We start from the raw sequence: 72089 nt of genomic DNA, 5'->3' as shown, positions 1-72089 counted from the left end.
CAATAAAATGCTTGGTCTAATATCAAGCAAATAAAACCTCTGGCTAATGCCAAACAGCTTAAGTGCTCAGTTACATCCATTGTGTTTAATCGTGAGGTTTGTAAAATACAGAAAACAGGAACTGATTTAGTAATATGACGCCAGAAGTAGCTCACTCTAAGAGGCTACACAGTATTACTGACTCCTCCTTTACTTGTAACAAACAGATTAATCTTTTGTGCAGCTTGCATAAAGCACTCCATGTTTTAATTACTGTAATTAAATTGTAATCAGATCCACGTGTGTTCTCACAAAACCACTTGGTTATAAGAAAGAAAAAATAAGAATATTTTCCAGCCAGTAATTTCTTTATTCTTTTCTTTAAACCCACTGATTTACAAGCACCAATAAAGTCAAACACATTAGGCTTCCTAACCCAACAATTTCCTCATCTGCGGCGCAGTAAAAATGTTCTACTGGTCTCAGCGGAGAGGGATTATATGTGTGTCTGATGATGGCTTCCTAAATAGCTTCAATTAATGGACTGTCACTTATCATTAGGACTCCTGAAAGGCGGGGACGCCGGGGAGCTTGATGCAAACAAAGGCGCGTTTTAGAACGTCAATTCTAAAAGCTCCCATCGACTCTCCTTTCTAGCAGCCGGCCTCTGAGGCCCCCGTTCCTGCTGGCCCCTAAGCCCTGCTGTGTCCTCTGGGGGATTACAGAGATCTGCAGAAATTAGCCGTTTGGATGACAAGTAGAGGCCAAAGGCACGAGCGGGTGGTAATGTCCCCTTTTAGGTGAACAAAAGCAATGAGGATTTTAAATAACATGTCTCCATTGCCGCCTGTGGCCACTTCAGTCACAGTGTGTATGGTAGGTTACTCGTCTGTGTTAATTGATTGGAGTCCTGCTACAGCAGAGGGAACTGATGTGTCTGATAGCCTACAATGTCCTGGATCAGAGGTTCTGAAATTCAAATGAAAGTTCAAGGGACAGTGGATTTTAGAAGTACAGCAAGAGTGAGTAAATAAAGAACAATAAGAGTATATTACTAGGGCCTTAACATGTGCTAACGTGCTAAAGATAATTTGCTTTCACTTAAAAATCATTGAATAGTTTCTGTAGAATAAAACCTTTGAAGCCAAAGTGAAAATAGCACATTTAAAAGTTAAACCAATGTGGAAAAAAAAAATCAGACTACAAAAGAAGATTTGAGGCAAAATATCATTGATGATTGAAAGGCAGAAACCATTGAAAAAAGTTTTCAGTTCAGTTCAAACTCCATCCCCAAACAACTTATGGTTGTGTAACCATTTTAGAAAAATGGTGTTGCCATACAGTCTGGTAAAGTGTTAAAATTGAGAGTATAAATTGCAGTTAAAATGAAACACTGTTCTTCCTTCACTAGAAGCTCAGGAAGTGCTTTGTACTTATGAGTATTTGAACACATTATTATTTTATGCTTGCCCATATACACCGTGTTCCAAATCATTATGCAAGTGATATTTTCTCAGATTTTCTCTCTTAATCCGATGAATTTGTCTAACAGAAACCTTCCTCATTATGCTTTTATCTGTACAAACCCATCTTTGTTCTGAATCAGCCACAATTCTCTTCACAGTACAATAACACTTCAGTTTTTGTTAAATATCTCATGTTTTCATACCTTGTCATTCGGCACTACACTATCTGATGATTTTTGTCAACAGAGATTCTTTCTCTTTCCCATATTGCTTGAAACCTGTGGCCTGCTTAATAATGTGGAACATCCTTCTTAAGTACATTTCCCTTATTTGAGCTCAGCAGACAAACTAATCAACCCAGCTCTCTGAAATTAATTACAGTGATTCAAAGAGCCCTGACACACAATACCATCTATAAATTTAATAGCACAACAATTTTTTTTATTTATCTTTATGATACTTTAATCCAATTTGCCTAATAATTTGGAACACATTGTATTATTACAGCACCAATTCTAATGGTACCAATAAAGGACATTACTATTTCTGCTAGCACCAGGCTAACTGTCTTACACCAGTTTTGTATCATTATTTTAAACATGACAATAAGGTTGGGATAGATATCTAACGCTGCAATACAATATTTTGTTGTACATACATGAATCATGAATGCTTTACTGATTGTTTAAATGTTCTTTCTTATTGTGTCTACAGTTTTGTTGTGCTTTCTTATGGAAGCAAGCAACCTTTATATTTCCCTGAAATGCTGCTTATTAGCCAGACTGTGTAAGAACAGTCTGGCAAAAGGGCAGAAGAACAACGACTGGTTGCATGTGGTCAAATTCCTGTATTTTGTAAAGCATGTGAGAGTTGCACTGCTAATACTAATTAGAATTCTTAATCATTCAATACTCTGAGTGCTAGATGTCAACACACAACGTGAAGACCCAGGATTCCTAATGCACCTCCAACTATATGTGGTCTGGCACAAGCAAGGTTGTTTACTCTTCATTATCGTTCCAGACAGAGGCAGGGGGATCCTCAAAGAGAACATCCACAACAACATCCTCTTGACTGGGGACTCTGCAGTGCAGCTTTTGTCCATTACGCTTGGCCTCCTCATTGACAGCCAATAAATCATTCATTTAGAGGCAAAGCAGGGAGAGAATCAAACAGCCATTTCAGAGCCTGAGGCCTTTCACTGTAGTGGCTGCTGCAGGCCACAGATCTAATGTAGAGTGGCTCGGCTGCAGGCGGGTGGAAGGGCTCTTAAGAGACAGGAGCGCATTGTTTGGAGAGACGGGAAACGTTGCTCTCATTAGACCCGGAGCTGAAAACCAACCTGAAAGGCCGACTTCAATTTACCTGCCCTGTGCTTGGAATAAATCACCCCAGTGTGTGTTTATGTGTGGTGAGCACACATACAGAAAGAGACATAAACACACTCATAAGCAAATCTGTACAAAGAGCTTCATACACGCTTTTCAGAGCAAACCTCTTCAGCTTTAAAGTTGTTTTAGCATAGCTCTTGTTAAAGGAAAACCTTTTACTGCCCTGCCTCCAATGGCCCTTTTATTTGCTTTTTTATTCAAATCAGAATCACAATTAAGCTGGCTCTTCCCCTTTTGGGTAGGTCTGAGTGTGTCTTTGCAGCTGGAACAACTACCCGCTTCTAGACAGGTAAATGAAAGCATTTGGAGGTGCATAAGACATCTCAACACTGAACAATTCAAGAAAAGACTAGATTTTGTGGATCGCAATTGGCTGGCTGAGGCACTGAATTTAACATGAGCCAAAACAAGACCAAGAGCAGCAAAGCTAAAGAGGATCTAATATTGTGCATCATGTAGACAGGAAAAGCAGGTGCGCTGAGGTGTAGCAAAGAATGTGGATCAAAAACCAGTTCTCTGAGATACAAAATTAAGATTAAGATTAATCTTAATTTAATTTTAATTAATCTTAATTTTAAAGATTAATTAAAATTAAGATTAAGATGAGTACGCTGGTATCTCACCACTGCTTAGGCCCTCACTTAATTGACAAACGCAAAGGTTTTGTAAAAACAACTCATAAAGAGCAAAAAACATTGCTATTATATTAACTGATCTAGACAAATAGGTACAGATGAATTAATATAAAATATGCAGCATTTTAAAAAAGAGATGCTCAAATGCAGTCTAAATGTCCTTAAAATTTCACAATCGTTATTTTATTTAGGTCAGAACAACAAGTTGAGAACACCAAAACTAACCGACTCAAACTTGTACTTGAGTAAGAGTGGCCTAATATCAGTATTTTTTTACTCAACTACTCTTAATCCAATGAATTTGTAAAGCATCTGAATTTGGTGGATGCATTTGGTAGATTTTTTTTAATCCAAAGTGACTTAAGACATAACAAGGCTGTTAATATCAAAGCAGACAATAGGGGAAGTTTTAATATTTACTGATATATAAATATTATATAGATACAAATATAAGAAATCAGTAAATGGGGTAAAGAAGCACAGTGAAGGTGCCAGAGTATGAAATGCTCTCTGATTAACTGGGTGTTCAAGAGTTTTAAGAAGAGAGACAGAGACACTATTCTGGAAGCGCATAAAAAAACATATATAAAGACGTTGGATTGTCTTGAGCGAGATGTTAGCATCTCTAGCTGACAATCCCTTTACGACCAGAGTTGTTACATAAACCTCTGTGAGAACATTCAAGTAGACCAAAATCATTCCATGGAGAACTTGTACACTAACATCAGTGACTTGAATTTGATGCAGGCAGCTAAGGCTAGCAGTAGAGCTCAACAAATAAAATGCATAAACATATGTAGGAGTAAAAAGTGGTCATTCAAAAAGTAATGGACAAAAATATTAGTTATGCCTAAAAAGGTAATCGGCAAAAAGGCTTCACAAAAAAGCAAAAGTCAAATTCCGTGCTTGTGCACGCTATGTTGGCGAGTAAAGCTTAGTCTGAATTCGATTCTTATTTAATAATAAGAAAAAATAACACACAGACACAAGCAGATCAGAGTTTACTTGGCCCAAACAGGTTTCTGCTTTTCTTTGAGGTCTGAACAACTGAATCTGATTTTGATGTTGGGTGTTCTTAGTTTTGAAGCATTTATTGACAAAACAAAAGTTGCAGTTTTCAGTGTTTGACATCCAAGAAAGAGTTTGCTCGATCTCAGGTCGATTAATTGCCACATGTCTAAAAGAAGAAACCGCAGGACATGTAAAGAAATGTAGTTAAAGAACTTTGATTTGCTGCCTGATGCTTTATGAGATTTCACCAAAGGCATGTCTTAAATTTAGTTTTTTTTTTAGAGGGTAGATTTTGTTTTTATTGATTAACAGCTCATATTAAAAGAGCTCTTAAAAATTTAATATGCCTTGATTGATATGGGTTAAAGTCTTTACCAAAAGTGAGTTCACAGTAGCTTTAAGAAAGAAAGGACAGAAAGATAAGAATATGTAATCAAAAGAGCTATAAATTGTTAGTAGAAATGTGGTGGCAGAGGTGTCAGGCTATTTAGATACTCATGAGGTTTGGGTTTTTTCCTGTCTTTGCCAATGACATGCTCTTCAAATCCAAACAAAAGAACCTGCATTCTAATCCACTTTATGCCTGTCACACAAACAGACACACTCACACACATGCACGCACACACCCCTACTGACAAAGCATCAGGGTACATCTGTGTTTACGTGTGTGTTTTGTCCTGACACCACTAAGGAGAGACAGATCTCCTGGTCCTCGTCATACTTGCACTGTAACCCCTCAAAGAAACAGATTTTGGACTCGGGTATCTTAAGCATATCTTTCCTCATTTCTCCCCCTTGTTCCATCATCCATTGGTAGTCTCAACTTGCCATGTCTCCTGCAGCATTGAAAATTAAGTTGTCACACTGGAGTAGATGGATTACGCAGACACACAGTCACACACAAAAATCATAAATGAGCTGAAATGGATTCAGAGTCTCATTGAGCGCCTGCGAGGAAACACTGAGAGGCGTCCTTAAAGTGCTGCACTCGATTTCCACCCATATTGATCCGTGCTTGTTATTTGTTTTGAAGAGAATGACGACGTGTTTTTGGACCAACGACAAAATCTTTGTCTCTTGGCTCTGCTGACAGGAAGCAGCCGCTGATGGAACAGTGTCGTGAAAGAAAACGGCCTGCAATAAAACAGGTGATAAGCACCACAAAAATGGGCATGATGCGTGAACGAAGACAATAAAGTGTCCATCTAACAGACACTCAAAAAGACAGACAAATATATTTGTTGGGTTTAAGTGTGTGACTACATTTTGAATTGTTATTGAAGCGAGAAAGAAAACTTTTATCCTAAATTGGCTTTTAAAAAAGACATCATAAAACTGTCTCTCCATCGTTCATCGCCCCTCCTCATCTTCCTCTTTGTGACTTTCACTCTAAAGCAGAGCAGAGGATGAGTGTGTGTTCTGTTTGATTCAGTGCTATCTAACCTTGCTTTATGAAAGCATTAAATTGATGGTTTCAAGCCAGCCCAGAGAAAATGCACATAAAACTGAAACTAACTGAGGGATAATAGTCCTCATAAACCGGTCTAAGAGCTCCATAATTCACATCGTCCTCAACTTGTTCTGTCTTACAACAGCACGAGCTGTCACATGCAAAATGCAAACACAACTACAAACAAGAAGAAGAAGAGCTCATTAGCAATAATGCTGACATGTATAGGCTGAATCACCAACACCTGGAAAGGTCAGGGTAGTACATCACAAAAATAAAATATCTTGATAAATTCTAAAGAATTTTTTTTCATGGAATTACTGATGCACCAATCAGTCACTAAAATCTGAGAATTTTCCTGAAATACTGAAAGATTCATTAAATGCGTTGACACTAAAAACCCAAATTTTATGGTCCAGAAATGCATTAACAAACAGTTTATTCATTAGTTTTGTTAAATAAACAGGAATAAGCCTGTTGCTGTGAAACAAATCTGAATCTCAGAAACTCATTGTTTTTGCTGGAATAGAAAAGTAATTTCTGGAATCTAAAGTCTCAGTTTCTGGTAACTGCATCAAAGATGGACACACACAGTTTGTGATTTTTGGATGTATCTAAATGAGTGTATTGCATTTTTTACCTTTTAAGGAGTTGGAACCTAGCACAGATACTAAAAAATAAAGGTTGTAAAAAATGACATAAAAAATTTTTATTGGACAACAATGGATGAATACTAAGTATGTAGTCAAGGATCCATTGGTCATAAGAGAAGAGAGAGAATGGAGTCAGTGGATCACAGAGTAGGTTTTCTAGTAAGTAATTTAAGCTGATCTTACTTGGTGTGAGCAGGTAGACGAGTCTGGGGAAGAGTTAGCAGGACGTTGTGGCGGTTCATATGGATTCCAGGAGATTTTGCCAGTTTTGCTTTTGTTAAAAACATGAGGATATTTGTTAACACAAGATGAGGTCAAGGTAGAGTTTTCTACAGCATTGGAAGATTAATGTCAGTATTTTAAACACCCAGTGTAATGCAGTGTTACACTGGGAGAGTCTCGTGACCAACACATTGACCACTAGGCTTTAAATCCTGATCGATTTAATCTCCAGGCTTGATGAGTTTTATTGGTAATAGGTGAATCAAAATGGAACAGTCCCATCCTTGTAGGGACGAGCATCAGGATGAGTGAGAAAAATAAAACAAACAGAATCAGCCCTCATAAATGTAACAACAGTTTTTCAACTAAATTGTAGGCAAACAATTGAAAATGGAAATACACAATGTAGTTAATATTGTGTAAAAGTGAATTTTACCTCACCAGCAGCAGAAAATAGCTGCTCAATCAGCTATGGTTCATGTAAATGTGTGTGCAGCAAAAATAAAAAACAAAGACATTTAATTTCAATCTAACACTTTGCACTGAATCCTGTGCTACCTGCCTCCATTCTTTCCCTTTCTCCTATCTGCAGAGGAAACCGTCACGTGTGCAGGACGAAAAAAAGCTAGACTCTGTGAAAAAAAAGAAGAGTTAACAAGAACTTCTGCATACGCAAACATCAGGGATGACACACAGCAAGTGCACAAAATCTACAAGTTCATTGTGCATCTTTGCAGGTTGCACAGGGCGGTAATGGATGGCCAGTGAGCGCCTGCTGACGTGTTATTCTTTTATAAAACATTGCCTCCTCGTAGCAGAGCGCAAGGGAGAGTGTGTCATGCTTGTGATGAATGACCAAAGGGTAACATCTTCACTCCTGACCCCTAACACAGGGAAGAATGCTCACACATAAACACAAGCACACAAAAAACACAGACTCAAGCTTTTACTCATGCACTTGCAAGTCGGCAAACAGTTTTTTTGTCACTGTGAAAGCATCATAAATACCTGATGCAGTGTGTTTACTGTGCAGATGTTTATCCAGACACAGGTGATCTGTCATTATACCTTCATTTCTGGAGTGGACACAAACAGATGCTCGATTGTACTCTCTTAAAGGTTTCAGGGGTTGTATTTTCTGCTTTCTTATTTTTTTTATTTGATCATGGATTGGTAATTATAAATATTTACTTGCTCTCATTTATCAGACAGCTCGAACAACAGGCTTGCACTCATCAAAGGTATCTTCTGCTATGCTGACAGACAAAGCATGAAAGACCAACATCAAAGCAGTTCCTGTTAACGCTGACAAACCCAGAGATCCTGGACAATGCTGAGAACTGAAGAGGGCAGTAATAAGCCCTGACCTTCTCCTTGTTAGTCATACACTAGCTGCACTTGAAGGCAGCACATGTGTAGCATAACAAGTTATTTGTTTCTTTATTCTTTCTGCAAAAGCTGGAAGAGAACAGGAAAAACAGAAAGACAGAAGAAGAGATGGAAAGAGAAGGAGACATGATAGGGAGGAAAACGAGACAGAGGGGTTTTGGGGGAGGGAGGGTGAGACAAGGAGACAGAGACAGAGTGGGTGAAAGTGGGGGACGAGGCAGCAGAGGTTTGGTGGGGCGGGTGGAAGGGGAACAGGCAGCCGGTCTATTATCAGGGGTCTATAGAGAAGCATTTAGGGACAAATAGGACACCACCCCCCTGTCACCCCAAACCATTCAAACCCTGTCAGCCCTGCCCATTCACCCAAACCCCAGGAGGAGTGGGGCAGAGGGGGACGCGGGGCGGTTAAACTGGAGCAGGATGTTGGAGGGCTTGAAGATGGACTACCCCAGTACCACCCCTCTGTAATACTTCAGATGCTGTATCTTAGCAACGGCACTCAGGGTGTGACCTGTAGTTCTATGACTCCATTCAGCTTCACACTTTTTGAACACACACACAGACTCAGAGGCATACGGGGGACCCCACAGTGCTTATCGGCAGCCAAAACAGGCTCTCTTGTTCAACAATTAGCACCGATCTTGCCTCCCACCCACCTCCTCCAGCTTGGCCATGCTGGCAACCCCGCAGGGAGGAAACTTAATTACCATCAACAGACAGAGGGGAGTTGATCTTTACACACTTAAGATGATCCACTTTGCACTGGCTGACAAACACACAGAGGGCGCGGCATCCCCTAAACTCAAAAGTTTCTATTTCTGCATGCTGTCAATCACATGCTGATTAAGACAGCACAGAGATGACATTCTTCGCTCCCTAATTTTCGTATGGAATTAGTATTTAATGAATTGTGTGCAGATTAATTATAACATAATGATATTTAATTGTTGCCAACTAATTGTTGTGGCGCTCTTTTGCCTCACAGTTGCTGGGAACTTTGTTTTGTTTTACTTCAGAGGGGAACAGTTGGCAGGAGAACATCTCATTAAGCAGCATAAAAACCTGAAAGGTTTAAGTAAAATAAAGCCTTTTAATTAAGAAAAAAATGGCTTTATTTTTCATGATAAATTAGTTAATTTTCAGTCAAGATGAGTGGGACTAACATTGTATTGGATGTTTTGAGAGGTCAAAATGGAATAACTATTACTCAATCCCATCAGGATTGAAATAATTAGGCCGTAAGCGATGAAAAACAGCTTTCAACTTTGTCTTAAATATTCAGCATGTTGAAGTGGGTAAATAATGTCAGAATTATGACATTTGAGCCACAATTGTGTTAATTCTGTTGTAGTGGATATGTGGCGAACACACAGCATGGGAGTCTTATTGTCCTATGGCATCATTTAATCCAATACCACAAAAAGGGAAGACTAATACACATTAATATGACAGCGCAATTAGCACTAATATGATTTGTAAAGAGAACATAAAGGATGAAGAGTCAATGTTTCTTTTTGCCTATAACCGAAGTTGTCAGATTAGTGAAACAGCATTATTTGCATGTTTTTTCATTCAACTTATAGCGTATTTAAGCTGTTTTCCACTTACATATTTCAAAGTTCTACTTAAATATGTAAAAGAAAAAAAAGGAAAACATTTCAAAATATGTAATCAAATTTCTTATTCCAACTAGTCCAAAAATGCTTGAAAATACACAAAATAATAGATAATAATCATCATAATCCTTTCATAAAACTAAGGGTTGTGCTTGTGGTTTGTCTCTGCTGCCACATTTATAGCAATGGGCAAATAGATGCACTTGAATGAACACACACACACAGCAGGATACGTGTTAAGTAATCCACCTTTCAGATGGATAAATGTCTTTATCCGCCTTGTTCTGGTAATAGATTTATACACTCCATCTATTATTTACCCAGGCATTATCACTATTGCCTGAAGCTATAGTGAGGAACAGTGTTTCCCATGACCTTGCGTGAGTGTGTGTGCGTGTGTGTTGGTGTCTCAAACACGCACACACAACACTCAATTTTACTCTGAAATTGGTGAGTGATAATAAACACACATGCAATAATTGTCCCAAAGTCACTTTGATCTTTATCAACCCTGAGGAACCTTGCAAGAAGGTCTACAGAGTCTACCGAGTCTTTATGAATACTCATTAAAACACACTTTTATCATTTGTTATAATATAGCATGATCCTCTCCAAATGACACCATTAAACATAATTCAATCTTTACCTCTTCTTCATGTGTGCTGATTTTGCTGATTTATCCCCACTTTTATTTCATTTCCCTCTCCTGATCCACAGTTTGGATCAGCACACCCATTGCAAACTGCTGCGCTGCCCCTCTGTGGACGGTTGTAGAACAGCAGGGTCAACCACAGTGGGGGGGGGGGGGGGGGGGGGGGGGGAATGAAGAATTTCACTCAAAATTAGCAGAAAAGAGAAACAGAAACCATGTTGGTGTAAATACTGCAATGGAGAAATAACTGATAAACCTGCTCTATTTGCACACTCAAACATACAAATGTAATTGCACACCCATTGAGCAATTTAGTAAATGTCATCCAGTGTGCAGACAGAGAGGGAAATAAGTCTGCCGCATCTTTGTATTGGAAACACAGGTGAGATTGATGAGAAGCGTCTGTTTATCATATCGGTTATTCAAGATGAAAGATGAGCGTTTGCAGAGGGGTTCCTCCCATTCACCATCATTGATTTACACTCAAACACACACAGCTACACAAGAGTATACCCACAGTAAGTGTCCTTGCTTTGTCAATAGTCAAGGTTATATCATATGCAGCAGAATATTTGACTAATGTGTCACGATCAAATACCTCAAATCAAAACTATCTTAAATCCCGATGAAAAATAACAAGGTCTGATTTCTTAAGTGGCACAATCTCACTACGTAAGAAAGAAAGTGCTAAGTGGACAAAAGTTTAAAAAGAAGAAGAAAAACAGAACATAAAATTGTTGTTTAAAAGCAATAAAGGTCAGCTGGAAAATTTGCCAGGAGCACTCGGGGGCAGAAAAATTAAGCACTTGAGTTGCAGCCAATTTTGTCCTGGTGAATTAAAACCTAAACCTCTTCCACATTAACGTTCAGAGAGAGACAAGTGGCACGTCAAGTGAATGTGTTGCCAGTGCTTGTGTCAAAAGCGTGTTTTTCTTCCTCCGCCAATTAGCCCGGCTGTGTTATAAAGGCAGCTAATTTTGTCAGGCTCCTGTAAATGGAATGATGGATGCCGACTTGTTGGGTACAATGTGGGTGAACTTTAAAACCTCTTGCAGAGAAAACAGTGTGTGAAGGACACTATGCACAAACCTTGCCTATTCATGATGAATTAAAAACCCACAACACACTCCTTTCACATGAGAGTATTCATTATGTAACCCTAATGTAATGGCATAAAGCACGGAAACAACAGCCTATCAAGAGCAGCGATTTGGCTTTTTTCACTTGTGCTGTTTCATTGCTATAGGGTAATTTGTTGCACTCAGCAGGGCAGGGTAAAGTGAATCAAGATTAATTTACATGCAGGCGAACACTTAGGCAAGGCAGAGCGGTAAGCAAATGCACCGTCTCTGCGGCTGAGAGGAAAGAAGGCAGCGTGGCAAAAAAAGGTGGGGGAAAGCGTTGGATAATTAAGGAGCATCAAATGTGATTGCTGGAGGCAGTTAAAAGGCCACAACATGCCGACTGGATGCGCACTCTTTAGAATGCAGCCTTCGCGTTTTACCCAAGGAGTTTAATAGGAGCAGCAGCCTTAGAGCACACTTCAGATTTAGTCTTCATTAATTGTTGTTTAGGATCTCACCTCTATTCTCAGCGTATTATTTCACCACATTAGCTTAGTAGAGGGCCACACTCAGATGTGCAACAAACAAGATGTTGCAGTGGTTTGAGGAGCCAAGAAACTCCTCCGTGAAGGTTATTCAATTGAAGCGCTTGATTTAAATAAAACACAGCAACATAACTCGGTGACAGAAAGACAAAGCGAAGAGTCCCAGAAGACCTGGGGCTGAAGTGACAAGTCTAACTCAGACAAACTGCAGCAAACACTCAGATACAAATGCAACTGCAAGTCCAAATAGATGGGAATAAAAATACTAAATGAGCTGTTTGAGGTGGACACAGGCAAATCTTTGCCCTGCTGAACAGGCTTAACATATCAGAGAAAGAAAGAGATCACTGGGATGGGATAAAAAGAAAAGACTTGGTCCACTTTCTCCCCTCTGGCGTTCGGTGGTAATGGACTCTGGACCCAGCATGTGGCAGGGGAATCTGATCAAGCATGGCATCCTGCAAGCTCTCTCACACACATACACACAGAATCATTCTGTCAAATATGAATAAACACTAACACACATCGGTTGGATTGCGGGATGCAGCTCTGGGATTTGGGCAGAGCGTCTGGCATATTTGCCCATCTCAGATCTCCTGTCAGGGCCTGAATGCAGGATGACAGCAGGAGAGAGCCCGCAGCGTCTGGAGACCTGTCTCCATCTATGCATCTCTCACATAAACAAATTCTCCCATCGCTGTATTCAGACTAACCTCTCTGCTCTATTACACACAAACACACAGCTGCCACAAGCACTCAGACACCCAATCAACAACCACAGTGAGAGAGAAACAGAGAGGGGGAAAGTAAAGGGAAGCAGATAGGGGGGAAAGAAAGAGAGAGAAAAAAAGTATGGAGGTGAGAAGGGGAGGGAGATGGAGGAGAGGACATAGTGAGAAAGGGGCAGCGTCGGGGGAGATGGCGAGATGAAAATGTTGAGAGGAGGCCAGCGCTCCGGAACTGTGCTCAGCGTTCTGTCTGGTCAAACAGGAACCTCCTAAAAGCGGGAGGACGGCCAGTGTGGATGAAAGAGAAATGGGCTCTGGTGGGTTAAGGAATAAGCATGGTGCAGGAGAGGAGGGCTAAGGGTTGCAAAAACAATGAAAGCATGAAATGCTTAGGACCTCCTGCTTTTTCATGAAGTGGGTTGAGCAGGAAGAAGCAGCAAGGGAAGAATCTCATCACACAAAGAGAATATTTGTCATCCATTTACTGCAATGTGATGCAGCTTTACTGAATAGTTAACTGCTTACCCCTCCCCTGTTATTTATTGTTTTTAGTCTTTTTTGGATACAAATTCTAAAAAATAATAATAATAATAATTCAACATGCTTTCCAGTCAATAGTATGGTGAAATATTTTGGATGTCTTAATGACAAAATACAATAAAGCAAAAGTAATAAATTTGAACACCGATATCTGCAAATGACTTTAATCTTACTTTAGTTTTTAAGTAGGTAACAATAAATTATGCCTGAACCAAGACCCCAAATCCCAGAGGGGTTGAAACAGGAGCTTCTTCAAAGCAGAGCAGAACCAAGGAGCAGAGAGAAGGACCAAGTTCAAACCGTCTCTTCCATCAATCATCATAGACGAGGATCACATCCCCAACGCCGACGTCTCTCTGCCCCGCTTTCTAAACGCATGACCAGAGAGATTAAAAGTGAAGCAGCAAAAGCAAATGATGAGGATAAGCAGGGCTCGCCAACAACTGATTGTGCCAGCCCAGCATATTTTGCTATGAAATATTGTCTCTGCTGATTAAGACTAAACAGCTTTCAACTTTATCTTTTTTTAACGGCAACTCTGCTCTCCAACATTCTTCATGATGACATCCAGTAGAAATTGCAAAAACTTAATTCACACCACTTTTGCACTAGTAATTGATTTCACGTGCAATCTTATAGATTGCTCACAACATGCCCTCTAATTGCGCATGTTATTTTACATTTATTTTTAAGATCAGGCCCTTTGTCTTCCCTCTGCTGTTTTATCATTTAAAGACAACACTGGGTGACAGGGAAATACCTGTACATGAAAATGCTGACAAACTTGAAAACTTGGCTCATGTGCATCTTTGTCAGTAAAGCTTTATTTATATAGAACCGTTCAGGTTTTGGTCAGACATGTTGAAAAGAGGTCTTGAAATAATCCAGATTTGACAAAACAAAAGCATGATTTCACATATCCAGTTCAGGACAAGAGGCAGTGGAGCAAAGGTTGACAATAGTTCCTAAATGATAAAAACATGACATGACATTATCTAAAACTTGAGTGAAGTGTTATCTTCTAACAGAAGATTTTCTAAAGTACCAAAATGCCCAAGGACTTCTTTCATCTTGAACATAAATATTCCAGTTTCGGTGATGCAGCCATGAAAACTGAGATAAATATGAACAGAATCACAGAAAATCCTGATGTCCCAGACCAGCGCCTCTACCTATCGACCAAGATTGAATGGTGGACTGTATCAAAAGGTCCAACAGAAGCAGCACAGAACATTTACCTGCTTCACTTTTCATCAAAATGTCAACTTGTCTTTGTCAGTCTGTGTTACTGTGTCACCTGGGAAAGTGTTTGTCTCTTGTGCCAATATCTAAGCAAGGAGTGTAAGTGTTTGAAAAAAAATCAACAGTCTTATAAATGCAGACGTGCCTATAAAAGTAGCCTACCGCACAGTTTAGGAGGATCGCACAGTGAATGTGATGAGTGGTCAAGAACACACCCAGAGAGTGTGATGTTCTCCAGATTGATCAGCCACATTACAAAACATCCCTCCTGCCTCTCCATCCCTTCTCTCTACACCTCTCTCCTTTGATCAGAGAATCGATCCCTGGATCAGTCGATCGGTTGCTACTCTGTGATCTGGGTTGGGCCAATTACTTCAGTGAGTAATAGTGATTAGTTTGTGTCTAGATCAATCCACACTGATACAGGCAGAGAGGCTGCAGACAGAGCCAGGGGAGCCACTGACGATTCAAATCAGCAACATATTTGTAAGACAACAACAGTGTCGATCCACCATCCTAAGTTTAGCACCTTGGATGCACTTCCTTTATCATAGTATCAAATTTTCATGGACTGTCTAGGTGTTGAGTACAAATTAAAGGTAAATTCAAGACCTGAAGGGGGATTTAAATGTTCACAGGTAAAAATAGAAGTACAAAAAAATGTGCATAGACTATGTACATAAATTAATCTTATGAAGCCAGCATTTAAATGTGAGCTTGTGGCATTGGTTTGACATTGTCCAGGTCATTAAAGGAAAGCCAGTACTAATGTCGAAGGCAAATCTATTTATGTTGATAGTATTCATGGGCAATCTTTCCATAACATTGATCAACGCAGTTTGGTTAATAGGAAAATAATAAACAATTACTTCTGCAGACGGGAAAGGTAATTGATTTTCTTCTGTAAATTACTACCACTATCAGGCCTGCATACACAGAAAGGTGATCATCTACATAAAATCAATGGGATATGATCCTATCTGTATGATAATCATGGACCGTAGCCAAGGAGCTTTCTTAAGCTTTAGTGAAAGCACCATTAAAGAAAAGCAGGACAACTTCAGAGTTTTAGTTCTCTTTTGCAAAGTTAGTGATAATGTTTTCATCATTTAAAAGCATGAATGTTGCTTTAAATTCTTATGTGACACATCATATGTCCACCATATCTTACTCTAGAACTACAGTTAGTTAAATCCTTTTGTTGTGATCCTTTGTTGATTTGACTTTTAGTTCTCTAGTTTCTTAATTTTTGTTTTCTTATATCTTGCCATTTTAGTTTAATCCTTATGTTAGTTTAGTTATTATCATCATCGTTTGTATTTTGGGTTTGATTTATTAGATTAGTATTTCTTTTTTTACAGTTAGTTTATTTCCCCTTCAATTTTCTTATTTAACCTCAGCCTACCAGTCTGCTCTCCTTCCCAGCTGTTGCTCATTTCCTTTTTTGTCCCCACCTACTTTACCTGTAATTGTTATCTTCACTCCCTCCTCTATGTTTTTATAAGCTCCCCGGTTTCTTTATTCTCCACTAGTTCTTTCTGTTGATCCATTTGCTCCATGTACCTGGTGTATGTTAGTTCCCTCATTCCCTACGTCTTCCAGTTTTTTATAAGTTGTTTTAGGACTATTTGCTATTTATTAAAACATTATTTTGTCATTATTCATCTAGATTTCCACTTTCATTCCATATGCAGCATGACACCTTTGAACTGAGAAGAGTAGGTTCTGTATGTGTAAACCTGAGAACTACACAGAAATAACAAAAGGATGATTAATCTCTGGCAAAAGCTCATACCTCGCTGGTGTTCCCAGTGAGACGCTGACTTATAGTGATGGCTAAGCCCACCATCGCTGTATGTATGACTATGTACAAGCCTCTGAATCGATACTGTTTCCATCTGGACTTTTATACTCCCAATATTAATATTAGTCTCTGTGATAGTTTACTTTAATAAGCCCTGAGTTACAACATTAGCTCAGGACTACGTAATGTAAAAAATTTATTTTCACATTATTTCACATTTATTGTTTGATTTTCTGAGACTATTTGAAGCTGATGACAGAGTTTGTGAAAACTCTTGTTAGCTTTTCAACCTACCCTTGAGATTCCACCTTTATTTTTAACTTTTACAAACCTAAAGTAAATTATCACTTAGCCTTACATTCATTGGTTAAAATTGTAAAATTGTAAATATAATGTATTTGAAAACAGACTGATGTTGATAGATATGACTTATTTCTGAGGATTTATGGAAAAACTTAAGATTTTATGTAACTGAAGTAACTTTTATGCATATGTTCAGTTTGAAAAAATAAAACAATACATAAGCTGAGTAAGAATATTTTTGAAATTTTCATAGAAATTTCACAAATTTAAGTTTGATCTTTCATTTATATATTGTCTAAGCTAAGTGGCCTGTATGTGCAGAGGGCTTCATCTGGTCTAGAAGACTCCAAAGTGCTTTACGCTAAGTTCAATTATTCACCCATTCACACACACATTCACACACTGATGGTGGTGCAGACAAGTGAAGCTGGAATATACACCGGAGCGTTAAAGGCAGGTGAAATGTCTTGCCCAAGGACACAACGAGTGAGGCAGTAAAATATTTGGTAGAACAGATCAGGCATTCGAACCATTGCCCCAATATTTTCTATATTGAATAATAAATATTTTTGTTCATTTCAACTGTTTACATTAGTTATCACTGCTGGAAACATTCATCATTTTAAATGCAGGAAAATCTTAATTATTACATTCTCTCTGTTCACGGGGAATGCTGAAAATGAACAAAACTTAATTTCGTTTCATCTTAGGATTCTCAAAATACAGTCTATTAAAATTAACTGTGACCAGCACTATACTAAAATACACAAACTTTTTTTTTCTGGTTGTTTAAGCAAACTTAGGTTTCTGAACTTGTGTTTTTTTATATAGTTGAAACTGCATCTTAATCTACAAAAATGGAGGGGAAAAAAGGTATTAAACATTATTCTGGACCTCCATACTTCACATCTCCACCTCTTTACTTAAGTCATGTGATTGAATAAAACCATTTCAAGAACTGAGGGCATTCAAGCTCTTTTCATTTTAGGCTCAGAGTTGAACTTGTGGTACACAGTTTTGTTAGACTTTAATATCAAATATAGACCTTTTTTAGTCATTCAGCTTTGGGCTTTTAAAGCAGGGAGTCTGTGTATAAAGAGAAACAGAAGGCTTTCAGTATATTATCCTCTCAAATCAAATCACCATGGAGGGAAGACACAGCCAGCATTAATATGTTTAAGGAGCCCTGGACAAAGAAGAATAAAGTAAGTGTCCTCTGTTCGAAGATTTTAATGGCCTGTGGAAAAGTGAAGTGTGTCAACACTTGATAACCGCATTAGCCTGGGGCTATTTTTTTAAACCACCAAAAGGGTGGAGCCCATTAACTATTTCCATTTCCATTACTGCTGCAAATTACACAAAATGAAATCAAAACCATTGGAAAAATCAGTCCGTAGCAGGTTGTCAAATTAGATTCAGCAAGTTATCAAATTATACTGAATTAGTTGATTTGGAAGATTAAGTGACCACCAGTGTGCACACATCCTCCCACACTGGGGTCGAGTTTACAGCCACGGATGTAGCGAACGGACCTCTGAATTATAGTTGGTAAAGAAGTGGCTTTGTCCAGATTGATGTTCTGCTTCTCGTCATGACTGGCTGGAAGGCTGAGATCACTCAATACTAATCAACAGGCTGGACACGAACTGGTCTTTATCACTTTGTCCCCTTTATATGAATCCCAACCTTGGCTGTGCGACCAGTTGCCTGATTTCTCATTTTGTTGCACTGCGACTGACAGTGAGCGGCTCTGATTGAGGGGATCCATTAGGGATCGGCCTGAGGAAAGCCTGTTTGATGGATGAGACCAGCAGTCACCTTCAAAGCTTGCTAACAACACCTGTATCCTCTCTGTCTCACACACACACACACACCCCGCACACACACACACACACCCCTACACACTCTTTTGCTGACACAAAGCGATTCTCACACATATTTCCACAGTGAGAAAGATTCAGGTAGCCACTGCAATAAAGGAGGAAAACCCTCCAACTTATCAGCAGTTTCTGCTCAATTCAATCTTTAACTAAAACCAAAACAAACAAAGCTTCCTTTGGAAAATGGAATTGTTTATTTTTAAATTATTTTAAATCAAAATTTGATTTTTACTTCACAATATCTGACAAAAAATGTCCTAAGCAAGTCGCATCTGTCTGGCCATTTTCACCTTTGACTTTCCAAGCCTTTGTGCTCCTGGTCTTTTCCTGTCCAACCTTTACAGGTACGAAATAAAACGGGATGTTTAGTAGTGACCTATTCATATCCACCACAAGGAAACTACATACCTGCTTTCACAACTGTGATTTTAAAGCACTTCCATGTCTTCTACAGTCTGCTTTGAGCCAATGTGGTTATATGAATGTAAAAATGTAAAAAACTACAAGCAAGAGGTTGTTTAAGGATTTTTTTTTTACTTGATCAGCAGTCATATTTCGTAAGAACAAACAAGATCAGTTCCACAATTTATGAAGAGAATAATACGTCAATAGAAAATAATAAATGTTCATATTTTTTAACTGTATTTGAGTTTGTATGATTTTTTTTAGTTATTTATCTTCATAATTCTTTAAAATGCTGAGCTACTAGATGTGTAGTCGTGCTATTAAATCACCTTGATATTTCTTGTCTAAATAAAGTTTCCCAAAACATTGATGCACATGTCAGCATGTGGCTTTGGTGGAGTAAGTATGAGCTATAATGCATCAAAATAATAGCAGTATTTCTGGTTTGTTAGAGTGACAAACAAGCACACAACACCACTTCATCACTCATGTTCTCTGTTTCACAAAATTAAAAATAAAACAATTTTCCAAGCTACCAAAGTACAGATACAGCCTCCTGTTTGCTGCTCTTCCATGACGCAGACAGGAACTTGCACTTTGATATCTTAAGAATTGAATTAAAAACATTACGAATGGCACGCATAGATATAATCTTGTTTTGTTGATAAGCAATAGTTAAACTCGATTCTTTTATGCCTTGGAAAATTAAAGTGTTAATTTTTGAAAAATGTTGCTCTACAAAGGAAATGAAAAATGTGTGGTGTGTAAAATTTTCTTCCAGAGCGATGTACATTACATTTGAGTTTTTAACCCTTTCATGCATGAATTATGATCCTTTGTGTCAGAATTTTTTTTCCATTTTTAAAAATTTTTTTTCTTAAGGCATAAAAAAAGGTAGGAATTTTTTTTTTGTAAAAATTATTTTTTTATTTTTTTTTTATTTTTATGTGATCAATTGTAAATTTGTCCAAATACAAAGTTGTTATTTGAAAAATACATCAGTAGTATTGTTCCTTAGGGGTTATCTGATGTCACAATATTTTTTTTACTTGCAAGAGTCGTCTACAGTAGAAGGAGGGACCGGGTCGGTTCTCATGCTTTTTTGTCTGTCGACCATATTGTATTTAACAAAAATAATTTCTTGCATTTGCAGCTGATGGCCAGTAGTTGATGGTATATTTTATGATGCATTAGTGTCCACTTCAGTGGTCTGTGTGCATTTATAACATAAAAATCCACAGGAAGCACAAGAAAATGGCTTTCAGATAGCTGTCCACTGTAGTGACCACTATGCATGAAAGGGTTAATTTTTAGCCTTTTAGAACAAATGGCTTTGAATTTATTATGGGTTTTCTGTAGCCTAGCGTTGCATCAAAATATACATACAGGCTCATTTGTGGTTGCATTTGCACAAAACATGATGTTCCAAAAGGGCAATCATTCTAAAAAAACATCTCAAAAATGGATTTAGAGTGGAAAAAGCAGGCCAACTAAAACCCCTGGAAGGGTCCCAACTTCAAACCTAAATGAATGATTCAGATGAATAAAAAAATGCTTCAAATGAAAATAAATTCATGCAAATTGTGAGATTAAAAAGAGATTCAAACATAATTTTTCCACAGGCAGAGGGAGAAGTAACTGCGAATAGCATTTATTTTACAATATTCCATTGCAAGGAACATTGATTTTACCTGGCTCTTTTTTTTTTTTTTTTGCTGGTTCATCTTTTTTATAGACACTGTTGTTCAAGTTGCTGCTTACATTTGTCAAACAGATCTTTAAAAAAGGTTATTAGAAAATGATAGTTCTAAATGTACTTATTTATTTTTGTTTCTCAATTTAAGTTTGCATAATAGGCAGCATTGTGAGGGACTAAACTGATACAATTTTCTTTAAATGTCTGGCCTTCAAATCTTCCCTTGAAGATGGTTGTTACAAAGTGTTTTCATATATTAATATACAGAATGAGCATGCATGCATAAACCAACGGTGTGTATGCATAAGACTGTGTGTTTTTGTGAATAGCCATCTGCATCTAACGGGCTAATTGCTCTGAGCAGTATTATCTCATTAGGGCTCATCAGCGTTTGACATTTAAATACAGAGCTGCTAAAAGCCTCTGCTTATTTAACATTAGCATTAACATCCAGCGGGTTGTTTGGAGAGGCAGGGCAGGTACCGACCTTGGTCTTTTTAGCTCATTTTCTCTTAACTCCCAGCTCTCAGAGCCTCTTGGCAATTTTGTTTTTACTTAAATCACCAATTTATGCATTTAATAAGAATAATGCTGCTAATAGCCGCAGTGTGAGTCTGGCAGAAGTGGAGCAAGAAGAATTACATCAATAAGGAGGGAAAGCTGCGGCGACATTAGCAGAAAGGAGAAAAGTGGGACAAGCAAGGGGGACACAGAAGGAGGAAGGTCAGGAGAGCAGCGTTAGAGAGGGACGGTAGAGCCTGATGGGCACCAAATGAACAAATTATGACGGACTCCATTTTGCAGGATGGGGTCACCCCCTCCTCTTTTTCCCCTCTATCCCACCCTCTTCTCTTTTTGCAGTCCTCCTCTCTTCTCTTCTCTCTCCTGACAGTTCAATTTCCCCCTCTCGCCTCCCTGCTCCTGCCTGCTAATTGTGAGTGAAGCCTTATCATTGGGCCCCCCATCCACCCTCGGTCCAAGGAATCGCAGCTTCTGAGAGAAGAGACCGGAATGTCAAAATGTTATCCGAGACAGCAAACAGCCAGAGAGACGGAGGTCACACACAATAAGGCCGGATGTTCATCTGAATGCACGAACACGGGCAAAGCATCTCTCAAAGGAAGCTCAGAAGAAAAGACAGAGAAAAAATTATATGAAAATGTACTACAGACATTTCAATTATGTTTTTGATCTCTTTGCAATGCTTTTATGTTTGGCTATTTTCTAGGCAATTTGGGTTGTCTTATATACAAATGTGGTCTTGACTTTCATATAAATTACCCTCAATATTTCTCAAAGGTTTTTAGCAATGAGCTGGTCTCTAAGATCTGGCATACAGTACTTGTAAAAGTATTCATATCCTTTCATTGTTCCTTTCATAACCAGATACTTCAATTTCACAAAGTAGAGTTTAATGTACAATTATTTTCATACTTTTACAGCGTTTTATCAAGTCCAGAAGACCCTGAAGAATCTCTTATTAGCCAGTCATTCACCCATTCACACACACACTGATGGTGGGAAGTTACTGGTAAGTAGCCACAGCTGCCCTGGGGCAATTTATTGGATGAAATGTCTTTCCAAAAAAAACACAACAGAGCAGGGATCAAACAGCAACCCACCGATTGCGGGACGTACTGCTACCACCGTCACCTAATCACAGTTAGGAATTTGTAGTTTTTTCTGTTTAACGTAATTTCAAGTTATTTGTAAAGGAAACTGCCCATTCTCCGATTGTTAAGTAGAGCAAATCTAAAAAGTTGAAAAAAAATGCAGTTTCAGAAGTTAAAATACATAAACAAATGCAATATTGACTGGTATTTGTAAACCAGGGAATCCATGTGTGCTCTTTATTTTCCTTGGCACACCTAAGGTAAGGAAGACTGTTGATAATAGCTTCTTTAGTGGTTTATTAATTTACATTCAGGTATTTTTAGTGTATATGCTATTAAAAATGCATTTTTAGAAGAGGTCTCTAGTATCTGTGAATTTTAGTCATTCGCAAGCAGCTGCGGTCCCTGACCTCCATGCAAACGAGGGTGGCAAGACTTCAGTTTTAGCTCTGGATATGTATAATCTTCTCTGATCACCTCCTCTCTTTGTAGAAGATAAGCAGCCACAAAGCAAGATGCTGCCACAACCATGGATTGCTGTAGGATTTGCATCTCTACAGAGATGTGTAGAGGTCATTTTCCACTACACATCACGCTTTGCATGTGGGTCAAACTGTTTCTGACACAAAAAGAAATACTTTTTTCAGATAAGGAAGGAAACAGAAAAGGTTTTATAAGAATGTACTAGCCAAAGGATTCTCACGTAAACGTATCCCGATCCCTCAACTTAAGACTCATCTAAGAATATCTGACTTCCATCTGTAAGGTTTTGTTCATAGTTGTCTTTTCGTTTCACTATTCATTGTGATACAACTGTGATACAAAAGAGACAAATAAGCAGAGACATGAGGCAATCTTGACTCTGAAGGGAGCAGCTGGATTCTCGATAGGTTTGGGTTTAAGCGTTTTAACGGTCAGCTGACAGCACTGATCTAAGGTCAGAACAATCTGGATGCAGGAGGAACTGTCACGGGTGACACAGGACAGAATCACTGACCCCAGACGTTCCCCATCACAGAAAACTAGATGGTAGGTAAGAACAGAACGAAGGGGGAGAAGATTCAGAGGTGAGAGAGAATGAGCATTCATCTATATTCCAGCCATGGTAATGAGGGTTAATTCACTGGTTAAGGATTAACAAGGTGAAGGAATATGATGGGTAAGCAGTTGGCTTCTTGAATATGGGTTTAAATCAACTCTGTAATGTGTGATGTAACCTCGGCTCCAGAGCCCCGCCTAGTGGGAATGTAATTATGCCGCAACTTCAGGGACTCTTCATGAAGTGAAACTCCAGATCCTGTGGTGCTGAGAGTTAAATTAAATTGTGAAATCAGTCCATAACTACCAGAACTAGTGTGAAATTTAAAACCCTGCTGTCTCATATGTCTACTGTAAATCACCACATGCAGATACAGCACACTCCATGCTGATTCAATGTGGGAAAGCTATTCCTTGTTGAGAACAATTTTTGTTTAAAAATTAAACCATACCCGTTGGCACCAAAATTGTAAATACTTTGTTAAACTCCATTTTTGCCTGTACAGAAACAAATAATCTTATATTGGATCATTTAGAAAACATTTAACATGTAAGGTCGCTAAAAAATAAATGTTTCTCATTTAAAATCCTATTGATTTTGTAAGGTGGCAAGATGAATGTTGGTCCATCTTTCTTTAATCACTGTTAAGTATTGTTGCATATCCAACAAAAACAGATGATTTTGTTAGAAATAAAAAAATAATTACTTTTAACATACTAAAATACAGCTCTGGAAAAAAATGACTACTTAAAATGATCAGTTTCTCTTATTTTACTCTTTATAGGTAAATGTTTGAGAAAAATGAATGTTGTTCTTTTATTCTATGAACTACTGACAACATGTCTCTGAAATTCCAAGCAAATATTTTGTATTTATTTGCAGAAAATAAAAAAGATACTCATTTAGATATTCATAAAGATATTCATTTAGAAACAATACTAATGTTTTAACTCAGGAAGAGTTCAGAAATCAATATTTGGTGGAATAACCAAGAGGTTTTTAATGGGGTTCAGTGGAGCGGTCGCTTAATTTTTTCCAAAGCTGTGGATGGTGATTTTTTCAAACTAGTTCCAGTCCTAAATAGTGCTACTGATCCTACTGTAACTCTTGATCCTTTTAAGCCTTTTTACCGATCTTTGAACAACAGTGTAAGTAAGTGTGAGATGCATGTGTTACCATCGTCCCAGTTGTGGCAGTATTATGGTGTATAATTGTTAACTGTGCCTGTTGCAGCTCAATATGCATATCATCTTAACATCATCGCACAAGGTTGTTGGAATCCATTATTTGAGAGTCAGCTGCACAGAGGGTGTTTCAATGTTGAGACTGAAACTCAGGCGTTTTTTGTCTCCTGATTGTGGTGAAAGAATACATTTTAAATTCTAACCTAATTGATAATTAATCTAATCTACCAGCAATGTGATTGAAACAGATCATTAATGCTAACATTATGTGTAGGCACTTGCCACCCAGCGGTGCTCTAACTGCAGGCGATCTATCTCTCCATCTGTATTCTGACAGTCCAAAGGAGTGTAAGTGACATTTTAATGAGGCCTAATTTACGATACGAAGTTCAAAACTCTGCTTTGGTCTAAATGGACATATAAAACACAGCCACACTGAACAATCACGCTAAAACAAAACAATAGGATCAGACTCAAAATATCTGGAGACAAACACATTTTGAAAAGGTAAGCCCCTATAAATGAGTTCTGGTGTAGAGTGGAAAAACATCAAAATTCAATTTCTGATTATATCTTTAAAAAAAGATTTGATTGGAGCAAAATTGAAGGTAAACTTTGTACAAATGCCTATATTTCTTTAATAAGTTCCTGCAGAACACTTTAGCTGTGTAGCGTTAATATTTAGCACAATATTAGCAATGAATAACCCCATCAGAAAATACAATGAATTTTACAGTGCAAAAAACAGAAAAAATATTAACTGCCTTTAGTTGTCATTGAAAACAGACAAAAATATGAATCTGACTACATAGCTATTGTTTTTGATCTCTTCATGAGAAATAAAATGAACTTGATCTCCAAGGCAAGCCCCAGCTAACTAATAACGACTCGAGCTAAGCTAATATTTCATCATCGCCTCGCCGCCGTGAGAGAGATCCTGATGCTATTAGCAGACTAATGGCTAAATGCTCTGGCACCGCTAAAGAGGATACAGCCACTGACACACTTGGCATCTGTTAGCTCGTTTAGCACAGACATAAATGAGTCTGTGAAGAAAAGACATGAAGATTGGGAACATCAGTGACCCCTTACATACAATATATCAGTAAATATATGCACACACACACGGACATGGTGACCCCTATACATCTGATGAGATGGGAGCTGATATGCGAGTTAGTGGGAGCCACATTTGTAAAAAGCGATAGCCAATTACAGCAGTGCGAACTGGGGGGATAATAGCCTGCCTGTCAGAGTCTGTGTGCAGTATATGTAAGCGTTCGCATGTGTGTGTGTGTCTGTGCCTGAGCACGCAGTGCCCATGGGTGAGTATTGGGCTCCTATTCTCATCTATTTGCTCTATATCTTCATACCTTAGATATTAATTTCATAGCAGAGCTTCAGCGCGGGGCCTGGGTCGTTAGTGTGATTCATCAGGGGTTCATCCACAAAGTGCTTAAAAAAGATGGAAGACAAAGACTATAACAAAATGGGAAGCATATTTCTGAGATTTCAGAAATGTGTTACATTTGAGGGGTTTTTTTACCCATCATACTCAGGGTATGATTTTTTTTTTTAACTAAAATAATTATAAGAAGCAATTACAACAACTGTGCAACAAGCAGTCATAGAAAAGAGGAATATAATTTACAGTTTAAATAATATATACATGTTAGTGAAAAATTTGGATCAACCTTCAAGTGTATAAAACTACACAACAGATTCTAGATCATTATTTGTTAAACCACATGGTAGGTAGCTGTCTTGGAAAAAGGTAAGTACTCCCTATTATTCAGTTGCTCATAAAAAATAACTTAGAAGTCTTCAGATTCAATAAGACCCGACTTTGCTGCCATCTTTATAGGGAAAGGCCTTCTGTTTGCAACTCTTCAGAACAAATCGTACTTGTGAATTTTAACATGGTGACAGAGAACAACCATTTTCATTGTTGATGTTTTTCCCTCTTGGCATTGTGTTAACACACATCTGTAAACATTGTTGTGTGCTTCCATACTTATTAAAATTATTTATAAAAACTGGTGTAGACCATATCCTCCTTATGACCTGAAAAGGTACTCCGTGGATCTGAGAAGGAGTGCACTTTCTTTTTCCATGACTGCATGTGTCACATTATCCCATATACTGTATTTGTCAGAGCACTCCTACAAAAGTCATGGATCACTGAATCTACATGAACCTCTAGGAGACATCAGGAAGGAAAGAGAACAGGGGGAAACGGCAACGATAGAGACACAGTTAAAGCTCACATAACGCTTTCTTGTCCTGTACTTTCCACAGACACATGATCTCCTCAAGGACTTGGCCCTGTCAGCCCCAGCAGCCAGCCATCTGAAACAGAGGAATGATCAGAGAAAGGGAAACTGTTCAAGGGAATTGTGTGGATTTAGTGGTCTAGTGCTGACACATGGCTTTGAGCATGGTAGAAAAGCACTTTAACTCTTGAGTGCTTTTATCGCATGCACACACTCCATAAAATGTGGGTTTATGTCGTCAGATGGCTTAGACGTACAGCAACACACACACCGTGTGTGCATTGCACTACCTCAAAAGAAAAAATGGCTTTAAAAGAGAACCAACAGATATTTTATGCTATGTAACAGCCTTGCATTTAGTAAAGGTGTCCCTTCATAAAACAAATGCTGATGGAAGAAATGACCTAACTCAGTTTTTTATCTGCTGTTGAAGCCTTTATTATGTAAACATATTTTAATAGTAAGTAGGTGTTAACCAGTACCAGTATTTACAGATGCATTCTGCCTCTTGCATTCATATTATTATGATAAAATCAAATTGAAAAACAATATCTATATCAGCGCTTCATTATGTAGATTTTAAGGCCCTGCTGTCTTTTCTGCTTTAGATATGTCTCTATCTCATTAAAATACAGTCATCTAAATGTGGTGTGAATGAATCAAGTGCTGGAAAAACATGTTAATCACTTATTTATTCAAGTCGGGTGCACGGCAGCAGGGAAACACCTAAAACTTTGCAGTATGGTGAGCCATGACAATAAGGGTTTACATCTATATCATGTATTATGTCTAAAACATAAGAAAATGGTTCCATGTCAAACAAAACCTGTAAGAACAAGTGGAAAATGGTGCTGTGGTAAGAAGAATTAGACTTTTGATCAACATGCAAAATGCCATGCGTGACAGTGACAGCACCCTGAACACACAACCCCCACTTTGACACAATGGAGACAATATCACACTGTGGAGATGCTTCTCTTTAGTAAGGGCACAAAGCTGGTCAGAGATGAAGGGACAATGGAAAGAGCTACAGGCGAGCTCAAACTATTAGTACAAAAAGCAGATTTAAGTTTAAATTTACTTTAATTTGACCAAGACAACAAGACAAGTATCACAGACAAGATAATAAAGTACCTAAATTATGTATACCCTAAACAATGGAAAAATCATATTTGGCATAATCGTCTGTTTTGTAATTCCTGAAGAACTTCTTGCTTTATTTCACTGGAGACAGTGTCAGGTCGGGTAACTTTAAAACAATTACTACTTTGGGTCAAAAAAAAAAAAAAAAAGACGTTAGAAAAGGCAAAGATTACTACAAATCTAAAACTACCAGGGGCATGAATAATTCTAGGCTTTACTGTAAATACGAATTGCACTGAAAATACGACAGTAGAACAAGATGGTTCACTATTATGCTGTGAAGATACTTTTATTTAGCAGGGAAGTTGGTTAGAGTTGATGGAAAGGTGGATGGAGCTAAATTCAGGACAATCTTGAAAGTCAGCAAGTTGGATGTTTGGAGGCTGGAGAGGAGCTTTACAGGACAAATACAGAAAATATGATGGAGAGTGATGGAATTGGTCAGATCACAGCAGATTTATGTAGAATATAGCTGTCTACTCAGAGTCCATACATAAATTCATTTAAAAATGTGGCCTTTAAATTGATTTTAGCAAATCTACTAGAATCGATTTATTTCGCAAAGAAGAGTGTAAAAATGTCAGTGATTAGTACAAATTTCAGACTCATTTTGATGCCGTTTGCTCCTTCTTTGCATCTGTTTTACTTTGTGACAGTGAAGAAACCGCTCTTTTCACCTCAAATGTCAATATCTCGAAATGTTGTCAACCTATTTGTCACCAAGCCTCTTTTTGTATTTTACAGAAATACTAAACAGTGGCTTTAATACTGAAAACAAACAGGAAAGCTAAAGTTTGTCCTATGTGATATTCCCTTCTCTCCTATTCATCTCTGTAATAGAGATGCAAGGTTTGTAATGCTCGCTGGGAGCCAAGCATGAGATTGAGGATTTCTCACACACCATGCATTATTCATACCCCAGAGCAACAGAGTGTGTAAGATGAGAATTACACAGCATGAAGAGAACAGGGGAGAGGGGATGGAGGGGAGGAAAGGGGGAGAAGGAGAGGAAGGGGAGAAAAGCATAGGTGAGACACAGCATGGGAAAGAAAAGAGATTAACATGGAGACAAAAAAGATAGATAAATCTATCCATTTCTGGCTTAAGCGCTGCATTGTTTCTGGAGTTTGTGGACAGTTGGGTGGAAGAAATAAATATGGAATCGAGAACCCAGATTGGCCGACAATTTGCATCTTCTAAATGTGGTTCTTGTGAGTTTTACTTGTATTCTGAGCACAAACTGAATAGCGAGCAGGAAATTTCAGGGTTCGTGTTCGGCCTTGGTCTCCGTAATGAAAAACAGTGGGAAGTGAGCCAGGGTTGGAATTGATTTGTTTAACAATGGAAATGAAACAAAGTAGGAGGCACGGAGCAAAACAGGAGGCATGCCATCTTCAGCAAAAGCTCGAGACCACGAAATTGTAAGAATAATTTCTGGGCGGTTAAAAAAAATAGATTTTATGTTTGTTACTTTGTTATTATTCTCTCAGTCACATTTATCAGGCTGTCAAATGGATTCTCAGTGCTTTTTAAAGTTAAACCGTTATATAAAATCTGAGTACTGAATAGTCATGTTTTTTATTGTAATTATTAAGTCAAACAATAGCAATAAAACTTTAATTCTTCCTCTGATGACCCCATTTGCTTGGTCTGAAAGCCTTTTAGCAGAAGACTGATGTTGTTAGTTTACTCAGTTAATGGAATATTACATTACATTTTTTTTCTATTACATACGTGTGCACGGGTGTGTGTGAGTGTCTCCACAGATGCAGCCTTAATGACAAGAATGTGATGGTTACTGGCTTTTTAGCTTCCCAGTGATGAAAAGCCAGTATTAATTTGGGCTACAGATTTCATTTGTTCCGAACAGGAAAAACAATATAAATCACTTTTAGCGTGATTAGAGAGAGAGTTAGATTAATCCAGGCCTGATTAGGGCATTATGCCGGCTTGTTATGGACACACAGGGTGACTGACGGTAATTACTGTCTGTAATAGGAGAGCGCACGTTCAGTCAAGCCTCGAGCCGGGCAGTGTGGCTGAATTTATGTGTGCAGTTATATATACTGCATGTGAGGGCATTGCTTGACTTAAATTGGGACTGGAATTAATTTTTTTTTTTAAACTCTGGGTAGACTTGTCTGCAAGGCAGAATGGAGATATTGTTAGCTACATGCCAAAGGAGAGGTGAAAGAAAAAACAGACTTATGGCTTTGTTTATGATTATTGATATACTAAGACAAACATAAACACTTGGATAATTAAAACAGATAGCTGATGTTTGGCAAATATTAGCCTGCTGAAAACTGGAGAGGTGCTACATCAGCAAATTGAACCTCAGCGCAGTTGAAAGGCGATTGCAGAGACTGCAGCGTCAAATCCATAAACACGACACACCATAAACAAACCATGAGCGTAATTTCTACATATGCAAACACTTGAATTAAATATTGATCATTTATTATTATTTTCATGTAACTTTACAATGCAAATTGAACTCCTGAATCAAATTTTTGGTTAATTTTTTCAAATCAAAGATGAGTTCAAGGCATGCTTTCCACAGAGTTCATCACTAAACATAGCCTGAACCACAGACTGTAAAAAATTATGAATGGACGGACAGGCAAGCAGATAGTAGGAGAGACGGATGGACAGACTGATGGGTGGATATAGAGTAAATAATCAGACACATATCAAAAATTCTCTCTGAAGGATGGATTCCTCATCTTTCCAATGAAACAATTAAATTGTGCATTTAAAGAAGTGAGAAGATTCTGTATAATTTTCAGATTTATGATTTACTGAGCATCAGCTAAAATTATTGGGTTTTTAGTCAATAATTATACAGAAAAATAAAACAGTATAATCAAGAGTTTATGATTAATGACACTACGGCACGTTTGCTAATCATTTACTTAAATAAAAAGTAACAAAATAGCAAGAAAAGTCAACCAAAGAGAAGATTTGTGGAAAAAGTTGAACGCAGTTAAATGTCTGAAGGACGTAGAGTTCACATCATCAGTAGCTCAGAAACATTTGTATTTTTTGTAATTTTTTTATAACTATGGAATGTATGTAACTGAATTTGAATCTGAATGATTGGATTGAACTGACTTGCAACAATATTTGTTGTAAAATGGTGCTACATAAGTAAACTCAATACAATTCAAATCCTGAACCTGGAATATGATGGCAAAAATGGCCTCATGGTAAGTGTGTGCATCTTCTTTTTATAAAACCGGCATAAAAGTTTGACATTTCATATTTTTCCGGCAATGAAACAGGGAAAAATAATTAAAGTCTGGAAAAAAAAACAATAATTTGAGCCAAGCCAGATTTCAGCTTGGCTCAAAGTACATTACTTTTCCACACTGTTTGGGGACCCTGGGCATTAATTCTGAGTTAGATTCAGAAAGGACTCAATCTGCTGCTCTTATCATTATTACTGGGAATTTCCAGCAGGTGCGAGGCTAAACATCTTTTACAGTTTGGAAGCAGACATAAGGCACCCAATGAGATGTGTCCCATTAAAGGCATAGAAAATAACTAGGCATATTTAGCACCACACTGCACATCTCTCTTACGACTGCACTCCCTCCTCCACACTTCTTTTCCTTTTTCCACTCTCCCTTCATCCTCTTGTCCCTCTCTGCTTTTTCTTTATAGCAGCACTTGTTCCTTTTCACTACATCACTGCTTAACAGAGAAGTTTAACATGCTGTTGGCTCAGCGAGAGCCTCACATGATTTAAAAAGGCTTAGCACCCCCCGTTGGCCTCTTTGGGTTGTAAAACAACGGTCCAGAAGCTGATTTTATGAGTGCACGCCTCTGCTCTTTGCATGTTTATGTCAAATATTTGGAACAAATGGCATCCATTGGCTGGAACAACACGGATAAATCAAGTCAATTCGCAGGCAAGGAGAGCGGAGCGGGCCGCAGCAAAAGTGGCCCACTTCATGGCTGACGACAGAAGTGCTGCATTATTCAATTAATACCTGAAAGGGTACGTTTTATGCAGTATTTACGAAAGCCTCCACAAGTCACCATGCACAGAAAACACACAAAACGCTCCCCACACAAACACAAGGGCTTGTGTTTGCATCCTGGGAAAAGACTGGACTCCCCTTCCATTTTGCCAAATCAAATATACAGTGAGAGCAAGCTAAAAGGCACTTTCAATCAGCCACTCTGGGTCTGTCTGTCAATCTGGGAACAACAACAATCTAGCCCACTTGGAGTGGTCTAGTCAACATCCATTCCCCAATAAATTCAATCAGTGATGCTTTGTGTGTGTGTGAGTGTGTGGGCGTGTCCATACATGTGCATCCGAGAGCAAGTGTTTATGAGAGAAACAAGGTTTCTGACACATTGTTTTAGCACAACAACCACAACAACAAAATTTAAAGTGACATCCTCATGTATGAAAGAAGTTGAATAGCTGGAGAAAAAGATAGACACATCTAAGTTGGTGGATTTTGCTGTCAACCCAAGCCTATTCCTCTTTCAAAGTGACAATAAGAATCTCTGGTTCTCTACATAATCTCAGAAAGCTGAGAAGCAGAAGCAACCGGCCCCAGCTAATGACACTGAGGTGGCAGGCTGCACGCTGGAGTGATTGCCTGACTGCCTGAGACCCAAAAGCAGCACGAGCAGGCTCATGATGGCCCCGCACTCTCATTATTTGGCCACAAATGGAAATGCAAATCGCTCGCTTTGCTGCGGACGCCTCAAATTTATTAAACTAAAAGGTTTAATTTCCATTTTTTCTCTGCATCAGCTTTATTTATAAATGTCGTGCCCTATGAAGACGCAGTTATTTTCTTCCTCTCCTGCAGGCTCTTAACAAATCTGCTCATTAATATGGAAATGGAGAATCAATTGCTTTTCCACCGACAGAGGGCTGCTTCCCTCGGCAGCGTGTGTAATGTGTTCTGACTGGTCATCAGCGCAAACAATCTTGCGTGCAAACACACAACACATATTGAGCTATGCAGTTTCACAAACCAACATTTTATATATATCTGTATTTCATGTAAGAAAGTGACACGAAAATGCTGGATTGTATCTTACCACCACAGAATGAGTTGCATACTGAATTTTCCAGCAAGCGCAGTCAGACTAGTGCCAGAATGACACCAGATGTTGCAGCATTAATAACCCATAATATCAAGTGCTGCTCATCGAGCCTTTCAGTGCCCTAAAATAACACTCATAGACCTTAATGAGATCTAATTACACACAAGGTTCTTATCTAGGGCAATGTGGTAATTATTGCATGTGTGACTTTTCACATTTGGTTGCTGCATCTAACAGTAAATTGAAAAAGTTTTCACACCCCTGAAACATGCTATTTTGTTATGCCAAAACCACAACATTTCTCATATTTTCTCAGGATTTTATTTATTAGACCAACAAAAAAAATTGTGCATAATTGTGCAGTGAAAGAAAAATAGTACATGGTTTTAAATTTTTACTTATACATACCATGTATAATGTTAGGTGTGAAAATGTTTTCAGCCATATTTTACTTTGAAAAACCAAATAACCAACTGCCGTCCAATGTCACCTGATTAGTAGTCCACGGGATTAGGTTATAAAACGATCTAAGCATTGTTCACTCCATTATCTAAAGAGTGCGGCAAACTAAAACATGGCACATAAACTGACAAGCCGGAGAAGGACACTGTTATTAAGAGAACCCGTTTCAATATCCACGGCAACTCTGGAAAAGAGATGCTGCTTTAGCACAGCTCATGTGGGACAATCTTCCAACAGGACAACAACCCATCATGCAGCTCATAAATCTGGTAAAATAATTATAAATTATGCAGGATTGTTGAATTATAATAAGAAAGACAAAAAAAGTCCTACTGGAATTTTATCATAAGTCATTTAAAGCATATAGAAAATATGTGAAAAAAGATGCAGATGAGAACACACAATGTGGTAAAAAAGCAAACATCTTGAATACACCATCACAATGATGAACCATGGTGGTGGCAGCATCATGCAGTGAGAATGATATTGATCAGTTAATAAGAAGGTGGATTTAACTAAACACAGAGGCAACATTGGAAGAAAATTGTATTAAAAGTTGTAGACTCATTTTCTAGCAGGACAACACCCAACATACAACCAGACCTTCATTAGAATGGTTCACCTCATTCATGCACTAGAATGGCCAAGTCAAAGTCCAGACCTAAATCTGATTGGAAAGACAACTGATGTTCAAAGACATTCCTAAACTAATCTGAGTTTAAGACTCATTTTCAAGCCACGTGTTTCAGTTTTTTATTTGTAAAACATTTTGAAAACTAGCATCTCCCTCACACTTTTGATGGTCAATCACATATAAACCCAGCAATTAGCAGAACCTAAAAAAATTGGGTGTGAATACATTTGCGATGCACCGTGATTCTGGTTTTCCTCTGTTCTGCCTCACTTTCTGCTCTCGCCTTCATTCCTCTTTTCAGTTGGCAGCAAGGGAGCAAAGAAGCACAACTATCGCTGCAGCCTGCAACCTAATGAACATTTCTAAATGGCCATGACCAGCTGGTTAAGAGACTAATGTAGCAGCTATTAACCAAAGCGGTTGTTTCCACACAGTGTCATCTGTGGAGAGCACCACTAGAAAGGGAGGAGAAAAAGATAATTATTTTTCACACTGTTCTATATACAGTAGATGCATGCACACATTGCCATAGCCTGGCATGGCGTGTTTATCTTTCACATTTTGCAGCAAACAAACCATGTGACGTAAATTCAACCCACAGCACAGAGCTTATTAGTGGCTCAAGGTGCGTGTGTGTGTGTCCTATTAGGAAAATTCAGTTTCACTCAAGGTTTCAGCACTGCGGTCGCAGACCACTGGCCATTGATTATTCATAGAGTCTGTGATTGGGTCCATTAATACAAGATTAGGGAAGGAACCGATGCTCATTTTCTCTCTGTTTGGATGCGTGTGTGGGGGGGGGCGTGTGTTTGTGTGAGTTAGTCTGTGGACTGCAGGTGAATTGCAATAAAGGCACAGTTTGATTCATCCAGAGTCCATCAAGGCAAAACATAATACATGGACACTATATGAAACAGAACCTTAGCAGGGTGCAAAGGTAGGTGATTAACTAAAATGGAGCATGCTACATTTAAAGGCATGTTGTGATGGGCTGCTATAAAACAGAACAACATGGTGCCTTTGCTTAAAAATGAGCAACAGCATTCCAGCAGAGAACGGGAATTGTTTAATCTCATACTGTAAGATTTCCACCCTAATAGCATTTGTTCTTCAATTGGAACTTAATCTGGGTAAATGGTGCTTAAATGTTTAAATCACATTTACAGGCTGTCAACTGATCTGATGTTCTTCACATGGTCACCCTTCGTTTGAATGAAAATAAATTGATGGCAAATGAGGAGGGATTTTGTAAAATTGGCTGAAGAGACCAATTGGATTGTAGCTCCCCCAAGTGGGCATTTGTGGCAACTTGCAAAATCTTGAAGACATTGAGGGAAAGCTCACAGGATTTCTAAAAGATGGGTGTGACAACTTGTTTCACTGATAAGCGGGTTAACTGGATTTCCAGAAGATATTAAGGAACTGCATCAAAGAGAGAATATTCTTTAAATTTGAAAATACAGTCTGGTTGTTTCTTCAGTTCACTCATGTGTAAGGAAATGAGCTGCTGACATTTTCATATATCACCGTCCTCATCATTATCATCATCATTAGCATAATCATCACTATCATTAAAAAGAGGAGATGACAGTAGAATACGACTCTAAGCAATTTAGAAAATTTACTAAATGGGCACAGAAAAAGTGGACAAACAATTCCATTTTTAAGTAGTGTAGCAATTTTCCAGGTACAATTTAAAATGTTATCTTTTAGCCATTTTTTAAGAATTTAAATATTGTCTTTTTTTTTGTCCAGTCATACTTCAAAGCAGCTTTAGATATTAAAGTTACTGAGATGGAGCTCTATAGAACAATTTAATAAATGTAAAAAAATAAATTAATAAAAACACAAATTTACAGTTAGTTAGAGGTTTCTGCAAACTTTGTCTCTTTAGTCTATCCAAAAAGACTTATTTGATCAAGAATAGAGAAATGGGCAAATAAAGGGCATATGATCTGCTATTTTTCTTAATTTAGAAAATGAAAATAGGAAGAAATGCAAAAGCTTTGTTGTACTCAAGAAAGTGTGTTTGCTATTTAGTTGTTAAATTGTTGCTTTAAAACCCCAAAACAGATATACATGAAGTTATGATTCCTAATTTAACATTAAATCAACATTCATGTTGACAACCCCCAAGACAGAGGGGCAAAAAAGCTTGCTAATGTTTTAGAGACTTTTGGTCTAACACAACATGTCAAACAAGCAACACACACTCAAGGACACACACTGGACCTGGTTATCAGTAAGGGTGTGAATATTTCCAATGTCTCTGTAACTGATGTCGCCCTGTCAGATCACTTCGCTGTTATTTTTGAAAGTTCTTTATCTTTTAACCCACTTGGACAAACAGCAACCATCACAAAACGTTCTCTCACTGAAAACACAGCAGAAACTTTTAATCAAATCTACTCTTCTTCCTCACCCTTAAGTTGTAATGATGTAGATAAGTTGGTAAATGATTTTCAGTCTAAAGTTTCAGATATTATTGATTCCATTGCCCCAGTTAAAATGAAGGTTGTGTCTGGTAAAAAGAAATCTCCATGGAGGAATGCACAAACAGTTAGATCGGCAAGACAACTCTGCCGTAGGGCAGAACGAAAATGGCGTAAAACTCAACTCCACGTTCATTGTGACATATATAAGGAAAGACTACGTAACTATCATTTAACACTAAAACATGCAAGAGAGGCTTTCTTTGCAGATGTCATAAACAAAAACATTAACAATGCTCGAGCTTTATTTGCAACAGTTGACAGAATCACAAACCCTCCTGTGACGTTACCACCTGAATTCCAATGTATTGCCGCCTGCAACCAGTTTTCCAGCTTCTTTTCAGAGAAAATTCAAAAAATCAGAGGATTAATCTGTACATCCACTATAAAGTCAGTACCAATGCTGTGCCCAAACAAAACAAATACAGGAAAAATGACCCAATTTCAACTACTTAATTTTAAAACCTTAGAGGAAATTATAAGTCAACTAAGCTCCAGTTCCTGCTGTCTGGATGTTTTACCCACAAATTTCTTTAAGAAAGTCCTGCCTGTTATTGCTGCTGATCTGATCCAAATAGTAAACTCATCGCTCTCATCAGGCGTTTTCCCCCAGGCTCTGAAAACAGCAGTAATCAAACCACTTATAAAAAAGAACAATCTGGACAAATCACTAATGCAGAATTACAGGCCGATCTCCAACCTCCCATTCATCAGCAAAGTTATTGAAAAAGCTGTGTGTAAACAAGTAACTAGCTTCCTAACAATAACTAACCTCTTTGACTCCTTCCAGTCTGGTTTTCGTGCTCACCACAGCACAGAGACCGCCCTCGTAAAAGTGTTCAATGACATCCATATAAATACAGACTGTGGGAGAACCACAGTGCTGGTTCTGTTGGACCTCAGTGCAGCTTTTGACACTGTTGACCATGACATATTACTGAATCGACTGGAGAGTTGGGTCGGACTCTCCGGTCCAGTGCTTAACTGGTTTAAATCCTACATAAAGAACAGGGATTTCTTTGTTTCAATAGAGAACTTTTCATCAAAGAGGTCAAAGGTCACATGTGGGGTACCCCAAGGTTCAATCCTAGGGCCCCTTTTATTCAATATTTATATGCTCCCACTAGCTCAGGTTATAACAGGAAATAATATTAGCTACCATAACTATGCAGATGACACACAGCTCTACATTACAATGTCACCAGGTGACTCAGAGCCCATCCAATCACTGAACAGATGCTTAGAACAGATAAATGTGTGGATGTGCCAAAACTTTCTCCAGTTGAACAGAAACAAAACTGAAGTTATTATTTTTGGACCTAAAGAGGAACGATCTAGAGTCAATGCACAGCTTCAGTTATTACAACTGAAAACCAGCGATCAGGCCCGAAACCTGGGAGTAGTGATGGACTCTGACCTGAACCTCCAGAGCCACATAAAGACAGTTACAAAGTCGGCCTTCTATCACCTGAAGAACATTTCCAGGATTAAAGGACTAATGTCTCAGCAAGATATAGAGAAACTCATCCATGCATTCATCTTCAGTCGTATTGATTATTGCAACAGCGTCTTCACAGGTCTGTCCAACAAATCAATCAAACAGCTGCAGCTGATCCAGAATGCTGCTGCTCGCGTTCTCACTAAAACCAGGAAGATAGAGTACATAACACCAGTTTTAAAGTCCCTACACTGGCTCCCTGTAGCTCAAAGAATAGACTTTAAAATACTGTTGTTAGTTTAGAAATCACTGAACGGCTTAGCACCACAATACATTAAAGAACTGCTGTTGTTGTATGAACCTTCCAGACCTCTCAGGTCTTCCGGTTCTGGTTCTGCTCTGCATCCCCAGAACCAGAACCAAACGAGGAGAAGCAGCTTTCAGCATCTATGCACCACAAATTTGGAACAAACTTCCAGAAAACTGTAAAACAGCTGAAACACTGACTTCTTTTAAATCTCAACTAAAAACCCACCTGTTTAGAATTGTATTTGAAACATAATCAATTACAAATTTATGGATGGAACTTGACTTAATGCTTTGTTTTGATTATTGATTCTATATTGCATTGTGTTTCTGTGTTTGTAATGATGTAAAGCACTTTGAAATGTCTTGCTGCTGAAATGTGCTATACAAATAAAATTTGATTGATTGATTGATTGATTAAAACAAATCCATAGTATCTGATCAAGGTGTTTTATAAGCTATGCTTTTATTTTTACGTCAACTAGGGCTTGCAGTTTCAGATAGGTTTTATTTAGTACAAGTAAAAGTTGTTGGTTCACTAAAAAAACAGAAAAGCCACAGGATTGGATGCAGTTATGTCTGAAGCCATTAGGCTGGAGGCAAAGATTTGCCTAAAAAGCCAAATATGTTCATAAGGATTGTGACAAAATGGTTTAAGTTTATGTTTATTTTCCACTGGTTCCTTAAATATATCTCTGATTTATTTCATCTTTCTATAGTTGGTCATAAATCCTTAATTTAAACATTACTGTCATAACTTTGCTTCACTCACAATCCCAGGTTTGTTTGTAGAATCATTATTTAGCAGTTTCCATCCAAGCATGTGGTTTTTTTTGTGTGTGTTTATTTTATTTATTTTTTAAGTTAACACTACTAAATCATTAGATAAACATGAATGTTTATTTTGTGCCAAGGTACATTTCTGGTATATTATTTGTTTGTTTCTTTTAAACTCACCATTGTTTGTCCTTAAATGCTACTGGTATAAAGGAGGGGTGGGCCCAGCATTTCCTGTTTAAATGGGTGAATGATGTCACTGATTGCATCACTGGGTGCAACCAAGTGAAGGGTTTTCATTCTTGTATTGCTGTGTTGTTTTCTTTAGAAACAAGCAATGTTTGTTGAGTTACCCTTTATTAAATGTCTTATTTTACAGACCATTTAATTATGTAGATGAGTGTGTAAATTACATTAGTATTGTTATTCTTGTTTCTTTATTTAGATTTATTTATTTTTATTGGTTTGACCCGTTTTCTCATGGTATTGTCTAATGAAGTGCAGGTGTGTTATCAGTTCTGTATAAGATTTTTTCAATGTCAGAAAACAAAACGTTAAACAGAAATGTTGGCAATATTATTAGCTTTACAATGGGTAGAAGACATAAAACCATTAAAAACAACAATTTGTTCAGATTCAAGATCTGCATTATTAAGTTTAAAATATAATCAATCAGATAGTAGAATGGACATTTCACTAGAAATATGTCATACATTACTCAGAATACAAAATATGGGTTTGATAGTAGTAGTAGTTGTAGTAGAAGGAAATGAGAGGGCAGATAAAATGGCAAAGAGCACAATTTAAAATCCTATTACTTTTACAGTTAAAACAAGTAAATCTGAGAGAAAGAGTATTGTTAAAGAAAAACTGATGAAAGAATGGCAAAAAGGGTGGGATGAAGAAAAATCAGGAAGATGGTTTTATAAAATTCAGAAAATGGTAGGAGAAAGAAGAAATAGAAAGGAGGAAAGAGTGATAACAAGGTTAAGATTTGGACATACAGGACTTAATTATACTTTTTGAAATACAAAAGCATACTAATGACAAATGTGATTACTGTGGAAAATATGAAACAATAGAACATGTTATATTAGAATGTCATAAAAATGAAAAATAGAGAAGATATATGAGGAGAGAGTTTGAATGTATTAAGGAAAAGGTTAATTTATTAGATATTTTGAGGAAGAATTTGTGGAGTAAACATATACAAATAGTTATTCGATTTTTAAAGAAAACTAAATTATTTCATAGAATTTGATTATAGTAGGTGTGTTTGTGAATGTATGTATGATATAGATGGGTAGAATACAAAGTTATGTATAAGTATATATATTTGTAAATTTGTACCCGTGGGTCCCCATGTGCTGTACCTGCCCAGGTAGTCCAGCTATTGTGATGCTGTCTGACTCTGACGCTATCAGCATCCTCTCAGCTGCTGCCATTTTTCTGCTATTGGCTAACTTGCTAAGCGAGAGCTCTCCATCTGCAGGAGGAGGCAAAGGGGGCTGCTACCATCAAAAACAGGCAGTCAGATTCGAGGACTAGACCTTTTCCGGAGAATTAGTGGTTTCTTATTTGAAAGGAGGCAGTAATTAGAAAGGCGACACAATGTCTGATTTTGACAGTAATCCGTTCGCAGACCCGGATTTCAGCAATCCCTTTCAGGTAGCTAACGATGCTAGCATGGTCGGCTAACAAAAACCGTTACTTCCCATTGAGCCGACATTCTTACTGTAGCATCCAGGCTAATAGCTTGACAGCCTAATGGAGAAGCTCCTCTGGGAGTTGAAAATGCTATATATTGTCATTTATTTTGAATGTAGTGGTTTAAGATGATTTACAAACAATTATGTCTCAGATTATTCATGGAAACGTTGCTGTTAATACTGTAAAAACTTGTAAATGTGTGCTAGTTGGATAATACTAGCTTTCACCATCGCCTGTAAACATTGCATAAAGCCTCTTCGTTAGTACAAATCTTACTGTTTTTTTTATTTTTATTTTTTTATATCTATATTAAAGTTTAACGTGACTGTCAGTATTTGTTTTATTTACAGCTGTCGCTAGGATGCAGGCCTTGATAACTGAGACGTCAGGCAATAGCACAGATGCAATTATTAATTGTAAGAGATTTTATAAACGAGATGACTTCACTCAGGCTTCCATGCTTTGATTGTTCGGATTTATTTTGGTGTTTTTAATATTTTCTATATCCCATTTAAACGCAACAAGCTGTTTTAAGTTGGTCATAACAAACGATTGTCTGGATGAGGATTAAAAGCTTAAATGAAATCAATAATATGTGTACAGAAGAAGTGAGTTGCAGTGTTTTAAAAGATGATACTTGAGGCTAATGTGCATCTCAATACACTTTGAAATCTGTAAAAACTTGTGAATCAAAAATTAATGTTTAACTTCAGACAGGTTTTAGATGACAAATACTCATTGAACAATAATCCATCTTTAGTGAGTCCAAGCAAATGTTAGTTTAAGATTAGTTTTAGATTAAGCTAAAAACAGAAAAAAAAAATTAAAAACAGCAACTGAGAATATTTTGAATTGAAACGGAAAGATTTTCAGTTTGCACTAATAATTGTAAGATTCTGAAAGTTAATTCTAGCATTTGATGAAATCTAAATCCTGCACAGGCGAATAGAGCATGTGCACGTATGTTAAAGTATGTATATTTTCTTTGGAATATATTTTCCTGAAACCATCAAGTAATACATTTTTAAGAAAAGCAGCTAATTTTGATGTATATGAAACAAATGTATCATATCAAGCCCACAATGGCAAATACAAAGGTGTTTTCGAGAAGATGACCCAACCAAAAGTATAATAGCCAATCAAGCATTTTGAGCCCAAACAGCAACAGAAACATACCAATATACATATACATTTATTTTGAGTAATTAACTGGGGCCTACCTCATGAAACTGTTGGTTTTTCTGCCCAGCTGCTCACCTAAACAAGTGTTTACTATATACTTTTTTTCACTGCTTATTAGTGTTGAAGGTGCCTGTGAAATAATTTTTTTATGTCATGAACTGGGTTAGCAAAGAGTTGTTAATCCCAAGTACCTCATTACTGGCGTCAACAAAATGAAATCTTTTGACTCGATATAGTTTCACTTTTTTCTGATCTTGCTATTAAAGAACAGAAAAGAACTGAACTTTTTTAGCAAATTAATGGAAAAAATAATCTCTGAATGTGGAATTTTTTTTGTCACACAACCTCAAAAAGATTATGTCTAGCGCATCCTAATCTAATTTAAAGTTTGCTTTTGTGAAACCACTTTAAGAAAAGCAGAATCTGGTAAATGAATGAATGAACAAGTAATTTGTTCCAGTTTCTATACAAGCTGAGTGACAAAACTGTGTATAACTGATTTGTAGTTGTAGATTTCCCTCCCTAAACTCCTGTATGAACTTTCATACCTTGTAGGATCCTTCGGTGACCCAGGTGACACGGTCGACCCCTCCTGGCGGTCTGGAGGAATATAACCCCTTCACAGACGCTAGAACGGTTAGCTTCAGATTGTGAGAGTGTGTGTGTGCGTGTATTTTAGTGTGACCTAGTTTTATCCACTGTCCTGTCTTCCATGCTGTAACTTTCAGAGTGTAAAAATAACCCCAGTAAAGTTTGGTTGCACGAGTAACAATGTAGACGTCCTTTGCTGATCTGCAGGCAGCACCTGGAAATGCGCCCAAACCGACACCCGCCCCGTCCCAGAACACACAACCTGCCATCATGAAACCTACAGAAGAGCCGCCAGCTTATTCACAGCACCAGACTCAGGTGAAACTTACACCACCATCATGACTGTTATGTTCTGAACCGCAGCTATTTATGAACACTAAACTAACAACATACAGAACTCTCCACTATTTTTTGAAACCCTTAGAAAAATGTATTTAAAAGCCTCGAAAGAAATAGTTACTGACCCAAAGCAGATACTCTTTGAATCTTCTAATCGTTTTGGAGATTTTTATTTTTCATCCTCCCATATAATCCTCTTCGTTGTGTGGTGTCAACATGATCTTGTGTCACAGTTACGGTTATTATATACGTTTTAAATATTTCTCTGATTTAGAAGTGAGTAGGGTTATAATATTAGCAGCCATTTTCTAAACATATGACATTATGCCAAGCCAATTTACTTTAAGGTTTTTTTATCCTCTATCTATGGTTCCCAAATATTGTGGAGGGCTTTCGCCGTCTTGATTTTCTTTTGTGCAATTAAAAAACCCATATTGTTCTCTGTAGTTTTTAAGGTTTAGAAAATCTCATATAAACAATAACCTATTACATTAATAACTTTGTCATAATTTATCCAACATGTGCAACTGTAAAATCGCTTAAAGAACTTATCTCTCAACAGAAACTCTATCTGTTCCTTTGGTTCATTTTTCTTTTTGTTCTTCATTGTTCTTGTGTTTTCTGATGACCCAGCCGCAACGTAACGAGGTACCGTCTTTAATTCTGATGTGTTAATTTTTTCATAGAGCTGATCTGGCGTAGATTCATCTACACCGTGTTCCAAATAATTATGCAAATTGGATTTAAGTGTCATAAAGATAATTTTTTTTGTTGTGCTATTAAATTTATAGATGGTATTGTGTGTCAGGGCTCTTTGAATCACTATAATTAATTTCAGAGAGCTGGTTGATTAGTTTGCCTGGTGAGCTCAATTAAAGGAAATCTACTTAAGAAGGATGTTCCACATTATTAAGCAGGCCACAGGTTTCAAGCAATATGGGAAAGAGAAAGAATCTCTCTGCTGACAAAAATCATCAGATAGTGTAGTGCTGTATGACAAGATATGAAAACATTAGATATTTAACAAAAACTGAAGCGTTATCATACTGTGAAGAGATTTGTGGCTGATTCCAAGCAAAGATGGATTTGTACAGATAAAGGCATAATGAGGAAGGTTTCTGTTAGACAAATTCATCAGATTAAGACAGCAGCTGTTAAAATGCCTCTGGAACCTCAAGGTGGAGGATCCTGCATGAACCTGCTATTCGGCCACCTCTAACCAGAGTTCACAAGCAGAAACGGTGGCAGTGGGCCCAGCCGTACATGAAGATTAATTTTCAAACAGACTCGTTCACTGATGACTGCTGTGCAACCCTGGATGGTCCAGATGGACGTAGTAGTGGATTGGTGGTGGATGGCCACCACGTCCCAACACGGCTGTGACGTCAGCAAGGAGGAGGTGGAGTCACATTTTGGGCTGAAGTCATGGAGAGAGAATCATTGGTCGGCCAATTCAGAGTCCTTGAAGGTCTGAAAATGACCTCAGCAAAGTATATGGACTTTCTGACTGATCACTTTCTTTCATGGTTCAAAAAGAAGAGCCGTACCTTCAGCAGCAAAATCATCTTCATCAAGACAATGCACCATCTCATGCTGCAAGGAATACCACTGTGTCATTGGCTGCTATGGGCATAAAAGGGGAGAAACTCATGGTGTGGTCACCATCCTCCTCTGACCTCAACCCTATTGAGAACCTTTGGAGTTTCCTCAAGCAGAAGATCTGAGGGTGGAATGCAGTTTATATCAAAACAGCAGCTCTGGGAAAATATTCTGACATCCTGCAAAGAAATTCAAGCAGAAACTATCCACAAACTCACAAGTTCAATGGATGGAAGAATTGTGCAGGTGATATCAAAGAAGGGATCCTATGTTAACATGTAACTCGGTCTGTTAAGGTGTTTTTGATTGAAATAGCTTTTGATTTTAGTACATGTGACCATTTAATGCTGCACATTCAAAGAATGACAGTTTGCAGTTCTTTATAATCCATAAAATGCTTAGAAAATCTGCTGTGCATAATCATTTGGAACAGTGCATTATGAGTTTTTGATTTTTGAAAAAAAATACTGTTCTCATGGGGAGATTTGTTCAGTAAAATTTGATTTATACTGTAATAGTTCATAACTTGGAAATTATACTGACCATCATTTGCATTGACTATTTAAGAAAATCTGAGAAAATATAACTTGCATAATAATTTGGAACTCGGTGTAATCCCCCTTTTTTTGTATCTATAACTTTCAGTTAAAGGAACCTTGTCGAATCTAGTTTAATACTAACAGAAATGTGTTATTTGTAGTGACTAATTAGCTTCCTAACATAACCCCTTTTCCATTCCAAACTAACATAACATTTACCCGAATGAGAAATGTTGTAAATATTTGCTTTGCTGTAACTTTGTAACAGCTTTCAGATGTTGTGAATCACACAGGCTTCTCTATGTCTCTCTCAGGACCAAGCGCGTGCTCAGGCAGAGCTGCTGAGAAGGCAGGAGGAGCTGGAAAAGAAAGCTGCAGAGCTTGATCGCCGGGAGAGAGAGTTGCAGTCCCACGGAGTAGCAGGAGGTCATTCAGATTTCTATCACTCGTCCCCTTCCTTTTGTTTAAACTGGAGCATTTACAATGGAGAGAGACAAAAGTTGCTGTTAATGTGTTGCTGCTACCTGTATTATTTTGAAAATACGTTGCTATATACTGAATAAGAACCAGCTGCAGCAAAAATTGTTTATGTTGTAGAACTGCTATCATCCTCTTTTAGAAAAGCCCCAAGACAAGTTTGTCTTGTCAAATATTAGTTGTTTCTTCCCACACCATGCAGCAGATCTTGTTTTAATTAGACAGAAAAGAGAAATCCTAAGCGTCAACTGGGAATGAGCTTTAGGTAATGTGAGATACATTTTTTATTAATCAAAAATATATTTAAGAAGGCCTGAAATGTGTCCTCTCAGATTTTACTTATTTGACAAGATATTAAAAGCTGGAATTTGTGAACATTTTCTTGAACATTAGTTTTGTTATGAGGGATCCACCTGTCGGCTGAAACTGGCAAAATGTTAACTACTGAGATCTGAGATTACCGGACGCTCAATATATAGGAGTCTCATGCGTGGGGGGGTCCTGCTCCAATTCTCAAGGCCCAATTCAAATTCAAATGGTCCAACTATCTTCTCTAGATGTGAACGTTCTGCAGAGGTCTGCCAGTGGACCTTCATTTGATTCAGGTGTGTTGATCCGGAGAAAGAATAAATACATGCATGGTAATGGGCCTTGAGGACTCACTTTGGATGCCAGAAATCTTGAGTGGTTTGTTTCATTATAGTTTTAATAGCTGCTCTAGATGTGCTATATCACAGCTTAGTTGTAGATGAATACAGATGAATTCAATCATTAGTTAAAACTTACTTTTATAATAAGGCTTTTAATATTTGAATTTGTTTTTCGTATTTTTATTTCATTTTGTCTTACATTGTTATGTATTTTAATGAATTTGGTATATACTTTTTTGTTTTGTGTCATTTGTGATGTTTTAATTGATTTTTTTTAATGTAAAGCACTTTATAACATTTGTTTTAAAAGGTGCTATACAAATAAAGTATTATTATTATTATTTTATTTTCCTCAGAAAAAAGCTAGAATTCTCTTTTTTTCTTTTACATTTTTAACAAAAATGATTTGGTCTGACTCTTTCACTATGAATTAGCATTCATAAAAATAAACAATATTTCATATGAAATATGATTAATTATCAAGACACTGTTTGTTTTGCTCATACAGGCCGCAAGAACAACTGGCCTCCACTACCAGAAAAGTTTCCCGTCGGTCCGTGTTTCTATCATGATATTGCCGTAGACATTCCTATTGAGTTCCAGAAGACCGTCAAGATCATGTACAACCTTTGGATGTGTAAGTCGACACATCTTTTAATTTATTTTTGATCACTTGACAGTTTTCGGTCTTGCTCTGTTGCTACATTTGACCCAGAGCTGTTCGATGTGATGTACCAGTTCATGCAGGCACGCTCTTTGTGAACATGTTTGGCTGTCTGGCGTGGTTCATCGTGGATGCCTCTCGTGGGGTGGATTTTGGCCTGTCCATGCTCTGGTTTCTGCTCTTCACCCCGTGTTCCTTCGTCTGCTGGTACAGACCGCTTTATGGGGCCTTCAGGTAAGCAAGAGGACAGAATATGTCGCTCAACTTTGGAGCAGTAGATGCAAATCAATCACCGTTTTCTCACAACTCTTGTCTTCTCATTTCAGGAGTGACAGTTCATTCCGCTTCTTCGTCTTTTTCTTCGTCTACATTTGTCAGTTCGGAGTCCATGTTCTACAGTCGATTGGCATCGCTGGCTGGGGAACATGGTAAAAATCTTGTGCTATCACTGGATCCATCACTTTGTGATTGTTTGGTACCTTAATGCTGTCTCTGCTTTTGTTTTGCCAGTGGCTGGATTGCAGCGCTAACTGGTCTGAACACCAGCATCCCAGTCGGTATCATCATGTTACTGATTGCAGCTCTGTTCACTGCGCTGTCCGTGGGATCGCTCATAATGTTTAAAAAGGTAACAGGATTACAGAATGTTTGACATGTTGTTGAAAGGGAAACTTGTGTAAAGGTTAGGGTATTGTTTGTAACATGTAAAATATCAGCGTAGTAATGAAAGATATAAACCATTTTCATGTCATTTTACGTTTTATTGAATTCATTCAATAATAAATATGAATGCTTCATGGAACAACTAAAAGAATTCATTAATGAAAAGGAGCAGAAAGTATAAGCTTATAAAAAGTTAATAATTTATCCATAATGGGGATAGTACATGACTTCCATCACTTAAAAATACTTCTTAAAAGTACATACTTAATGCCACCAGGTAAGATAAGTGACTCTACACATGCAGCTGATGTTTTAAAAGCTTAAATTGAAAGTGATTTGGAATCTCTGATGGCTTAAAAAGGAAACATGGAGAAGAAACGAGGAATTTCAAACTGTTGTTGTCCAAAGTGTGGCCTGCAGCCGTCTCAATGATTTTGTGGAGCCCGTGACCACAATTCAAGAATGCTACAAATTCTTGAATTTTTAGTATTCAAGAATTCAAGAAGAAGCAGGTGTAGAGACCTGCACAGTCAGTAGATGAAAAGAGACCCTTTTTATTATTTAGATCAAGGTTTTCATTAATGTAAGGCCTCTAAAAAAACACACAGAATCTAAATACTCTCAAAATGAAAAATTGTAGACACAACATACTTTTATCATAATTTTGTTGCTCTCAGATTCATTTCATAGAAGGCGGCATGACAAATATCTGATAATTGAACTGAATTGAATTGTCTTTTCTGCCTTTTCCAGGTGCATGCGCTGTACCGAACCACTGGTGCCAGTTTTGAGAAGGCTCAGCAGGAGTTTGCGACTGGCGTCATGTCAAACAAGACGGTTCAGACCGCAGCCGCCAACGCTGCCGCTAATGCTGCGACCAATGCTGCTCGCGGGGCCTTCAAGCCTCATCCATAAACAAAACACACACAGGCCGCACACGCTCACACACCCCACCAAACACACACAACAAGATGGAGACGCTCAGCTCTGGTCCTGCTGCCTCTCAGATTCAACAGAATATATTTATGAATGTTTCCCCTGCACATTTATCTTCTAAAATGTGAAGTTAAATAACAGACTAGTTACTAGAGTTGTTTATCTTCACCTAAAGCCTAACATCAGTGCAGACACTACAAAATTCACCCTATCTGCTTTACAGTCAGGTGACTGTCTCAAGGTGGGCTCTGTGTGTGTGGGGTGATGTCATCATGCACACTTACCCACTTCTGTGCTCCCCTCATCCTTCTGTCCCCTGTGAGCTGATCCCAGATCAGGCAGAAGTCACATCTCTTGCATAGTTAGTGATGGTGATGACCTCCGAACAGCTTCCTGCCTGATAAATTCAGTGTAGACTTATGAGAAGTTAGAGTCTGTTTGCACATAGTTTAGTTTTTGTTTATTATTATTTTTTGAATAACTGGATGTCAGTGTGATGCAGTGATACATTAATCGCTTTTCTTTCATCCATTTTTTGGACATTTAGGACTTAAAGGTACAGCTCACTTTGTCTTGTATCTGTGCTAAATGTAGCAAGATGATAACGTTCTCATTATGGAAAAATGGATTCATATTCTTATAATAATTGAACAATCCCCCAGGTATACATCTCAGTTCTGTTCTGTGTGCTCTTTTGCTTGGGCTGATTCGGCAGCTTAAGATTATCCAGCATGACAGCAACAAGCGTGCTTGGCACACACTACACTTTAACTTCATTGCCTTTTTTCAGGCTTCACATGTTGCTGGTTGAGGGGGGGAGTGACTCAAGTCCCGACTTAAACAGCCTTGTGTATTCAAAGTGGGGAAAAATGCAACAAAAACCGATGTTCCCTTTCATTTATGAATGGCATTTACTTATTACCACACTAAGTGACTCTCTCAGTTATTTTTGTAGCTGTTCTCACTTGTTTGAAAAACTAACGCTGCTATTAACCTCAGAGCCGCTTGTTGTTGGGCTCCTGCTGTCCTGTTTCCTGTTCAAAAAGAAACAAAATACCACACGTGGAGAGAACTGAAATGCCTTTTCTCTCAGGAGATTTTTTTTTTTATTTCTTGAGACTAACCTGCACATATGTTAAAAAGGAAAAAAAAAAAACTTGAAACTGTGTACATGTACACTACATAGGCTAACAGTGGCTATCATTTCAACTGGTTTTCCTCTGTAGGAAATTACTGGCTCCAGAAAATGTGTACCCAACGTAAATACTAAAGGAACAGGGGACTGAACTGGATGCACTCTCAGTGCCATCACCAACACACGTTAATTTATTCACACTAAAGTTGTACAGACTACTGTCACTGAGGTGAAATGTGGATGTGCGTTTGTTTTTTTTCTTTTTTTTGTTGTGCCGAAGCACTTCACGTAGTGAACGTGATTGTCTGACGATGTGCATGATAAACGAATGATAACTGCTGTGCTAAACATTAAATACTCCCAAAAGTAAATGCTAGAAAGTAAAGGATACTTCCTGAAATAATAAGCTTAAATCTTGGCAGTATTGCTTTTATTTGAAGTTGTTTGGGGTTTTTTTGTAATACGTTACACATTTCTTGTTTTTACATCAAAGTTAGTGAAAATCATGTTTTTATTTATTTTATTTAAGTTGTTTGCAATTTTGCCTGTGTGTGTTTTCTTTTTTGTAATGACATGGTTAACGCGACAACTAGGCTGCAGAAAGTTCTGCAAACACGTGTGTGTGTTTTATGAGAGTGAGTGTAAATGATTTGGTATGGAAGAATTAAACTCCCTCAAGTGTTATTTTATGTCCTGAAAAGCTGTGAGAAACTACCAAATGTGCATAGAAAAGTTTTTCCAAATCTTGCTTTGTGATGTGCGCCCTTCAGTTTTACCTTAAGTTATTACAACACTCTGCTGCATACACCCACATGATTACCATGTATTTATATTTTTGAAGTCGTTCTACGAAGCCTTGCCACAGTGGGTAGTTTTTTTGATGTATTTGGCGAGCTGGTTCTGCTGTACAGAACTGTGTGTTTTTGAAGTCTATTGACACAAAACAGTGTTTTCTGGCCTGTGGTAGTGTTATTCGACAGATTCAGAGGGGAAAAGGGACACCTGTATATTTTGTAAAGTTTAATCCTCAATATCAATCACGTGTAAAAAAGGAAAAAAAGTTAATGCACTCCTGTCTGGCTTTTGTCGCATGTGAAATAGTTTCAGTTTTGTATATTTATGGTATTAACATTAAATAAAATTTGAAAGAAGTAATGTTTTGATTTCATTTTAGTGTGATATGATTTTAATAATGCACACACACATACCTTGGAGTTTATCTTCTTTTTTTTTTCCAGATCACATTCATTAGTTAATAATTTTTCCAAAACAATTGGTATTTTTAGTCCCTCCTCTTTATTGTTCTTTGGTTTATTCCTCAAGCTGCTTACAGATGTGAAAAGTTCCTCCTATAGTTTGATTTAGTTTTGCTTGAAAATTAAGAAAGCTGTAAAATACTTGGTTGATTCTAAATCTGAATACTGATTACATGTCAAACTATAAAAGCAAACCTGCCTTTCATTCAGTGGAATGATAAATTGTATGAAATGGTTGAATGTGAAAACAGCCTTAGTCAGGAGATACTGTACAGGCAAAACATTTGGAGTCAACTTCAGCTTTCTGTTTACAATTCCTTTTACTTTATTGCATAGTCAGATTTATTTTTACATTAAAAAAATCTTATTTTCCCCAGTTTACTTTTAGGTTGACGTTGCTTTTTCAGCACTGTTGCTCATATAAAGCTAATATAAAATAAGGCTTTAATTTCAGGTTTGAAAAGATTCAAAACTTCAACAGTAAGACAGTAAATAGTTTCCATGTTGTATGTTTGAAGTGCTTCTGTTAAATCAGATGATTTAACAGCCTGACCCCTGTAGAAATGTATTCAGTGAATGCATACTGATACTTGTGTTAATGCTTCAACAAGAGAACAGAGAAGAGTTTGATATTCTGACATAAAACTGTCTGTAGTCTTGTAGTAATCATTTTCTTTCACTAGGTGTCCATGTTTTCTCAGAAAATTCTGAGTTCGAGACAAATTGCGGGTAACCTGCTTTCAATTTTTATTTTTATGAAAGAAACAAAATGTAGGCACAAATGATCTCTTTTCATACACCACTCTAATGTTACATCACACTTTCTGCTTTTTTGTCAATGTAACAAAAAAGAAATCACAAGGAACACTGACTAAAGATTCTCTTTGAAGCAAGTTAATTTCACTTTTAATTTCATTCAGCCCAATCAGTCAGTAAAATACTTTTATTGCACATCAGACACGCACTGAATTTATAAAAGCGCAGCAAAAGATTAATAACTAGAATCACAGTAAAATCTGGAGCGTGGAATAGAGAAAAACAGATCTAAAACACTTTAATGAAGTCTGCAGCTTTATGAAATGAGCTAAAGAGTGCAAAATGCAATAAAAGGTGCTATTTAATACAGGAGTACTCCGAAAGTACTAAGACGTGAAAGAGGCATCCACTCCAAGCATAGGAGACTGAAAGGAGACCAAAATGATGCATTTATGTATCAAAAGCTGAATACATAGAAGTAAACATTTGGTAAGTGAAGCTTATTCACTTAGAAACTGTCAGTTGCCATTCTGCTGAGAATTCATACATTTTGCTTTACAGAGGACAACATGTGTTATGTAGAGCAAATGAACATATAAAACAAATGAACAGGTCAAATCCTAACAAATTCTTTTGCCAGCTGTTGTTAAGTATTGTTTTCCTAATAATCTAAAATAGAACTTCCTGGCAGAAGAGACATAGGATCTCAGTTAAACATCCCTGGGTAAGAAAAATAAAGTGAATTGTTTCTTTTTAATAGCTAATAATAATTATAACCTGCTTGTGGTTTGTTGTTTAACAATATGAACATCCGTAATAGTTGCCTTTAGAGTAACACAACCATTCTTTAATTTTCTCCTTTTCCAATCTAGTGGTTTCTTGTAGGTAAGAGTTTCTATAAAAATAAAAAAGTATTTTTGTAAAAAGAATGTTCATCCATTACCTCCTGTACTAGAATAATTTTTAAAATGTAACCTAAGAACATAGAAAAAAATTAATTTCCCCACTTTTCACAGGTTGTTTTCCTTTTAACACTCTTTTATCTGGACCATCTAGAAAGGAAAAACCCTCAGGGAAGTCCTTGTCTTCCTTTTATTCTTTTGTACAAGTGTGCACATCCTAAATGTTCTACCAAAGGGGATTTCCTGCTCTTCCTGGAGCTTCCTTGAGGCTCACAACAGGCAGATAAGGCTTTTCCCCTCCTCGATTTCCTCCTGAACCTTATCGCTGGAAGTGGCGATCTCGGCCTGCGCGGACAGAACAGAGCACAGGAAAGTTCCCAGCGTTCCTCCTATCGCTGTGTAGAACGCCCAGCCGAGGGAGCAACCAGCCGGCCTGAAGGGCGAGGCCTCCAAGCCGCAGAAGGACGCCACCTTCTCTGACCCCCAGCCTGTGGGATACAGCATCAGCCCCACTATTAGCAGCAGACCTGTGGGGACAAAGCCGGGACCAGACAGTGAGATGATTGGCTTCATTCATTCTTTAGATGAATGTCATGATTAAAAAAAGTGCAGCTTGGAACATGTTGCGTCAACTCTAGTTGCGATAGCATCTATTCCATGGCTGGCAAATGTTTGATTTGTGATAACAAAAACTAAGTTTGATCCCACCTTTCATTGCTGTGCAAATATTTTACATATTCAGCACAAACAACTAGACACATGTAGAAATTCATTTTTGCATACAAAGAGGTGTGAAGAGATTCTAATATTAGACTACCCCCCCCCCCCCCCCCCACCCGCTGAAAAGTGCAATGCAACTGAATTGTGAAATCAAATGTTCCAGCTTGCAGAGTTACAGCCATGAAACTTCCTGCCAGCTTGATGCACAGAGTGCAACAGTGAGCCTACATGGTCTCTGTTGAAAAGTCACATTTGTGACATTTAGTATTTCCGCTTCTTCGGTTTCTCTTTACAATCTTGAAACTTTGCATAGATGAATCCAGAACATGTGAATCACTTGAAAGAATTAAATGTTTGATATGTTTCTGATTCTGGTCAATGGAGTGTAAGTCTTGTTATAATGACACATTATTGAACAAAGATTTGTGTGAAGATTACTTCACACAAAAGTGATATAGAAATAAATGTTTTTATTTTCTATTTTAGCTTCAATCAGATTTTTTTATAATCATTATTATATAGTCACGCTTTGTTAAAAAAATTACATTTGGAATTTTATACTAAAACTATTCAGCACCTTAAAGTAGCACTTGATAAATTCTGGGCAAAGACTGAAATACCTGAACTGAATAATATTACCAGTAAAAATTACAAAATGAAACCTGGCAGGGATTGTGGCTGTGTTGTTTCCATGACACAAAAACTATTTTTATTATTAATAAGAAATTGTGTCTTTGCTTTGCAGAAGACTCCACTGGGAGTGATAAATCAATCCATTAAAGATTTTTATCAGAAATCAAAGTTAATAACAAAAATATATTTTTTCATATACTATTATTCTGCAAATAATCTGTTATTTAGTTATTGCTATTTGTGTTTACATTATATCTGATTGGTTTACTAGACATAAAGTTGGAAGTAAAATTTTTTGGAAACCACTGTTTCAGGTTCCTCATGAATAGTTAAAATGGAAGGATTTCCTTGTGTGAATAATACCAGAACAGAAAATAAAACACACAACAAAAAACATTATTGGTCAAAAATGAAAAATAGGGGTTTTTTGTATGCTTGGTTCGAGGTCCTGTTATAGGTCACGTAAAACCCAGTTTGGTCCTTTTTGAGCATTTCCAAAATCCAAATAACTTTCTGTGTTATGTCTTTGTCATGATTATTGCAGAAATGTAAGTAATGGTTGTAAATAGATAAATAAAAGTATTAGAGTATGCCAGAGAATAGAAACTTGAAGTGTTGCAGTCCACGACCACCTCTTGCTGAGCACTGCAAGTGAGCAGGCTGAAAGACAGCTACTACACTTTTCCTTCTCTTACCTGCAAGAATGTGAATTTCTGTGAATATTTTCCAACAAAAACAGACTGCCTTGTAGTGGAAAGTGTATGAGTACCTCCCATTATTCTCATTAAATGAATGCTATTTTAAAATTAAAAATAAAACAGCTGACTACCTGAGCAGACAAGCTGATGAACAAACCCATTAGTAGCAATCAGACTCTTCCATAAACAAAAATCAAGAATATTCTAAACATTTAGCATTTGGAAACTACTAGTAACAGATGTTATTTTTGTTTATGTATTAAAATATAAATATATCCTCATAGAATACTGCAGTTGTGATAATCAATATATTATGTAGCATTAGCAGAACAATTTCTTATTAGATTTTAGATCATGATTTTCATTTTTGTTTTAAAACTTTGCCTTAAACTGAAGTATTTTTTTAACCAGCATTTTCTATTTACATCTTACAATACGCTAAATACATCCAGGGCACAGTTAGTGTGGAATATTTGGACAAATGGCTAAGTTTCCTCCATTTAAAAGAACCAACACATCTTTACCTCCAATAGCCTGGAGCAGTCCACAGATGTTGAATATGCTCTTCTTCTTGATGCTCTGAAAGCACAGCGTGAAGACGGAGATGCAGGCCACACACCCGAGCACCAGCATCCCAGCTGCCAGAAACAACATGGCGGCCTGCCAGAATTTACTGGCCACTTCCCCGAATGCCCGTGCGTAAATCCCACAGCTGATCTCTCCCTTGATTCGGTAGCAGCGGTTGTAGAGGCCGAGGGACTCCCTGTCATTCACTTTCGTCTGTGTCACACCGTTCTCAGGCAGAGGGGGTCTCAGTAGCCATTCGGGGCTCATGAAGGCGACCAGCTCCGCAAAGGCCACCACGATGCTGAGCAGGGTCCACAGCATGGAGCGGCATGTTACAATAACATGACACATGGCTTCAGCTCTGAGTCCAAAGTTGAAATAAGGTCTTTAGGTTTCCAAAGAATTCTTCTCCCTCTCAACAGAAAGGTCAGAGAGATTCCTGGTTTAAATCCAGATGGACTGCAGATCTTATCCTCTCGGAGCAGATGTCGGTCCCACCAGTCAGCACCACTTCTCCTTTTTAGTGTTTCCCTCCTCTCTGAAGCGAGCTAACACACTGGTCATCCCCAAAAGCAACAAAGCTCTGACACAGCTTCCTTTAGTCGTGGCTCTGGAAAATAAAGAAGCAGAGAAACATCAAAAGGTCACTCGGGATTTTCCCGTTCATTATTCATTGGTCCCCAGGATGTCCAGTTCGTCTCCCTGCTATCAGCTCAGACTCATCCTACTACAGATTCTGTCAGCCAGCTGTGAGCGTAACATGAGCATCACTCCCAGATGGTTCACAGTCATAATGAATCACACACACATAACTTCTGGAGATAGCAGTTTATACTATCATAATTTATTCTCAGACCTCTGTGTGCTGGATTTGAACTGAGAGACAACAGGAGCTTTGTGTGAGCAGCTGTCAGCACCGATCAGCGCAGAGCTCTGCTACAACACGTTACATCTGACTGCAACAGAAAAACAGGCCTGATCCATCCTGCAATGGCAGATCCAACTTAAATAGAGTCGAGTGTTTAAGTTACACCTAATAAATGCTATAAATGATGAGTTTTATACATCAGAACCTTCCTGTGTGACAAGATCTTGTGTTTATTTACAGATGAGTCACTGGATCACAGAAAGTACTTGTTCTGTTATGATTTAGCTGCTGTGGCCGCACTGGCCTCGCCACAGTCATCGTCTTGCGGAAGTTGAATAGTTTCTCTCATTTCACAGATTGATCATGATGACATAAACATAAAAATATTTATTATCTGGTTTACAAACTGCCTGGTTGTCCTTGCCTAATTTCGCTGGTCGGAAGTCAGGAGACATCTCAGTAAATATGAACTTTTAAAACTGCAGTTGGTCTGCATGGCTAATCCTATATCACTTGCATATCATATTATGGGCATAATGCATATCTCAAAAAAAAACTGGAAAAGTTTAAGCAAGGTCAAAACCCTTTACTCTCTGAGAATAATATGAAGGTCAGATGAAAGTTTTCCGGCAACAAGAAAACAATCTGGACTTCTGGAACAAAATTCTTTGAACAGATGAATCTAAAAGTGATGAGTCCAAACCTCTCGAAACAGAGTGGAATCTTATCATTTCAAGTAGAATAATCTTAATAATGTCATTCTAAATCCTTACTTAATGTCTCATCCTTCTTTGGGTAAAAGTTTAAGCAGAAAAACTTTCACCAGAATTTATAAATCGCTCCTTCTACCTTGCCTGAAGGACATAAATAAGGAGTTGGGTTTCAGATAACAACACCACAAGCAAAATTCCAGTTTAAGATGGTAAATCTCTCAACCACAAGCTCTAGGAATGAACAGCACTGCTTCATATTGTTTGATAAGGTCTGAGTCACTTGTAGGGAATCCACCTCAGAAATTTCAAGGGCCACAAAATGATAGAGTTATCGCTTGTATGTTGAAAAGGAGACTTGATGATTCATCTAAACACAGGACTGACTACAAAGCAAAAAAAACAAAAAAATGAGGTCACAATGGCAAAGTCAGGCAGCATCTGAGATCCAGGTATGGGTCAGCTGTGGTTGCTATTCATATCATCAGGATTCGGCTACGGTTTGTCTTAAGCTGAATATCACGGACTTCACAGCGCTTCACATTTTCTTACTCCCATTCAACTTGTTTTCCCACTCCTAATTAGATATTATATGAAACCCCAGCCAAAATACATCGTCTAGTGTCTACATATAATTACCCAGCCAGCTTGGCGATAAACAGCGGGAGTATACTTAAGCTAAGACCAGTTATAGCTACAGGATACACAAGAAGCAGGTTTGTCAAAGTACATCGTTTGTCATGACGGAAACAGCCGGAATAAACAGGAAGCAACCAGGAAGCATCAGTGTCTCCCCCTTTGAGGACGATTCGGCTCTTAAACATTCTTCTGATCTTAACCGTCATTCCTCAAGTCAGCTCTCTACAAGGAGGATTCAACAAGGCATACAGTTATAGTCCACAATAAAAAGCTAGAGTGACAGTATAATCGGGTATCCGAGCTGTGTTTATGTGGTTCGGAACAATTTTGGGAGTGCTCCTTACTGTTACTGTTTATTTTAGGCCTTTCCACACTGTGGCTGTTCTAATTCTTGTCCATTTTCCTCTTTACAATACTGGTTTCACACAACAGCAAAAACACAGTCCTGGCTAGCAATGAGCAATCGGTAAACATGCAGACGTAGTTTTTTTCATGAACCTGAATTTCAATGGGATTATGAGTTTACCTTGTGCAGTTTGAGTCTTTAGTTTGCTGCTGATTATAGTTTATTCAAACAGAGCTCAGTGCTCTCTGTTAAGTCTACAGTGCCCACAAATTAGCAGCTCTTCCACTTCAAACTACAAGGATGGAGCCATAAAATACATTTTTGGAAGGCAATTAGCAGGCTCCTTTTGTGTAGACCTCAGCTATTACAGGAAATAGTCTCATTCAGATCCCATTGTGGCTCTCATTTAAAGAAAACATTCAAAGGTTAACGAAACCTTCAAGCCACCTCAAAGGGGTATTACAAAGAAATATGTATAAAAGTTTCTTCTGTGTTTTTGGTAAAAGGATTGAGAGCAAAACCAGGTAGATTTATCTGAAACCTAAACTTGCTGTCACACTTTATTTTGTTGGAGTTTTTAAAAACCCTTTTTTTACTGGACAAAATAATAGCACGATCCTGTCCTGCATAACTTCAAAACGTACTCACCGCTTTACATACATTTGTTGTTACATCTCTAGACGCCTCATTGACCTTTAGAAGAGTCTTTTTTCCTTTGTGGCATGGATTCAAAGTTCCCTCTGGGATTTTCCTCTGTGCTGACATGATAAAAATAATACAGTGGCTGATGATTTGTTGGCTTAGCATTAACTAAGTCAATTTTTTTCATTCCAACACATCCCAAAGGTGTTTTATTGGAACAAGATGTTCTTTGCACCTTTGTGTGGTTAGTAAGTGTATATTATTATTTTGAAGAAGGGCGTAAAACATACAGTTTTCTACGGTGCCAGGACAGATAAATTTATTGTTTCTTTTTTTTCTTCACTTAATGATCACCTGACACTGCTCAGAAGAAAGTTTCCTGCTCGTTACAGAGACCATAAGCACTGGGCTTATCGACATGGGTCAATCTTCATCAGTACAAACAAAGAGTTGGCATAATGTAGGGTGAGATTATTAACGAGTCGTTGCCCCATTGAGTAATATTAGCAACAGTTACATGTGGTGTCTTTTAAGCAAGGTTCATTACAGTTACAGACAATCTTTGAAGACATATTTCTGTCAGTAAAGAATTTTATGAAGATCTTTTATTGTGAACTTGAATCAATGGTTTGTGGTTTTTATGTTTCATAGGGCTCAACCAACATTTTCAGAGTTTCTTTGAAGGAAGTCGTGTACGAACAGACACCTGCTCAAGTCATTTCTCCATTTTAGATCTCCATCTATTGTCACGCTGATTCTGATTCTGATTCTGATTCAGCTCCAGCGGTCGAACTTTCTGGCATATTCTGTCTCGCAGTATGACAAGATTTCAAGACTGTATCATATTGAACATGCTGCAATATGACACTTTCAAGTCCCTTACAATTTTTTAAATAGCAGTATGTGCCAGGCTTGAGTCGCAGTAAATTTGGACGTGATTTATTTATTTTGAACATGTCCCTTATCCTGAGCGTCAGATGCATCGATGCTGAAACCGTATATACTAAAAGAGATGCAAATAGTGTGCCAGGGTTATAAAATCTATAAAACCACTTGATGAACTGATCCATATTAAAGCTTATTTAGAGTTGTGTACAAGATGTTGCAGAGTTGTATGAGTAATGTGCAGCAGTTTAAGTGTGCAGAAAAAGTCAAGGCACCCTGAGACAAATGAAAACTTCCCACTTGTTTACTGGCTGTTGAGCAAACTTCTGGAGAAAGTGCGTAAGCAGCAGTTCACTGATAAAAATGTGTTTCTCTGTGTTTACTGGAACACCAAAGAAGAGAGATTTTACACTCCACAGCACATCAGACACTTGAAGTTATGATCCATTTCAAACACGCAGTTATGGTTGCATTCTGTGTCTGTATTCTCAAACTGCTTGATCTTTTTTACTGGATGTGCTGCTTGTGTTGTGGATATGTATCACCTCAAACAGTGACAAGCTCTGGCGTCTTGCATGTATTGAAATGATCCTCTATTATGCTGAGTTTGGCTGATGTTACAGGAGATGGCCTTCCAGATAAAAGCTAGTCAGCGATGAAGCGGTTTCCCATCTGATATGGTCCTGCTTCATCCCACATCGTCCTGCTGCCTTCAGACAGCAAGTCTGCCACGCAGAATAATATCCAAGCAGCACAAGACTGAAAACAACTTGGACAGTTTTCTCAAATGTCTTTTAGCAAACGGAAATGAACAACACACACACACACACACACACAGTTCGATATACCAACAGCCAATCGTGTGGCCAGAAAGTCTGTGTTGCTGTAAAAATTCCTTTAACTAAACCAAAACATCAGTTTCAGCAAAAGCCTGAGACAAAACAGTAAAACTGAAGGCGTGTTTGTGTCAGTCAGCAGCTAGCTTGAGGAAGCAGCTAAAGAATTAATCAGGAGTAATTGGTGTGAGACATCAGAAACAGGGCAGATAGCATGCCTAGGTGCTGAGGTATAGATAGGAGGCCACTTATTATGGAACTGAAAGTGAAGGACAACTTAAAGGCTGATGGCCGAGGGGTATAAAGCACTGCTGAGTCAGACTATTCAACGAAGGAAACATTCATGAGGAGCCAGAGAAAAACAACTCTATTCATGGACAAAAAATGTTTCCAGTTCACAGCGTCTGTTAGGACGCAGCGCCCTGCATCCCCTTGGACTTTATCTGCGCTTCTTCACTTTACAACAACAAACTTCAGTCTATTTATTAGGATTTAATGTTATTGAAGTAAGATAACCATACTTGGTTTTAATGGGCTGTTTTTGTTAAAACAAATGAAAATTCAAGTCTTTGGTTGCATTTCCACAGACTAAAAGTTTTGCTCATTTTCTTTTCAAATGGCTGGAGCTCAGACTGAACATTAGACTGAGAACTTTAGTTTTCAATTCTTGTCCAATTAATGAATTTAAGTTTGGACTTTAACTACATCATTATAAGGCATAAATATGCCTCTGACGGTTTCACAAAGCAGTTTTATTTATACTGAAATTAAATCAAACATCAGTGAACTCTTATGACTAGGTGAGTTTGAAAACTACCGGTTGCCTTGGATTTTATTTTGGGGTATCAGTGAAAAACAAGCTGAACAAAAATGCAAATCAGAATTTGAAGTTTGTTGTCTTGGCTCCAAAACCTAAAAGATGAAATGCATTTGTAATTCTTTAATTTAGCTTATATATATATATATATATATATATATATATATATATATATATATATAAAAAAATATATATCTCAAAAGATTGGTCTAGGTTTTGCATATCTGCATGTTACTGAGTAGATTCTAGGACAAACTGGTTCGTTTAGTTGTAAAGGTTGCTGACCTTTTATTTGTCCCAAAAAATCCCAATAAAACATTTTGACGTTTGTGGTTGCAACATCACAAAATAATGAAAATATGAAGAGATATGAATTCCTGTTAAAGGAATTGTACCTTTTTCATCCAGATCTATAGATTTCCCATTTCCATTATATAATCTAAGGAGACTCTGTCCTGTATTTTCCTCTTCAAGCTGCAGGTCCTGAACCAGAAACCTCAAACCAAAGCAATGTGTTCCCTGAGCTGGATCTGCTCAGCTACGGTCTGGTCAAGCATCTGGACCAGCCTAAAGAAAAACCCCTCAAACCAAAACTAACATAAAAAAGCTATTCCTCCTTCTGCAACTCAAATGACATGTCGGGGGACAGTCAGCAAATCACAAGCCACTAATGAGGGCCTATCTTCATCATCTTTCCAAGAACCATAAAAACACCACATGACATAACGCCAGTAAGACAGGATCAGACAGGACCAAGCATATTCCTCCCTCATGACGGCATGCAAACAGCTGAGCTCCACATGAAGAGAGGAATACTAACGAAACAAAACTCAATCAGCAGCCACACTTTGGGAACACCTAAACTTCTAGTCAAGATCTGAAGACAGACTTCATTCCCATGATCTCATCAGGACTCTGTTCTGACAGAGCAGGAACATAACACCCAGAAGAACAGAGAGGCTTGAGCCCTGCAGAGTTGACTTGTAGACATTCATCACATCTCTTACAGCTCTGGGAAAAATTAGGAGACCACTTAAAATGATAAGTTTCTCTCATTTTACTCTTTATAGGTATATGCTTGAGAAATATAAACATTGTTCTTTTATTCTGTGAACTACTGACAGCATGTCTCAGAAGTTCCAAGCAAAAATCTAGTACTTATCTGCAGAGAAATAATCAAAATAACGAAAAGGATGCAGTGCTTTCAGACCTCAAATAATGCTAAGAAAAGAAGTTCATATTAATTTAGAAGCATCAATACTAAAGTTTTAACTCGGGAAGAGTTCAGAAATCAATATTTGGTGGAATGAGCAAAAAGTTTTCAACAGGGTTCAGTGCAGTGATCTCTTTATTTTTTTCAGAGCTGTATCAAACTAAACAAAATACAGAGAGAAATCACACCCAGAGCTAATAAACGCCACACTTAGTCATCTACCCTCAGGGAGCACTTACTTTTGGTTTTGCTAACTTTGAATCTAAGAACAAATTTAAGGGAAAATGCAAAAGAGTCACAGTAAAGCTGGAGAATAAACAAAAAGACGAGTTATTGTTTATTGGTCGTGCCATATGCAGTGAAATTTAAGAAGAATCTCTTGCAGCCACATCATAACAATGTGAGTCGCCACTTTTGTTGCTTTTCATAAACATGAAATAAAGGAATTGCAACAGAAGATTTTCCCATGAATCTTCTGGCTTCTACCATATACTGCTTCTCAGAACATCAGCCTGCAAGCTTATTGTGTGATGAGCTTATTAAATACTTTTTCAGTGCTCCTGACATTAGTTAGATTTATTTTGCATACCCTGATTAAACTCTGTGAAACAGCTCAGGCTGTGAATAGCCAATAAACATTATTCCCAAACCTCTAATAGGAAGTAAAGTAATCTCAGCAGCTCTGACTCTCTTACGAATAAAGAGCCGTGTTTGTTTATTGATCTGACGCCAAAAGGACACCAAAACACGTAAGCAACAGAGCAAACTATAATGAGGCAAATTCACAAACGTAAACTGTGAAAGGTGTCATGCAATGCTAACCCATCCGACACGAGATTACATCCAAACGCATGACTTCCCCAGAGAAAACTGTCGGCCAGCCTCATTTATGTGTTTATTTGTGTGCATGTGCCAGTAAATCCCTCTTCATCTGCCGAGATCCTGGCCTACTTAAACTCTCTGAGATGTGAAACTGTTTACCCAGGATCCATGCCATCATTTCACATCCCGACCTTTCAGCTCCCACACAAACTTTGTATCAGTCCTACTATTTCTGAAATACCTCTGTAAGTTTTGTAACTTTTTTCTAAAATAAAAAAAAGTTAATACTTTCTGTTTATTTTTTATGAAATAAACTCTGCTATCCAAACACATGCTTATTAGCAGGCAATGAATCAACTTGATGCAGATGTTTCATCTGCCATAAATCTTGAGCTGAAGCTGCCAATAGGCACTGTTTAAACAAGCCAGCTAGGCAGAAAAATCCCAACACGCCTCATCGAGAAAAGGAACAAATGAATTCTGAATTGTTGATCAATGCATTTTTGCAAACTTACCTCCCAATATCTCTTGTTGACATTTTGTCAGATTTTATTTTCAGCAACATCCCCAAGAAGTCATGTGGAGGAGTTGTGCTGTTCATATTTTAACCGGCCAACAACAAAGATTCACGTTTAACACGCATCCTAAACCAGTTACTTAGTTCTTAGATGATGACACTAATCCAGAATCATTCTGTCACAGAAGTCAATGGTTGAGATTACACACACAGCATCCCCCAATTCTGGCTAACTCAGTCATAATGACTTTGCAGCTTCCTCTTGACATGGATCCAAGTTGGGTGAACTTTGACCCCCCTTTTTTGATGAGTATTTTCCAGTTTGCAAATAAAATAATAATAAAAATAAATTTACAGTGACTATAATCCAGAGCTCTAGGTAAATTTGGGATGTAGGTTCATAAACATATTTTGAGCAGGGGCGTGTTGTGGTGGCGTAGGGGATAGCAAGACCCATGTTTGGAGGCCTTGAGTCCTTGACGCGGCAGTCGCGGGTTCGACTCGTGGACCCGGCGACATGTCTTCCCCCCTTTCTCCTTCCCCCTTTCCTGTCAGCCTACTTTCAAAAAATAAGGGACACTAGAGCCCACAAAAAAGACCCCCTGGTGGGATACAAAAAATATATAAAAAAGAACATATTTTGAGCAAACTTCCACTGCTCCATCCCACCTCGCATGCCCTCACTTTCCAGCCACACACTTCTCATAAAACAAAGACCTGTTGCTATGACACACTTCAGGAACATCTTTCCCCTACCTGTCTTATCTTTAAAGGTGTTATGACTGCAAAGGAAAAAATGACTACCAAGGAATCAGGGGAGCTTGAAAGACTCTCCAGAGCAAAAAGAACAACATACTTTAAAATACAAGCCTCATTTTTAAGCATATATTATTTTTGACATTGTTGAAGTCCAGAAAGAAATCCTATCCTAAAATTTCTAGACCTCTTATAATGTGTTAATGTCTATTTGAAGCTACTTCTAAACCCAGCTGCAGAACAATAGTAAGAAGTAGTTTCCTTTATTTTGTTGAACTTGTTCTAAAGTTCCCGAAGCTCTTTTGTTAAAGTCTTGCTCTTCAATGCAGCTCCAGAAAAAGTGGTTTACCAAACCTTGCACTCATTCACAAGGTAAAAATTAGGACTGATCAGTGGACATACTTTAATATATTCATACTTTTGCACAATTTTTAAAACGCTTTGCACAGGCTTTCATTGTGTGGACTAGTCAGCCAACAGTCCCAGTTCTGCTCCTGTCAAATCTAATTTTGGGAAAAACTCAACATGTCAGGGCAGCCACTAAAGTAATTAACAACATGACTGCAACTTAAGACAAGTCCTGGAATCCACTGAGCACTGATGATGTATAGCTGTTAATGTACTTTTAAATATAGTTTAACATTTTGTTCAGCTCTTCCATTGAAGGGAGGATGAAAATTTGTCATCATTTTGCTGAAGTTTGTTCTTGTATAAACACTGCAGAGGTTTCTGGCTTTGTTTAGCTTGTGAAGTAGTACCACTTCCCTTCTCAACTAGAACAGTATGCACACAGTATGTTGGGTGGCTGCAGCGTAGCTGGACCTCCTCCCTGCACTTCAAGGACATGAGGTTGTGGTTGCAAAGAGAGGGGCTGCTGTGTGGACATTTGCGGAGGACAGATTAAGAAGTAAAAACAGCCCAGTTGTTTTCCTGTGAACCTAATGGCACGGTGATGAGACCTTTGACTGCTTCCACATGTCGTATCTAAACTAAGTGACAGCAGTCATCTGTACACACAGTTAACTCACTTTTAACCACATTTTATTTCTTCTGCTACATAGCAACGCCATTCTTATTAAGGAAGAATGAAGTGAAGCATAAAGACTTAAGTGATCCTTGTTTCTGGAAATGAAAGCATGATTTGAATGAAGATAAAGTCTGAGAGATGAGCTTCTACTCCAGTTTCATTCATAAAAATCCACAGGATACTTCTATGAGAGTTGAAATATTTCCTTGTTGCATTGTTTTCTACTTACATGAATCCAGGACTCATTGCAGGCAAAAAGGAGTTCTAACGGTGTGGTTCCGTTTCCTAGAGGCGGCCCAGCTTTCTCAAACATTCATTCAGTGCCTCTCCTTTCTTCAGGACTGTTCTCTTTCCTTCTCATTTTCAAAAAGACATCCCACAGCTTTCTGACGTCGTTTTGTTACGCCCCTCCTTCCTCCTGTTACCTTTACCCATCCCCCTCTGTGTCTGTCAGAGAAAAAGAAGAAGAAATGTTTCTGTGCAGCTGCATATAAACATAGGGGTTGGGGAAAAAACTAGAACAGCAGAACTGAGGGCAAGACAGGGGTAAATTAAGTAAACTTTGCTTGCAGTCAACCGTCTTTAAGTCACAATTTGCATGGAGGAGATCAAACATGTAATACCAGCAAGAGTTTTGGATTTCTGTAGGGAAACTCAACCTCAGAATACTCATAAATAGTTCTTTGAAAAAGAAAAAAGAAAAAGAAAAATTGTGTTAGAATTTAACAGAATAATTGTTTTACATTGCTTTCTAAAAACAGAATTCAGACAAAATTATTAAACGTTCTAAAATAATTTCAGCTTGAAATCTTTATAACAGTGTAACATATTTTATTAACATTATTTTAATACAATTAAGGGATTCTTATCAAAACTGAGTTGTTGCAGGTAATGCGGTGATTTAAATTAATTTTTTCAACATCATATGGCCTTTGAGGCTGACAAAATGCATTTATTTTAAGATGTATTAAAAAGATCTGGTGAGAGTGTAAGAAAACTTGCATAGAAATATATTTCTTCTAGTAATAAAGTAAAGTAGTATTATAGAATTAGGGCGACAAATAGTCATAAAAGTTTTCAAAAGCATGTATTGTTAAATTTGTTTTGAGTATTATTACTTGAAGATTTAATATTATGATATTATTCTTGATTGTGACTCTGATCCTTTTGTTGTACTAGTTGATACTCAAGAAATCAGATGAAGTCATAAATGAGGGATTATGACCCATAATCATCTCCTGCTGGTGGAAAATATTTATTATAGTCACATAACGGCTTCACTTGATGTCACTGTTGCATAGCAACAGCAAGGTCCTGGGTTTGTGTCCTGGCCTGTTGTCCTTCTGCATGGAGTTTGCATGTACAAAGTCAGGATAGATAGTGGTTGGATATAGTCACATAACTACATTTTCTTTAACTACACCATAAGTAGATTAAAGATAATTACTTCAAAAGATTTTTTGTCGGAGCAGGTACAAAATGTCCCCAAGGAAACAAACAGGCGCATGGTTGGAATGTTATCCCCTGTGGTAGATTAGCATATGAATTTTGGCAAAGATGTCCTCTGTTCTAAGACTTCTTCTGCTTTCAATTTACCATTCTGACCAGGGTGATAAATTTCACTGCACACATGTTGTTTTATTTTTTACATAAAAACTTTAGAGCCATTTGTTGTTGAGCTGCAAACTCAGTTGTTTTTGATGTACTTCTAAGCTATAAAACACATGTAAGCCCTTTCTTCTCCCTCCACTGGGGAAGGGATGAATTGATTTGATGATTGTTATGAGTCTTTCTCCAGACACTCATATGATTCCTCAGTTCATGGGTGAGACAGTGACAGTCAGGAGGTTGAGTATAAAGAACTGGATCAGTTATAGACATGACATGGTGCATACAGACGCTACATCACCTATGATGCAAAGGACATAGTGTAACACATAGTAAATGAAAAAACCGAGCATGCTGATATACTGCAAGAGCAAAATATTTAGACTTTTAAGATGTAATTAGGAATAAAAGCAAACCAGAAAATATTCAAAACGTTTTCCTGTTGACAGGCATTTATCCGATTGCCTCATATTTTATGTTCAAATGTTTCTAAAAAAAAAATTAACTATCACCTAAAGAAGGCTGATCAAATATCAATAATGTTTGAATTGTTTTTCAAATTTGGGATTAGGAAAGTATAATTTATTTCAAACATCTGTACCTTATTTCAGTTAGTTTAGTTCAATCCGCTTCCAGGTTAGTTGTTGCTACTCTGAAAAGACAAATGTAAGTTTCAGTGCTTTGCTCAGCTCCTCTAAGCTTTCTGTGCATTTCTCATTTTAATTATAATGCACTATTTCTTTTGCTCTCTCCACATTTTGGTTTGTGTTTGTGACTTTGCCACTCAAACACAACCACACTGCCATTTGCTGCATTCCTGCCGCACACTCTTTGCGTTATTTAGCAAGCGCACAACCTACAAATAAAGCCCAATGGCTGCTCTTCCCAGTCTGTTCACACCAGCTCCCGTTTCCGGTTGCAGTGGGAGTTGATTTAAACACAGACCAACCCACCAACCTCCACGCATTCTTCCATGCTGAAACCAACATCTCCCATCACTCAGATAATGCCTCAGTAGTGTGTTGCCTCTGTGGCACTGTGTCATTTAGCTGGCCTCATTTCCAGGTCATCGTCTCTCCACACCGCCGCTGTCTCTGAGTGACTTCTTGGTGAGAACAGTGTGGGAGGCAGCGCATTCTGTAAATAGTAAAGTGCGGTTATGGCAGCATTCTGGTCTCCAAAGACATGAAGATGCTCTCGGCTGCAGGGCAACTCCATGGGAAATGCAGACAGCGCGTGTGAGACACTGGGAGCGACAACTGGGTTTGATGGTTAGTGTGGGAGAAAGTCATCCCGATGCGTTTCCTGGAGTGTGAGTTAATGCAACTAGATGTGTGTGTGTGGAAATTAGGGCTGTTGTAACTGTTTTTTTTATCTTCTCTTAATTGTTATTGTATTATTATAAAGTTTTATAATGGTTAAAGTTTCTGTCCAGTTCACAAAAGTGAAAGCTTGAGGACTGCAGGTCTACTTCATGCCCAATGACAAGAACAAGCGGGTCCAAACAGTGGATGGATGTGTTTTGTCAAGGTCTTTAAACATTTTTCTTTGTACTTTGGCAGCTTTTTCACAAAGTTTCACACCATCGATCTTGTGCAGAGTTTTAAAAGAATCAGGCTTTGACCTGACACAAGACAAGATGCATATTATGATTATATACTCACTGCTTATTGTTTAGGGGCACACAAATTGGGGGCAGAGTTGAACTGGTAGCACTGTTACCTTGCAGCAACAGGGTCAGAGTTTTGAATCCAAGCCTGGGACATTTCTACATGTTCTCCCTGTGCTTTCATGGCTTCTCTCTGGGTACTCTGGCTTCCTCCCACAGCCCAGAAACAGGACTGTTCACATTTGAAGAGAAGACAGATTATTTTACTAGTTGAAAACATCGCATATTGCATTAAACTTTTTATGAATTCAGTTTATTGACACAATTTTCCTCTTTTTGTTGGAATGAATATGCATAAAAGCAAGATAGAAAAATTAAATTGTTAAATTTAGTTTTTAACCACAGTCTGAGCTAAAAATACGCTCAAAAAAGTAAACAAAACCAACTTCACATGTAATAATCGATGGACAGGTATTTGAATTTACTTACTTTGTGCATACTCCCGGCACAGTGTATGAATTCAAATAGGGATGCATACCTTGAAAACACCTCATGAAACTTTTGCTAGCTAAAGCTACTGCTACGTCAGCCAACGTCAAATTAAAAGCTTCATTATCAGGAACGTGTTGAGGGATTTCTATCTAAAAATAACATCTTACATTTTGCTACTTGAATATAAATGGCTGTAAGAGACAATAATGTGTCATTTCACTACTTTCGTTTTTAGCTTCTGAATAACGAAGCTATCTTCTGATGATTTTCAGCAGTTAGCTTACCAGATAGCATGCACTTTCCCCTGGGGTGTAGCTGTAGATGTGACAGACAACACAGCGGTAAGATTTTCCTGTTCAAAAATTGCTGGGGAGTGTCAGGAACGACTGCTGAAACTTGAAAAATGCAAAATATCAGCTGCTTTATCAGCACGTCGATAATATTGGTGGACTTCAGCTCAACTGTAAAAGTATATGTGCCTTTGTGAAAGGAAAAAAAAATCCACTCCTAATTTGTTTGGGAACATTTCCAACCACTTCGCAACTCTGTACTGAAATGGGGTCAGAAATAAGGATGCAAAATAAGTATGACATAGAAGAATTTGATCTGAATCTGACTCATAAAGCCTCTCATGCGAAAACATAAACTTACATGCACTTTTGAGGAGTATTTAAACATTCTGACATCTTGTACAACCTCTGCTCTATGACTCAACCTGCAGACATGAAGCATGACTTTAAACACTGGAAGCGTTCTCATAACATCATGTCAGGCATTCAGACATGAGAGGCATCAGTAATGTCTTACCCCTGTTTGCTTTGCCAAAATATACACAACTTTTGGATGGAAGTAACTTCATGAGTCTTATTTGGAAAACTCACCCATGGTTGCTAACAAACAGAAGAAAAACTCAATCCCAGAATAAAGTCAGCAACACAGATTTTCATAATCATGCTCCAAAAGTTCATAATGTTATTTAAGGTTAACTTTTATGCTTCTGATGCTGAAAACTGATTTACCTTTTTTGGTCACTTTTAGTTAAAATTGGTCAAACACAAACTAAAACCTCTATTTCCAAGATTGTTTGACTTTGTTTGACTTTGGGGCAGCTTTTTCTTTCTTTAAGATCCAGCTACAAAATGGATTTAGATTCCTGCATGTAAAATGTTCATCACACTTGTTTATTTTATTTTGGTTTAAGAAAACAATGTGGTTCACTGCAAAAATAATAAATCTGACCAAGCATTTCTTGTCTAGTTTCTAGTGCAACTATTTTAGCACACTTGAAATAAGACAAAACTAACTCATAAGTAGATTTTCAGCACGATATGGGAGCTTGTTTTAAGTCAAAAATGTCTTAATACTGATAAAAGACAAAGTATTAATTCCTCTAGTAGATTATTTTACTTATAACAAGACATTTTTTTCCATGTTATAAGTGAGCTTAGTTATCTCCACACCAGGTAGTTTGTCTTTTGATGTTAATTTTAAGCTTTATGATTTTTGCAGGAGTACAAAAAAAATCTATGCCACCTTGGAAGACGAGGAAAACAGCAAAAATGAGTCGGTCCTGTTTAACCTTTAATTTTCCTGCAGATATTTCTGTATACGTTCAAGTGATGACAGGCCATGTCAGTTAAGCCTTTTGCTGAGTCACACAGCTTAATGGTGAAATTAAAGGGAGGGTTTAAAGCATGCTTTGGCAAAACACAGATTAAGTGTATATTTTACCTCAATGGTGTCATTTCACTATAGAAGGATGGGAAGCTGCACGGTTGCTTTGTTACAATGAAAAGCAATTTTTAGATTGTTTAGGTGATTTTAAATATGCAGTTAAAATTAGATATTTAACATATAGTAAAGTGCGCTCTATAGTCCAGAAGGTACGATACATACTGCACTTTGAAAATTTTTCTTCTTTCTTTTTTAACTATTTATAGTTTTTGTACCACTTCACAATCATGCTGCACTTTGTCAAGTGATCCAAAATGTAAAAAGGTTCAATTAATTAACTTACTTTTGCATTATGTGCAAAAAGGAAATGCTTTCTGAAAACATTTATACTTTTTTTTTTAATTCTTATATTTTTATAGTTTTAACAATAATATTTCTCTATAGGCTGGATTCAATGATTTTACAATTTGACCTAGAGAACAGTGTTGATCCTCGTCTTTGTATGAAAGTGTGTTGTGGGTCCCTCCTGTGTCCAAAGGTGGAATTGCACTTCAATATTTTCCACTTTTAATTTAATAGAAATATTTTCTAACAACATTGGAGAAATATGACACAGGTCCGAATCACTACAGTGACAACACCCTGTCACAAAGTGTTTTCATTCAGTGTTTTAACCTTATGTGTTACTAAGAGCCCTATATGGTTATCCATATATGTTACAATGTCAGTGGATAGAGTTCAAAAACTTGAGCCATGATTGGATCAGAGGATGAGGTGGAGTTTTAGAGAGAGGAGTTGTGCCTCTGGAGACCATGACTTGGTGTCACAGCTCTGTAGGATGCAACACATTTTTATTTTACTTCTTGTACATTTTATTTCATTTCAGTCAAGAACAGAAAAAATGTGCAGAAAAAACTATGTCTCATTATTGGCTTATGTTATAGTTACAGTACCAAAATGTTGAATCATGTATTACACTGCAAAATGGAGATCAAAGTTGGCAATGCAACATTTTTTTTTTACCATTACAGTTATGTTGCCACCCCACCAGAGGAACATGAGATAAGCCCAACTCTTGATCCGTTCATGGTGAGTCAATAGTTAACCAAAATTATCTCTGCTGCAACTTGCAAACAGTCTGTTTCATTCTCTCTTTTCTTCCAGCTTAATGCCAGCCAAAGTGTTTTTTTCCCTCCAGCTAGCCTCCCTCCCTTCTATCTTTCTTCACATCACAAGCCCTACACCAATGTCATTATTTACTCCCCCAAGTCAATCACCTGTTCCTCTCCTTTTCTGCTTCTCCTTCAGCCTCTGGCCACAGAAATTACGCAGATGGCCAAAGCTCCAGTCTCAACCTGCAGCAGCTGGTCATAGCAACATGAGGAAAACGTAAGTCAGCACAGGCCAGTGCTGCAACAGCAGGAATAACTCAAAAAGAAATAGGATATAGAAGGCATAAACTCTGTAGATACATTTCTGAGAATAGAGTTGAGGATACCCTGT

At 37.8% G+C, this 72089-nt stretch overlaps 2 protein-coding genes across 5 annotated transcripts; one reads left to right on the top strand and one right to left on the bottom strand.

Annotated features, from left to right (window-relative positions):
• Nucleotides 1-40540: 40540 nt before the first annotated feature.
• LOC114155000 (secretory carrier-associated membrane protein 1-like) lies at nt 40541-50748 on the top strand. 4 transcript variants are annotated; one of them, XM_028034576.1, is made up of 10 exons: nt 40541-40776; nt 42556-42636; nt 42799-42909; nt 43564-43578; nt 45383-45491; nt 46704-46832; nt 46934-47093; nt 47186-47287; nt 47370-47487; nt 48276-50748. In XM_028034576.1, the coding sequence occupies exons 1-10, from the start codon at nt 40720-40722 to the stop codon at nt 48435-48437; spliced, it is 1044 nt and encodes a 347-aa protein (XP_027890377.1). In that variant the 5' UTR covers nt 40541-40719; the 3' UTR covers nt 48438-50748. The 4 variants fall into 4 exon arrangements, with proteins under 4 accessions (XP_027890377.1, XP_027890380.1, XP_027890376.1 ...); XM_028034575.1 differs by having other exon boundaries at nt 40544-40776; nt 45383-45494; XM_028034579.1 differs by lacking the exon at nt 43564-43578 and having other exon boundaries at nt 40542-40776.
• An 824-nt stretch (nt 50749-51572) lies between these two features.
• Nucleotides 51573-65576, bottom strand: LOC114154709 (LHFPL tetraspan subfamily member 2a protein-like). Its single transcript, XM_028034046.1, has 3 exons — nt 65433-65576; nt 55083-55735; nt 51573-53034 (listed from the first exon to the last, which is right to left on the bottom strand). The coding sequence occupies exons 2-3, from the start codon at nt 55474-55476 to the stop codon at nt 52778-52780; spliced, it is 651 nt and encodes a 216-aa protein (XP_027889847.1). The 5' UTR covers nt 55477-55735; nt 65433-65576; the 3' UTR covers nt 51573-52777.
• Nucleotides 65577-72089: the final 6513 nt, after the last annotated feature.

This window comes from Xiphophorus couchianus, chromosome 12 (assembly GCF_001444195.1).
Source record: "Xiphophorus couchianus chromosome 12, X_couchianus-1.0, whole genome shotgun sequence".
Taxonomy (NCBI): domain Eukaryota; kingdom Metazoa; phylum Chordata; class Actinopteri; order Cyprinodontiformes; family Poeciliidae; genus Xiphophorus; species Xiphophorus couchianus.
The sequence above is the reverse complement of the archived record's forward strand: the minus strand, read 5'-3'. Positions and strand labels throughout refer to the sequence as shown.

Excerpts from the sequence above, each read along its gene's own strand:
- LOC114155000 (XM_028034575.1), top strand. The coding sequence starts at position 40,720 with ATGTCTGATTTTGACAGTAATCCGTTCGCAGACCCGGATTTCAGCAAT. Across the intron at positions 45,495-46,703 it reads GTCCCACGGAGTAGCAGGAG|GCCGCAAGAACAACTGGCCT; the intron begins GTCATTCAGATT and ends TTGCTCATACAG. Across the intron at positions 47,488-48,275 it reads CGCTCATAATGTTTAAAAAG|GTGCATGCGCTGTACCGAAC; the intron begins GTAACAGGATTA and ends TGCCTTTTCCAG.
- LOC114154709 (XM_028034046.1), bottom strand. The coding sequence starts at position 55,476 with ATGTGTCATGTTATTGTAACATGCCGCTCCATGCTGTGGACCCTGCTC. Across the intron at positions 53,035-55,082 it reads ACTGCTCCAGGCTATTGGAG|GTCTGCTGCTAATAGTGGGG; the intron begins GTAAAGATGTGT and ends TTGTCCCCACAG.